This window comes from Sceloporus occidentalis, unplaced genomic scaffold, assembly GCF_023333645.1.
Source record: "Sceloporus occidentalis isolate IW3139 unplaced genomic scaffold, rSceOcc1.0.p SCAF_279, whole genome shotgun sequence".
In the NCBI taxonomy this organism is placed as follows: Eukaryota; Metazoa; Chordata; class Lepidosauria; order Squamata; family Phrynosomatidae; genus Sceloporus; species Sceloporus occidentalis.
In genome coordinates, this window is record NW_028317259.1 from 784,436 (window position 1) to 855,684 (window position 71,249).

Sequence of the window (71,249 nt, forward strand, 5' to 3'; positions counted from 1 at the left end):
TTTTTACCCCGTTCTTCCATATTTATCCGGCTCCTCTGGGTATTTATTCGGGTACAGACACTGTGTTTACCCCGTCCGATGTAAGTCTGGGGACTAACTAAATAAATAAATACCCTCACCCTGATTATTTACCCTCAGCGTGATACTTTTTCTGCCCCATGGCTCAGGGGTAATATGGCCTAGTTCCCAAAGGAAAAAAACACTCAATAAACCACTCAAATATCACTTTTAAGACACTCGGTTAGATTAGGGGCAGTGTTACCCCCCCCCCCCGTGGTAACCATGGCTACTGCCTGTGGATATATGGATATCAATCACCCTGCACAGGGGCACCTGGTACCGGTATGACCCCAAGTTAAACATGTGGCAGAAAATGCATAGATTAATGTATTGTCACCACGAACAAGGGCCTTAGAAGCTCAAGCCCTGATTTTAATCATAGACTCGAAGACTGTACCCGCAAGACTCCAGACAGTTGGCAGATACCGCCATCAGGCTCTGGTTATTTGCTTGGTGGCCTCAATCTTTTGTGCGTGACAACCCCCATTACTCTCAGCCAACATCTACCCAAAAGTTGGACAACCCCCCCCAGCCAGTTGCTCCTCTCTTGGGCTGCAGCTCCAATCTCCATATGCCAGGAGCAGCAATAATGGTTGGAGCACGACTCATATTTCCCTCAGCCAGAGACCAGTTCAACTATCCACCTGCAACCCAATCACCCTCAGCCAAGTGAGCCAGACCTGATCACTACCCCTACTTTCCAGCACGACACTGGTTAACTTGTTCCTGCGCTACGCTGGTGCGACATTCACCTCCCGCCGGCCCTGATTGGATGAATGTTCACCTCCAGTTCCCCTAAGTGGAAACTCTAAACTCCACCCCTCTGTGTGTAACAAGTCCCTTATCGTTCCCTAAGCCGCGCCCACTCCTTCCAGTTTGATGGCAACACGCTCCCAGACGTCACCTGTGCCCTCAGTTATTGGCTGCCGCCTCAGCTACTGTCAGCCAATAGACCGTCGCTGCGGTGACATCAGCTAGCAACCATTCCCCGGCACGCGCTGACGGGGGCGTGTTCAGGCCTAGCAGTGAGTGGGTCCCGGGTGAGAACCCTCCCTCCAGGCCATGACGCAATACCTGAGGAGGGCTCTGATTGGTCCGAGCTGACGGGCTCTTGCTGTTGCTGTGTGGGAAGAGACGGCTGAAGCTGCCGGTATCTGATGAGGAGCCGGGAGAGGGAAAACAGGGGTGAGTCACTTTATACCGGCTCCTAGCGGCTTCCCTGCTGTACCCCGTCATAGCCGAGCGGCCTCTCAAACTCGGTGCCCTGAAGGGTCAGGGCAGTGCCAGCCACGAGATTCCTGCAGCTTTTTCCACCTCCTGCCTGTCGCAAGATTCTTTTTTCTGGACTTGCTGGGAGTTGTAGTTCCCCATTCTGTAGTTCAAGCTTCTTGTCTAGGTGAACATTATCCTCCTGGGACTACAACTCCCGTCAGGCCTTGCAGCTGACTCCGCTCTTGATAAACAAGACACTTTATTTCGCGCTCTGATTGGACGGCACTGGACCAACCCTGTTCTTACTTTTGTTGGCTACTGTACCAGTCAGTTAAAAACTCTCCGCTTTCTCACGCCCCCTTTTCCACATTAGTCGCACATGACTGGTTACTGTAAGTGTTGCTCAAGCCATCTTTCCCCACCTGTCAAATTGCCCCGCCCTTTAGGGTAGCCATGGGGTCTCCTATTGGCTGTCTGCTCTGTCACTGGGCTAGTTGTGGGCTGTGATTGGCTGCTTGCGCCAGCTGTTCCTGCTTCATTCACCATTTTGTCTCCTGGAGTAAGGGGCCAGGGAGCAGTGTGTGGATGTCCGTGAGTAAGGGCCAGGTGAGTGTCACCAGGAGCCATCACCCCTCTAAATACACAAGCAACCTGCATAAATACCACATATATGATATATACTAGGCTTCTATACATCTATATACACTTATATATATTCCATACCTTATGCTTGCTGTAAAAGGCTAAGTGCATATTCTTAACTATCATTATTGCAGATCAGCAGCTCTGTGTGTTTCTCAGACAAGGGCTGAACAACCCCCAGGGGCCTGGTAGCCGTTGGCTCCTACAAATGTAGCGCCGGCACCCAACTTTTTGTGCTCTTTCCGTTTTAATCTCTGTGCCTGGCTCCTTAACCAATCACGTCGGCTTCTAAAGATTTTCCTTCAGGCTGTTACGCTTTACGGGGATCCGTTCCGTCCGGTGTGTGAGGAGCTGCTCCCCTTTTTGGCTACGGGGCAGGGTGTTCGGTGCCCGGCGGTCATATCTTGTCTGCCCATTATGTGCGGGGAGTTTCCACTTGTGCAAGCGCTTGCCGGTGATCTGCACAGGAAAGAAAGGGGGGGGGGAGCAGAGCCGGCGCATACAGCAAGCGACGGCGCTGGTTAACCCTTCCAGTGCCGGATCGGCGCTCCAAAGCCGTGCCTTCGCCGGGGTTTCTGGCACCGAAAGGGTTTCTATGGGACAATTCTCGTATGCTGCGGGGGTGTACCGGCCCCCATGCGGTTTTGCAGCATGAGGTGTGTAGCAGTAAAAAGGATCAGCTTGCGTTTCCTTTATAGATCTGCGAAGAGTTTCGAAAGGAAGCATAACCTTGAATGTATTTATGGAAAACATGATTTTTCACTGGAGTGGGGGGGGGGGGGGGGATCTGCTGTGCGTGTGACTCGGAAGAGGGGGGGATCCCTTAGCAAAAAAGGGGATCCGCTGCCAGGTGTAAGATTAAGTACTAGCCTGGTATGGGGGGATTGATGGGGTCGGGGGGGTTTGATCTCTTAGCCAAAAGGTGATCTACTGCCAGGTGTAAGATTAAGTACTTGCCTGGTATGGGGGGGGGGGGTGACGGGGATCTGTCTGGGTCCTGTTTGTGTTTACCCCAGACTCTCATTATAATGCCCTTTGCCCCCCCAGCTTGGAAATGATTATTATTCTTCCCCGAGGCTATTTGATCCAAAGCCGGCGTTAACGTTGCACAGAAATAATGGTCGAAAGCGACAATCGGTGTAACGCTGCTGGTGTCATCCTGGTGGCGCCCCCCCCCCCCATTACGCTGTTGAACTTGAACCCCGCAGAAGTCTAACCCTCGACCCGCATCGTAACCGCTCAACTTGAACCCCGCAGGGCAGAGACTGGCATTCTGTCCACATCCAGGACTCGAGCGTCTCCGTGTCGTATGGCAAAGAATGCGGGTGTTCCTCTGACATCCAACACCCTCTCCATTGTTATTACCCCTCCGCAAAAGAGCAAATACACACGGCGTAGGGCAAACATCTCGTTTCTGTTATCGCCGTGACGACCTCTGGCGTGTTGTTGCCGCGACGCCGCCGTGATCTGTAGGGTTAATGTCTCCTGTTGAGCCATATGACCGTCCACAACCCGACCACAATGACATCATCATCATCATCTCTCCATATGAAAACTCTCTTCACTGTCGCTCGGTGTTTCCGTAAAGCCGGGGGGGGGGGGGCCCTCATTATTATTTTTATTATACGCGGACAATCCAGACGCCGGGGATTTAATGAATTTATTTATTTTTCCAGAAATATTTACTCTTCCCGAGCAAACTATGAGGCGGTGAGAGTGAAAGGGTGAGGCCGTGGCATGTGTCTGCAGAGGGATGTAGACTACAGAGCTGCTGCTTCTTAAGCCCTGTGATGTCATGTTTAATCATAATGATGTCATGTGCTAAACTAGCTTTTCCTTTAATCGCAGATCAGAAATCTAAAATGAAATAACAGTAGCAAAGCGTGTTTATCCTCACCCTTACTATATGTGTGTATATATATATATATATATACCGGTGTGTGTGTATATGTATGTATATATATATATATATTAGGAAACCTTTTTTTCTGCCCCTTTATATATGTGTATATGTATATATATAAATATTCATGTTTGTATGTTGAACAGGAACACGCGTACATACGATCTAGTATGTTTAAGGTCTGCAGGGGGGGGGTCGTAGAATTCCTTCTCTGGCTCCGTCACTGGGATTATTAGTAAGGGGGGGTGCTAAGAAGTGCGGCTAGAAAAGGCGTAGGTGTCGGGAGACTGGGCGTCTCAGCCCGCGTGTAAACCCCCTTTTAGAGCGGCGTGTTCTGTTATGCGCACACGTGTACGGGGTAACCGCTCTATGTATGTACGCGGGCGCTTGCCTGCACACGTCCCTCCGTGAGTATGTTCTGTATCCGTGTGCCACGCTGGGTATCGGGGCTTTCATGCGCCCGGACGCGTCTCCGTGATTTATCGCTGTACACGGCACTCTGCACGCGTCTGTATTTGCATGTCTATTTGTGTACGTGTGTGTGGGTGCGTGTCTGTGCATATCCCTCTGCGTTTTCTGCATGTAAGGACATGTAAGCTCCGGTCCTTTGTACGCCGGGTCCCTACCGGTGTGTTTGTGTGTGTGTGTGTGTGTGTGTGTGCGCACACGCTTCCCCCTCCGTGTGTATCTGTATGTCTGCATGTCATAATGCCGTCGGGAGGAAGTGTAACGTATGACCGCCAGGTTCTCCCCGCTGCCTGTGGTTATCCTGCGTGTGCCGAGGTTCTGCGCTATGAAGGCATCTGATCTTCTCTATTATGTTCTGATTCGGTATGCACGGAGCGTGTGTGTGTGTGTGTATGTGTGTATACGGTTTTAGCGTGTTTAAGGTCACCGTTAAATATTAACTCCACGCATAGATTGCTCTGTAAATGATTGAAGATATATATAAACCTCGTATCGTCGCCGGTAGCTGGACCTCCGCCGGTGTGAGGTTTTACGATGGGTGTCATGTATGACGCGGAATCACGTCTGGTTATGTTTTATTAGGATGGAGGATAGAATGGAGCCGCCATTTTTTTCCTCTTCTTTATTGTGGATCTGGTTGGTGGAATTAGTCGCGTTGACCCCGATGTTTCTTCTCCGGAATGACGTGTTGGCCTTTTTGTTTTTTTCTTCGACAGATGCCGTCTTCATAAGAGAGGAACCTGAAGATGAAACCGGTAAAGAAAAGTACAGGCTCATCGCACAGCAAGACCCCCAACTCCACTCGAGGAAAGAAACCAAAGAGGAAAGTGGAGGAAGGGAGGCAGGAGGAGGAAGAGGAGCAGGAGGAGGAAGAGGCTACAGAACAAGGGGAAGAGGTGGATGAAGGCTCGGGTCAGCTCCTGGCATCGGTGGCTGCGAGGAGGATGCAGATGAAGGTGGAACTCGCGGCGAGAGGCATGGCGGAGACCCAAGAGGGCGCGCCAACGCAGGCTGGAGACCCGCCGATGCACGAGCGGAAGGTGGAGGACGAGACCCAGGCTGGGAAATCTCAGCTGTGCTCGGAGGTCTCCGGCGATGACCAGTTGAGTAACAAATCAATGTATGACCCCGCTCGATGGGAGATGCCTTTGAGCAGGAAGACTGCCACTTTCAAGTCCAAAGCCCCCAAAAAGAAGTACGTGGAAGGCCACGGGGCACAGGAGGGCCAAGAGGACTCGTCCAGCAGCAGCGAGGGGCCGTCTGCTTTGCAGGAGTGTAGCGCGGATCAGACGGTGACTCCTTCTCTCGTTGCGGAAGACATGTGCCCTTCCGTGCGCTCCTCCTCCACGGACACGGCGAGCGAGCACTCGGCAGACCTAGAAGAGGAAACCGAGAAAGCAAGTGTGGAAGTAGAGGCGCCGCGGAGCTCCTGGGCCGAGTTTGACCTGCGGCGGGTGCAGCCTCAGAGGGTTCTGGTCAGGAAGGGGGACGCCTTCCACGTGTGCCAGGTGAAGCAGGTGTGCAGTAACCGTGAACTGGCTGTGCAGTTCCCCGGGGAGCAGACCATTTCCTTCCTGGATGTAACCCAGGAACCGGTCCTCCTAGACCAGATCCCGCAACCGGGCGACGTGGAGGAAGGAGCAGCAGTATGCGCATGCCTGGCCGCCGGAGACACAACCTTTCGAGAGGGCAGCGTGGTGGAGATAGTCCAGAAGCCGTTGTCTTACAAGGTTTGTTTCCAGCAGAACCCCGGCCGGAGGGACCGCGACTACGGGTGGATCCCTCACGCTCACATCAGGCTCCTGCGTTCTACTTGGTGCAAAGAACCGATGGTCATAGTCCACAGGGTTGCAGAGGAGAAGCAAAATCAGACACTAGGAAGGTTTGCAACATCTCTACCTATGGGCAAGGCTTCCGGGGGATCCATGGAGATACCGGAGTCCCCGCGTAACTCCGAGCAGAAGCATTTGGAAGATGCAGAGGTATCTAAGATAAGTTTCAGCATGCCGGCCAGCGAGGAGAAAGTGGCTTCTGCGCAGCACCATATTCTTTCTCCTCCTAAGTCCCCGGCGTATGGCATGATCCTGGGCCGCTTGCCAGAACAGCAGTCCCCGTTACTCAGCCCGGACGCGGGAAGCCGCAGCAGCTGCAGCAGCGTCTCGCTCGATAAATGTAGCACCCCGGGGTCCCGTTCCCGGACCCCTCTGACAGCTGCCCAGCAGAAATACAAGAAGGGGGACGTGGTGTGCACCCCCAACGGGATTCGTAAGAAATTCAACGGTAAGCAATGGAGGAGGCTGTGCTCCCGAGACAGCTGCATGAAAGAATCCCAGCGCCGCGGCTACTGTTCTCGACACCTGTCCATGCGCACCAAGGAGATGGAGAGCATGTCCGACGGCAGAGGAGGCCGGGAGGGCAGCGCGGAGTTCGAGTGGGATGACACCTCGAGGGACAGCGAGGTGAGCAGCATCCGCACCGACTCCCGGCCTCGCCTCGTCGCCCCCACTGACCTCTCGCGCTTTGACTTCGATGAATGTGAAGCTGCCAATATGTTGGTGTCTCTGGGCAGCTCCCGGTCCGGAACCCCGTCCTTCTCACCCGTTTCTAACCAGTCCCCCTTCTCTCCCACGCCGTCCCCTTCTCCGTCACCGCTCTTTGGCTTCCGACCCGCTAACTTCAGCCCCATCAACGCCTCCCCCGTCATCCAGCGGGCTGCCCGGAGTCGGCACGTGAGCGCCAGCACCCCAAAAGGAGGAGCCGCTCTGACCCCGGAGATGTCGTATCACCCCCACCACCGAGAGAGGCAGCCGGCGGGCATCGTACCCTCGTTCCAGACCAACCTCACCTTCACCGTGCCCATGAGCCCCAGCAAGAGGAAGCCCGATTCCCACCACGGCAGTAACAGCTCTGCCGCGGACTTCCAGAAGAGCGACAGCATGGATTCGGGAGTGGACTCTGTGTCTCATACTCCAACGCCCTCCACGCCGGCCGGCTACCGCTCCCCTGGCCACCTCTTCTCCCGCTCCCAGCAGGCATCCCCATCCTTGCTTTTATCCCCTCCTGCTGGCCTGACTTCTGACCCTAGCCCAACGGTCCGCCGCGTGCCAGCGGTGCAGAGAGACTCTCCTGTTATTGTTCGCAACCCCGATGTGCCCCTTCCCTCCAAGTTTGTGGAGAAACCCCCGGACAGCGGATCCCGTGGCATGGGGGCCGCCGTGGCAGGGGGTGGCAGCCCCCGACGCATGGGTAAAGTTTGCACTAAGGACCATCCTTCCAAAACGCAGCTTCAGATTCCGGTGCCTATCAATGCCACGCAGATACAGAGTGTGGCACGAACTATGCCCTCCGGGCAACCGGCCACGGGGGAGTCTGCCACATGCACCTCATCCAGCCCCGCGGACCACCCTCCGGCCGTGTTCAGCGTCTCCTCTCCATTCCAGCCCGTGGCTTTCCATCCTTCGCCCGCAGCCCTGCTGCCAGTTATCGTCCCCAGCGACTATGCCAGCCACCCGGCGCCCAAGAAGGAGATCATCATGGGCCGGCCTGGCACAGGTAAGGGACGGCTTCGCTTTCCATTGTATATAATGGGGGGGGGGGTGTTAGACGTTGCTTGTGTTACAGTGTGAATCACGTGTACATAAAGCCTAAGATGGCCATTTGCGATTCCTTGTGAGCTTTGCTTTGGCTCGGAGTTGAGGTGCGGCAGCTGCTGGGTGGCGGATCTGGCCCTATGTTCGGCTTGGCTGGTACCTCTGCAGGTTTTTGCCATTTGTTGTAGGAGCTGACATTTCTTTTGATGCATACATTGTTACACGCAGCCAGTGAGACGGGTTACAGAACTCCGACGGCTGGTATCTATGCTTGGGTTCCCTGGCTGGCTGGCTGAGCATCGTGGGTGTTGTAACTCGACAAGACCTTTTAAATCTATTTTTGGATCTAAAGCGGGTCCATCCTCCTGACGCGGTGGGCTACGTTTGTAACTTGGGCATGCGGCGGCCATATTTTTTTTACATTCAGGTCCGTATGGAATATAGATATATAGTACGCGGCGACTTGTACGGCGGCCCTGCTGCCGCCAGCTTACAGTCGGTCAGAAAGCAGGGACTACTACTCCCAGCATCCTTATCTGGCCTTATCTGCTCTCCTTGATCCTCTCTCACTGCCTGCTTCTTCCGAGCCCCCAATACACCAAGCCCCCCATTACTCTATCTCTTCTCTCTACCCCGTATCTGCTTGCTCCTTTCCTCCCTCCCCCGTCCTGCTGACATAGCCCTCCTGGCTTCCTCTGCTCTCCCTCCTCTCGTCCCTCCGCTTCCCTCTTCTTTCTCATCTCTGGACCCCGAGCTGCGAACGCGTCTCTAAGTGTGACTTCAACCTGGCAGCTTGTGCAGTGTTAGAGGAGGTGTCGGCGAGGGTGGCACACGAGGCCGGAGATATTCTTACACCCTTCGCACGTCTAAGTATACCCGTTATATAACCTGACGGGAGAAAGCCCGGCCCCCAAGTGCAGTATTACCCTCTACCACCTCTGCTGGGAAGCTGTTACATTTACCTACCACCCTCTCAATAAGGAAAACTTCCTTGCATTACACCTAGGCCTCGAGCTTTGGAGTAAATGCCCGGCCGGGAGGCAGGTAGCCCCTAACAGTGTTGTAGGGCATATGCCTGCGCGCCTCCTCGGGGTATGCGGGGAGGGTATTAGATGGGGGTAAGTAGGTATTCAGAGCCAGTTGTTTCCATCCTGCCTTTTATTTCCTAGAAATCCAAAATTAGGGTAAACTAAACATTTCTATAGCCGAGCTGGAATTAAAGAGTTAAAGACAAGTAAAAAAGGCTTGTAGAATACAAATATTTTATATAAAATAATGGCGACATGAAATAAACGGCTGTTATTATATGGAATGATTGCATTCGGCGCTCTGACTGCAGGGTAACCGTCCGATATTTTCACTGCTCTTTTGTAGTTATGTCTCGAGGGTATAGCGCTCTATTTCCTTGCCCTGGCATGTTAAGCACCAGGGGCAGAACCGACGTTTGTAGAAAGGGTGGGGAAAGTAAGGGAAGGGCAACGGTCCAGGGGGGCCGGACCGCCAGTTGGTGCTTTTGCTCCCAGTATGTTATGGCTGATCTCCCTGCTTGAACGCAGGTGACTCCATTAAGTGTATCTTTTAAATAATGGTTTCCATGAGGGCCGGTGTTCGGTGACACATTTGATGAGTCGCTACATAGAATCTTCACGACGGGCTATTAATGGGTTAATATTTCACCATAGATTGACCATTTATATGCCAAAAAATAGTAACCGTACCCATGGAATTGCCGCATACCCCGTGCTTTCTTTCATATAGCGGGCCTGCTGTATACGTGCCGGGGCGGTATATATATTGGCACCGGGCCGCGCAGGCACAGCAGGCTGGATCACGCCGGGGTTACCCGCTGGGACTTGTCGTGGGACTTTTCCTGTGTTTGCTGGCACTGTGTCAGTTACAGGCCCTAGCGTGAGAACTGGCTGCCATTACCAACCCCCCGCTCCCCTCCGTCCACCCCCGTCTGTCCCAACCAGCAGAACAGCCCCGAGCCGGCAGGACTTTTAGCATTTAGCCTACCCGGCCTTACCGAGCCCCCGCATACGCGTTACACGGAGCACGTGGCCTCTAACCCACTCACGTGGCGCTGGCACTTGGCTGAACCTATCCCTGTCTCAGACTGCGGGTGCCTGCGAGGGACAAACTTACTCACACTCGCTCGCACTCTTTTCACGTCTGTGCTGTGGGACCCCTGTCTGGTAGATCGTCAAATAATAATAACAGCAAGATAATAACAAAATAATAACGATAATAATAACAATAATAACGATAATAACAAAATAATAACGATAATAACAAAATAATAGCAAAATAATAATAATAACAAAATAATAACGATAATAACAAAATAATTATAATAACAAAATAATTATAATAACAAAATAATAACGATAATAACAATCGCACAGAGATCCTGTCTGCGGAGATCGGTTAAAGTGTAGTGGATAACGGCTCGGAGGGCCGGCACAGGGTGGCTTGGCCTACAGGCATATTCCGGGCGCAGTAATACTCAGTACCTAGCGGGCAAACGGAGGAATGGGTTTTGGGACAGTTCTCCTCGGCTCCCATGGCATTATGAGATATATGTTTATCCCATGCATGTTTGAATTCCCTCACTGTGTTAACCTCTACCACTTCTGCTGGGAGGCTGTTCCACTCATCTACCACCCTCTCAGTAAGGCAGAGTGGGTTCCTTGCAATGGTAGTTAAAGTGTGCCTGGTAAGGACGGGGTTAAGGGAGTCTCGTTCCCGTCATCAGTGACAACGCTGTCTCTCGGCAGCAGGTAACCGGGGCGACCGCTTCCAGGCTTTTTTTCGGAAGAGCGCCACCCGCTTTCTTTCCTCCTTTTTCTACTTGATTGCGCCTGGATATATATATATACGGTATATACGTTAAACCTTCTTTACTGCAACTTTTTGACATTTAACCCCTTGCAGACTGTAAGGGTCAAGCAGTAAAGTGGGGTGAGCGTGTGGCCCTTGATGGGTGAGAGGTTTTATTGCGTCATCATGGGGGTCGGTCGGTGGGCGGCTCCTCATCCTGGTTGGAGGGGAAGAGGGCGGAGAGGAGGGCGTGGAGACCCAGAATTTCAGGGTAAAACCTGGGGAGTTTGCAGGTATTGGTATATTCAAAAGTTAGATGAAATGCGTTGCTATGGTGATAAAACCACTTTGTACCCAAATCCCAAATGATCCATTCCGTCATTTTCTTTGCCGATGTCCGTTCTCTCTATAGGTGTTCAACCTATAGGTACCTAATGAGCTGCACAGGAGCAGTCGTGTTACATGTCGCAGACCCTTCTCCTTCGTACCGTTACCATGGAGATATCATATAGCCTAAGCCCCCCATTTCACAGCCCCCCAAGGGTCCAGGACAATGAAATATCATATATCGGTTAGATAAACAAACACACCAAGGCCTTATCTTCCTGCGATAACCGGCAGTGATCTCCGGGTCAGCGGGGATTCCAACGCGTTGTTGTCTGTAGAGTGCTGGAGTAGGTGGTGAATCCCGGGGTGCTTTGCAGCTATAGATATATAATATAATATAATAACTAAGCATTGTGGGAAATGTAGTCTGTGGCAGCCACATGCTGTTCCTTTACTACTGTAATGGTTCTAAAAATCCAGCCCAGAGCAATCTAATCCACAGCCTGTAAGCGGCACCGAAAGAGCGCTCTCTGAATACTCTCTGCGCTCTCTCTGAATACTCTCTGCGCTCTCTCTGAATACTCTCTGCGCTCTCTCTGAATACTCTCTGCGCTCTCTCTGAATACTCTCTGCGCTCTCTCTGAATACTCTCTGCGCTCTCTCTGAATACTCTCTGCGCTCTCTCTGAATACTCTCTGCGCTCTCTCTGAATACTCTCTGCGCTCTCTCTGAATACTCTCTGCGCTCTCTCTGAATACTCTCTGCGCTCTCTCTGAATACTCTCTGCGCTCTCTCTCTGCGCTCTCTCTGAATACTCTGCCCTCTCTCTCTCTTTGAGCACTTTCCTCTTTTAGGATAATGGAGGCTTTGTCTGGCTTGGATGTCACATTAACCCTTTCAGTTTCAGAATGCGACTTTCTGGACAAACCTTCCAGTCATCTGGAATTCTTCTTTAGAGCACTCAGAGTCCCCGTATAACAGCATGAAGTAAACTCCAGGAGAGAGGGGGAGAGAGACCAGAATCTAAAACTAGAGGTGGAATATGAGGAAGTTTTACTTTCTTTACTGAGAGGGTTGTAGATAGATGGGACTGTCTCCCAGCAGAAGTGGTAGAGACGAGTACAGTGAGGGAATTGAAGCATATGGCTCCTGAATCTAAGAGCAAAGCGATGTATGTTTATGATGTATGTTTATTATATATATATATATATATATATATATGTGTATGTACCGGGGGGGGTCACCTTTAGGTGTTGCGGGGCTGCTATGCAGGTGGGGGCTGTAGCTGCTGCGGGACCTCTTGTTTGTTGCTGGAAATGTAATAAGTGTGGCATTTATTGATGGTCCAAAGCAAGGGCAACACGCAACCGAACACGGAGTGCAGGCCTTAAATACGGAAGATTACTGGCCCCGAGCACCCCCCCATGTACTGCACTGCCCCTTTTAACCCTTTGGACTCTGTAAGGAGTGCATTACATACAGTCTGCTGGCATTCAAGGGTCAGGGATGTGTGCAGGATATATAAGCACCCCACACACACTTACTCACTCTCGCTCATTCTCACACACACACACACACACACACTCACTCATACTCCTGATCACCCTGTCATTCATTCTGTCCTGGCTTAGGGGGGGTGGCAGGAATTATGAGCGTGTTCTAATATTGGAGCATCTCGCTCTCCATGAAATTTGAGTCGTGTATGGGATTGGGTTCCCAGAAAGGCCTATCAGCGATGGTGGTAGATGGGAGCATCTTTTGCTGCTGAGTGACAGATGGAGCCGTTAGTAACGTGTGAAAGAATGACTTTAATGGCCTCCTAACTGTATCGATTTTTGCCATGCAGTCCCGCCGAGCTCTGTCCAGCTTTTTGGTTGTCTGGGACACCGGAGGATGCATACTGCGCGGAGTTGTGCTCTGCCCGGGCCTGGCCCACGGCCCACGTCTACTGGAGACACATCAACCTCTTTGTAAAAGCTGTACAGAAGCAAATCCATAATGCTCAGAGAGCTCCTTTCTCTCGCGGTGCATTATGGGAACTTTATTCCCGCAACAGCTGGAGAAATACACGCCAGTCTGTGGACAACGATAAACTGCGTTTAGATAACGTGTCCCTTTAACGTATGTTTCCACAGCGCTCAATAACGCAAGAGCCGGCTGTCAGCCCCGCAGTGCATTATGGGAAACGATTTCACAACTCTGGAAGCAATTATCTGCGCGCTCCTGATGGATCTCCGAACTTCTCGCCCTCCTCCTCCTCCACTAATCTTCCCATTCGTCCTGTTAGCGATTACCGGCCTATTATAGATCCTCCGAACCCTCGGCTCCCTTTACTTTATATTTATATTTATATTCACTGGAGTGTCTTTAAAGGCACAGTGCTCTCTCTTCCCTCTCTCTTCCCTCTCTCTTCCCTCTCTCTTCCCTCTCTCTTCCCTCTCTCTTCCCTCTCTCTTCCCTCTCTCTTCCCTCTCTCTTCCCTCTCTCTTCCCTCTCTCTTCCCTCTCTCTTCCCTCTCTCTTCCCTCTCTCTTCCCTCTCTCTTCCCTCTCTCTTCCCTCTCTCTTCCCTCTCTCTTCCCTCTCTCTTCCCTCTCTCCATACATGGCTGAGATCTGTGATAGTTGCAGATTCACAAATCCATATCATCCAACTTCTACTGGGGGCGGAGCTTGGGAGCTGTCACTCACACTTGCCGAGCTACATTACCATCTATTTATATAGCGCCAACAGATTCCGTAGCGCTGTTACAAACAGTGGAGTAATTTAAACAAACCGGTACGAGGGGCAAAGAGGGCCCTGCTCCTCGGAGCTTACAATCTAGTCGATGGTTGACGGGAAAGTGAAACTTTAGTGAAACAATTCTGCACATGCGCCGTATGTCCCGGACACCGGAGAATGTAATTAGGACCGCAGGATTGTAGTCCCGAATCCCGCTGAACTATTTTGGGACAGAGGTAGAGCTTACAGAATGAAGTGGCAAAATTGGGACTGTCCCACGTAAAGTGGGACAGTTGGGCGGCATGCAAGCCTTTGGCCTTCTAGCCCCAGTGTTGTTGCGCGGTTGTGGCTGCGATGTGCTGCAGCCGCTGTTATCAGTAGGGGTAGTGGAGCTGTTCTGCGCAGGCTGCTGCCAGACGCTGAGTCATGGTCACACGACCTCTTGAGATGAGGATCCCAGACACTGTTAGTGAAGGGCGGCCGGGGGTAGTTACCCCTGCGTAATGGGGAGGGTATATCGCGATACAAGCTTTTGATACCCACCCCCTTCACTGCCCACAGAAGCCCCGGGCGCCCTGTACCCAGGTGCCGAATGCCATGTCTGCCCCTCCACTTCTTTTCCTCCTTTGCTGAGGATTGGAAGCGACATACTGCCCCCCGGTGGGCAACCCTGGCATTTCTCCTCCTTCATTCTGCGCATTATGTGGGTGCCGTTCCTGCCTTCTGCGCATTATGTGGCTGCAGTTCCTTCATTCTGCGCATTATGTGGCTGCAGTTCCTTCATTCTGCGCATTATGTGGGTGCAGTTCCTTCATTCTGCGCATTATGTGGGTGCAGTTCCTTCATTCTGCGCATTATGTGGGTGCCGTTCCTGCCTTCTGCGCATTGTGGCTGCAGTTCCTTCATTCTGCGCATTATGTGGCTGCAGTTCCTTCATTCTGCGCATTAGGTGGGTGCAGTTCCTTCATTCTGCGCATTAGGTGGGTGCAGTTCCTTCATTCTGCGCATTATGTGGCTGCAGTTCCTTCATTCTGCGCATTATGTGGGTGCCGTTCCTTCATTCTGCACATTATGTGGCAGCAGTTCCACTGTCCCTGTTTCTCAGCACTGTGTACAGTACTTAAGCAGCGTGCGTAACGAATGCGGTTCTGTGGATGTACATTTTGTGGGTTCAGTGCCGAGCTGCGCTGTTATAAGGACAGGCACTGGGAGTGTATGGGGGGGGTACCAGCTGCTGTTTCCGTAGCGTTACGGCAAATGGCTCAGGATGCGGCGTTGGGCAAGTCCCAGAAACAGAGATCAGGCGGTGAGTAACGGGAGTCCGGCACCGATCAGTGAGTGAGGATTCCCAGAATAGAGGCGACGCGCCGTGACCTTAAACTGTATGAGCCCAGGAACAGAAACCGAAGCCGGCTTCCTTTCACGCCGTCTGCAGGCGGCAACTGGAGTCCCAGGAGGCAGCCGAACCCGCCACGTCTAGGAAATGGAAAGATTGGCAAAACTGCCAGCTTTCAATATGGCGGAAGAGGGACACTTTTCATCTGGGGATGTGGTTAGAGGTGTGGCTGGGGGTGGGGCTTTACTCAGACTTTTTATATGAGTGGTCAATAGTATCAAATGTTACTGGGTGGGGTATTTAGCGGAAGAAGAATGGATTTTATTTACATTGTTGTGACTTACAGGGCTGTAGAACCCTGCGATGCCCTCACACCCAGCAAACGCCTAGAAACCTGGATATTTAATCAGTTTGTAATATAACACACATATTGTTTTTGAAAGAAAAGCACATTTTGTCCATTCAAATGACATAAAATGGATCAGGAATCCAGCGCAGAGGGGGTTAATATTGTAAATGACTATTGTAGCTGGAAACGGCTGATTTTTTTAATGGAATCTCTTCATAGGTGTACAGAGGCCCTTTATCACTCCCATCACTCCTGTGTTCCAGTGGCCCTTTATCACTCCCATCACTCCTGTGTTCCAATGGCCCTTTATCACTCCCATCACTCCTGTGTTCCAATGGCCCTTTATCACTCCCATCACTCCTGTGTTCCAATGGCCCTTTATCACTCCCATCACTCCTGTGTCCCAATGGCCCTTTATCACTCCCATCACTCCTGTGTTCCAATGGCCCTTTATCACTCCCATCACTCCTGTGTCCCAATGGCCCTTTATCACTCCCATCACTCCTGTGTTCCAATGGCCCTTTATCACTCTCATCACTCCTGTGTTCCAATGGCACGTTGTGTTCGCTGATCCAAGTTTAAGGTTAAAAGGCTAATTGAGGGTTAGAAAACCCTATTGCGATTATGTTACAGCCAGAAATTTCCTTGATTTTCATGGAATCAGCTCAGTTACCCCAAACCTTTGAACAATAGCGTGTGTATGAATGTGTGTGTGTATGAATGTGTTTGTTTGTACAGTAGGCGTTGAGTCTGTAGGAGGGACCTGTCTGTTTTTCTGTCTGTGTTTGTTGATCGGGTTACCAGCAGGTGAGGCGCAGGTAGAGAAGGAGCTACAGTGTTAGCGTGAAGCGCCTTAGTGCTATAAATAACCAGGTCCCCAACCTGGGGGCCGAGAGGGAGTGAGAGCGGGCCGGCTGCCAGACTAGAGTGTGAGTGGGTGGAGGCCAGCGCCGATCAGCACGGTCCCCACCCGTCCTCGCTCCTAATCTGCTTCTAATTCCAGGCCGTGACTCAGAAGCCGAGGCCGGTCCCGTGTGGGCCCTCCCCTCGCTGTGTACGTGCCGTGTACAGAGCAGCACACGTGATCATAACATGTTTGCGAGATCGCACGGAAAGGCCTGCTTTCTCATGTTTGTGCGGTGCGTGTAAAGGCCATGAGATTAGTCTGTCCTGAAGAGCTTGCCCTCTAGCTCTCTTTAGTCTCCAATTCTAATAGTCCGCAGCCCCGATGATATGGTTTATTGGTCAAACATGTTACTTGTTTTGCAAAGCAGCGCAATCGCCATAGCAACCCATGGAACACACTGCTTTGTAGGTAGAATAACTGATCATCCCCGGGATCTGTAGAAATGTGGGTTTAAGTACGGTGGTCTTTTCGAGAGGGGTGGGAAGTCGTACCTCGTCTCTTAATGTCTCACCGGATGAGACCCCCTCTGTTATCTTCACTGTTTCTCTGAGAATGCATATTGCGCATGCACAGTAGCGCTGCCAGTTTGAGTGACACTCCACCTCCCAAGCTCCGCCCCCTGGCATCCCGATTCACCGCGGGTAGAGGTTGGCTGGTATGATATTATAACAAGTCATTCTGGGTGTTAAATATGGAGCAATCCCCATGGAAACTATTGGAGTGAATCTGGTGATCCCTGTACCACAATCGTCCTTGATCGATATATTGCCCAGTATGATCTAATAGATTGTAAGCTCTTGAGACCGGGGGGCTCTTGCCTCCTTCTGTAATAGCGTGTCTTAACGTTATGGATGGCTTTCTCTCTATTGTAATAGATGGAAGAAGTTGGAGGCTTCATGATGGTTCTCTTGGACCTTTTATTAATGACTCATGTGACTTCCCAGGCTGGACACTTGGCCCTCTCTCTCCCCGGGGTCTGCGGATCCTCAGTCCTCCCCAGTATTGCTGATTTTAGGGCTGTCACTTGATATAATAAAGAACACAGTGTTCTCTGCTGATGTGTTTATCTCACGCTCTCTCCTTCCTCCCCCCAGTGACTCCTCTCCTCCTCCTCTTTCTCTCTGCCTTCTATATGATTTTATTATGAGTTTTGCCTTTTGATCATTGACTCTCCTCCCCACCACTAATGTTCAGTCCCTCCTCCCCCTCCTCTTGTTTACTATCATGAACTCACTTGACTCCTGTAGGCTGTAGTGGGTGGAGCTTCTGGCTTGCCTTCCTTCCTGATTGGCTCCATCTTGTTCTGCACTGGATTGGTTGGGCCTCCTGCCCCATGCCTGTTTCTCCAGTTTAGCAGATTAACTCTTCACACACCCCCCAAGGCTGTCAAAATCCTCAGAAAACTTATATTTTTCATATTTTTTAATTAGATTTTTTTTAAAGAAAACACAGATCGTAGACGTCTCCGTTAGGCTAAAGACACCTTGACCGACCCAGTCTGTGGCCCTTCATGGAGGGGTCCATGCAAAAAAAAAAATGGCACCACCCAAAAAGTGTCCTGGGAGAATAAGATAAAGCTCATATTGTTCCGTCGGGTCATGTTACTCCACAACAAGTCCCGTTATTCAGCGGGAGATACAAAGACCCAGCAGTCCTTTTATTGGACCTATGATTTTGGTTGGCTCAGAAGCTCACAATCTAATAAGCGCAGTTTTACGTGATTTAAAGAAATCTCCCTAGGAAGGGGAGCTATACAGAGCCTCGTCCTCCAGCTTAATGCACATTCAGCAGCAAAACCGCCGCCAGACCGCTTAACTCCTTGAATGCCAGGTGGGCGAGCAGTGTGGTGCACCGCTTCTCACTGTATGCTCATTTGGGGGGGATTAAAGAGTTAACCGGGGTCTCTGGGGGAAGCCTGCAGATTGCATTAGAAGATACTTTAGTCATGGGGCCTGGATTTAAAAGAGAGAGAAATGTATTTATGGCACATTATTGAATAATCCGTCTGGTTATTGGAAGGACGGTCCTGGGAGACTGTTTGTGGGAGGCTAATGGCTTCTGCACTTCTTTTGGGGGTGGAATAAAGATGTTGTTATTGTGCAAAGAATGTTCATCATTCCTTTCCTGCCCAAGGTGGACTTTGTGATATTTTTGTTATTTGTGAGAAACGTTTACATTACAGGGTTCTGCATCCAGTGTTAAGGATGAAGGGAGATCTTATCACCATAGCGACCAATGGAGTTGCTATAGTGATAAGGTTACATTGAAACTTGCCACCAGATTCGCTTTTTCTACAATGCTTTATTGAATCGGAGGGGTTGTGCACGTGACTTTTTTTTTTTTGTGTTCGGTCAGATACAGGAGGGCCGCTGTTGTACAGCGCTGCGGAATATGGCGGTGCTATAATAATTACGGTGATAAATACAGGGGCCTTCTGTGTGATTGTGTGGCCCGGCCGTGGTCCCTTTGCCCGGTGTATGTGATCATATTATTGGAACTATCCCGTTGTACAGCGCCCCGGAATATGATGGCGCTATATCAATCCATAAACAGTTCCCGCCATCTGTAGGCGGCGTGTGCACGCGTTTCACCGTGGCGTGATTGTGTGCGCTGGCGGGTATACATGGCTGTGTTTGTATTTCGTGGCAAGCGTGTGTCATGCTGGTGACTCACCACTATCTATAGCACAAATAAACAATTACACCGATAGTACAACTGCGGTAACTGGGGCCAGCCAATCAGAGCGGGCTATGGTCACCGTGGGAACAGCACGTGTGGGCGGGGCGTTAAAGCAGAAGATCGTGCGTAGACCCATGCAGGGCTCGTGTGTGTAGTGTTGTGTGTGTCTGTGCGTCTGTCTGTGTGTTTGCGCGTGTTCACACTGGAAGGTTGTCAGTTGTTACATTGTAGCGAAGTGTTATTATTGTTATGTGTTGATGTTTTTGTTTGGTGTTTAAATATTAGTAACTCGCCTGCATTATATTAAATATTTTGGAGTCTCATTTAGTTATATATTTGGCTGTAAAATCATTTCCACTCGAGGGCGGTTCGCTAAAAGTATCAGAAATGGCTTAAAAGGCTATTATTTAGCGCGGCGGTTGACCCTTGCACTGCCAGCGAGGTCACTCGAAAGGCGACTGGCTGTTCTTTGAGGTTCGTGCATCTCATGGTTTCTGCAGATCATCTCAATGCTGCGGACCGGACCGGAGGGCAGGGAAAGTCTAACTCGCCACCCAAAGGGTTAATCAGACTTTCATTGGGATTTAAAGGCAGAATGTGGCGGGGCGTACGTCTTCATCCTGCATTATATCGCATCGGGTTGTGTTACCTCCCCTCGTACATCAGACTTCCAGGCACACGGCCCAGAGCAGCCCCTCTCCCCCTCTCCATAGTTTGCTGTGAATTTGCTGTAGAAACCCTAGACTCTAATTGCCCCGGAGTACAGAGGGGGAGAAGAGTTTTTTTACTTCCAGATGTGTAAAGGGGACAATGACTAAGAGCCGCCGGCCAGCATGTGGATCGTATTAAATGCCTGGCAGGAGAAGAGGCGTTGCCAGGGGTTACGGGGTGATAAATAGCGGTTAATGCCTGTGTGTGGAATGGATGCAGAACCCGCCTTCCTTGGAATTCCGCGTAACGCTGTAACCTGTAAGGCACGGGAGAGGGGTCTGCCCCATAACACCCGGCCCCGGAAAGTGCAATCGCTTTATTCATTCATTAATTTATTTCTATAGCTCCATCATATTCCGTGGTGCTGTACAATCTAGAGCAGCGAGAGCCAGCAGGTACACGTGCCGTCGCTGAGAAAGGCCCGGTAACGCATCGTCGTATTGGCGTTCTATTTAATGACTTCAACAGTGATCTTCCTTGCTCATTGTGATGACTTCATCAAATGCTGTCATCACGTAAACGGGAATTCCCGGCATAGATGGACATTACAGGGGAAAGGCGGGGTTATAACATCTATGACAGTACCACGTGATGGTGGGGTATATACTGTGTGATGGGGGTATTGGGGAGTATGGTGTGTTGGCAGGGTACTGGGGTGTATACCGTGTGATGGGGGTATTGGGGTGTATGAGAGTATGGTTTGATTGGGGGTATTGGGGTATATACCGTGTGATTGGGGGTATTGGAGTGTATGAGAGTATGGTTTGATTGGGGGTATTGGGGTGTATACTGTGTGATTGGGGTATTGGGGTATATACCGTGTGATTGGGGGTATTGGGGTGTATGAGAGTATGGTTTGGGGGTATTGGGGTGTATGAGAGTATGGTTTGGGGGTATTGGGGTGTATACCGTGTTATTGGGGTGTATGAGAGTATGGTTTGATTGGGGGTATTGGGGTGTATACCGTGTGGTGGGGTATATACCGTGTGATTGGGGGTATTGGGGTGTATGAGAGGGTGTACGTTGTGCTTTGGGGACTGTATTAAGTCTGTTTGTCACGCTGCGTTGGCATCGCGGTAGAGATGTCCGAGGGCACACAGTAGTGTTTATCTGCGATGCCCGTTGGCCCCCAGGGACAGACACCGCTAGGGATTATCCTTTCTCAATATTTGCTGCGGAGCCGACAGCCGCGTACGCAACAAACTCCCGCCAAGCCTTCTGTTTACTCTCGTTACCTTCTGTACTGGAAGGCGAGGGATTGTCTTACTGTCACTGTGATTAACCCTTCACCAGCTTTAAACGATTAACCCCCTACTCTCTGCGTTAAGGAGTGGCTGCTGGACATTGCATTCCATGCAGCGTAACCCTGCACCAGATTGTGTAGTCCTTACAGTGCCCTGTGTTACAGGAGACAATGCAATCACTTTCTGCTTGGGGGGGGGTGATGACCATTTAACCCCTCCCTGTCCCAAATTCAAATCTAGGCCAAAGGTGATGAGGGGGCAGATAATATGTGGTGACTTTATATATTAACCCCCCCCCCCCCAATGTCCCCCTGTGGCAGGACATTGAGCGCTCCCTGCCCCCTCCCCGACTGACTGCCCCCTCCCCCTGCCCCGTGTGTCACACACAGTACGAGGGGCTCCACTCACTGCAATCCGACCCGCTTCCCCTCTATTCCTATTCCTCTCAGCCCCCGCCCCTCCTATCACTCTCAGCCAATCCTCATCCCACAGCTTCGTTACGTCACCTCATTACCCTGCGCCGAGGGAGGGCTGGCCAATGAGCGCCCAGCCAGGAGGTAGTCCGTCATTTGCATATGACTGACATTCCTGTGCCAGCCAATGAGCGGGCCGAGCGCGTGCGAGTCCTCATTTGCATGTGAATGACACAGCGCGGCCGGCCAATGGGCGATGAGAGCGGTAAATGGGCATGCGTGCGGGAGGGGGCGGCCAGGGCTCCCTCCCCTGCTCCCTCTCTCACTCACCTCAGAGGGGGAGAGTGAATGGTGCCTAATGATAGCATGTTACAGGCCACAGGGAAACGCAGGCTGCGGGGACCCATTCAGGACTGAGACCCCGGCCCCGCGCACTCCCCACACGGCCAGGAAGGAGGAGACAAGCGACCCTGCCCCACACACACAGCACAGAGGCTGCAGCAGAGCGCGGGGATTCCTGGGTATCACCGGCTGTGTGTGTCCTCCTCCGACATTCTACCTGTGGGCAGCCTGCCAGGCAAACAGACGGGGGGCACCTGAGACACCATAAGGGGAGCCCCCTGCCCACCACAGCTGGGAGCAGCGCCTCCTCTGCCCACCCAGAGACTGCTGACCCCACCGGGTCCCACCCTCCGGCTCTTACAAGCATTTGTTATTGTTTTGCTGACATGCCCCTCGTGGCGCTGCAGCGGAGGGCACCTGGGGGGATTTGATGCCGCCTCTGCCAAGATCCCTTGAAGGAGACGCTGATTGACCGATGTGCCGCCGAACCCAAATTAAAGTGGGTCTTGGGGTGTAACCAGGAATCACCAGGCGTGCCGTGACAGCACCTGCGGGTACCTGGCATCACCCGCCTGGAGACCGTCTTCATTAAGGCTCCTGGGACAGACCCTCTCTTGTCTAAGAGGAGACTGCCGGTCTGTTACTGGAGATCTGTTTACCGTCGGCTGATGAGAGTGGGAGTATGAGCGGCCGTGGCTTCAGCGGGCAGTGGCAGCTCCACTGTGCGATGCTCGCCGTGACGAGACAGTGACGGCTCCCGGGGCAGCGTGACGCCGGTGGCGAGGGACCAGCCCGCCCGTCAACATGTTTTCCTCGGAGAGGCCAGCTCCCAACCGCAGTCTCAGCATGTTCGGTCAGTGCATCTCCTGCAGCGCGCGGATCCTTTACCCCCCCCGGAGCTTTTCTGCCCCGCCGTTAGAGTAACTGGGCAGCAGCGGAGACCACGGGCCAGCCGCAGACCCTTACCTTGCATCTAACCCCGTAGGAGTTGTGTGATCCGCGCACCAGTATAGCCGGTTTGCATTGGGTTGCCGGGGGCATGCCAGGGGACACGGTTACTCATGCGTGTGCGTGACAGCCGGTGGCACATATGACGCTGTGGGCGATGGTGGCACATGTGTCTGGGAGATTGTGTGATTGAGGTCATGTAAGCAGGAGCAGCGCGTAGATGTGTGTGAGCAGTCCTGGAGGGAGTGAGTGGGAGGAGTTTGGACTGCACCAGTCGCTCGCCTCCCCCGCACCCCCCTCCCAGACACATTCTGCTCCCCGTTCTGGTCCTGCCCCTGGTTGTAAATGATTTAATCGCGAGTCGTGCGCCCACCAGGGAGCCGCGCCGGCTCCGTTCTGCCGAAGCACCGCCGTGTGCCGCCGGCTCCTCCCTGCCCGTTAAGAAGAGAGCCGATGGCTTTCATAGAAATGCCAAAGCTGGGCTCTGCGTCTGTCATACGGGGGTCTGGGGTACAGCGAGAGGGGTACTATGCGTACCGCGGGGCAGAAGGGCTGTAGGGAGAGCTGTCTCTATGAGCGTCGCTATATAATGGCAAGAGACGTATTTTTGGAGCCAGGGCTTCCTAGCTTTTGGGGTTTGGCTAAATCTGATCAGGGATATTCCAGAGTGAAGGGCAAGAGGCTGCATAAAGGGTTAAAGAAGCAAATCTAGTGCTGAGAATTTGGCAGGCGTGTATTACACCGCACCGGGGCAGTTGTTTTCAGTTCGGTTTGGGGTTGATGTATAAATGCCCCTGGTGTGAAGGGGTATTAGATTTGGCATTGACCCTGGGTTAAAGTGTTTAAAGAGCTTGGTAAGGGCTTTTAGTGAATGAGTGGGGGTCACTGGGTTCTCTGGGTTCTGATTGGGTAACAGTAGATTAAGTGGGAAGGCAGACCACTGAGGGTGCCTGGAGAGGGCAGGTTGGTCCGGCGGATGGCGCGGTGGCTGGACCTCGGGTGGGGGGGTTTATAGAGTCGTCACCTAAGAGCCCACCTGAATAAACACGCTTGGTTCATTCTCACACATACACAAATCAGTGTAAATAGACGTATTTCTGCAAACACTGCTCCCCTCCCTTCCATGCAGCCGTACCCCCTCTGTATGCGCCGGCGAGCCTCCGAGCGCGCAGGTACCGTCCCTGCGGTGTCAAACGCTGTGATCCATCGTATCTTCTGCCCCAATCACCCGCTGGCATCTCTACTGGGAATATATCTTTCTGACTTCTGTACATACAACTCGGGTAAATGCCCTAACCCCTCTGTAGTGATAAAAGGATAGCCTAGCTAAACGGAGCTGTATACGATAGAGAAATAGATCGTGCTGTGCCGGGACCCTCACAGCCTTCTGCCCCGGGGAATGTGCCGTGCCCTCTGAGGCATGGAGTCCTCGCTGTGTATGGTGCGCTTACCACGCCATATATTATTACCCTTTCAGGCGACTTTCAGGGGCCATATTGAAGCACGTGCTGGGTATATTGGGTGGTCTGGCATCAGTTAAGCCCCCTGAAGGCAGTTAGAGGGGCATTCTTGGTGTTTGTACCGTATGTAGTGTCTCCGATCTACCCCATGCATGTTAGCCTCTACCGTGTCTGCTGGGACGCTGTTCCACTTATTTACCACCATCTTGGTGAAGCGAATCGTCCTTCTGTTATATCCAAGCCTCTGACCCGCTGGTTTTAGACCGTGTCCTCTTGTTGAAGGTCGTATATATTATCATATTTATTTAATTTCCATTGAATAATAACCAGGACGGCAGGATCGCTATCTGGAAAAACAAACAGCCGTGGAACTCGTAATACCGTCTCCTGAACACGCTAACCGCGCGGCGACCCATACAGCACCCTTAGTGTTATCGCGTGTCTTTAAGATCAATAAGCAACTCTTACATCTCTGTTCTTTTCCCCAGTCCGCACACGCGTGTGATATACATGCACGGCTGTGTCCGTGTACGTCTCCGGGGCTGTTTGCGAGGTCAGAGCAAGTCTGAGAAAACAGGAACTTGAACAAAGGATCTTTTCCTGATGGGCTCGGGGCCCGTGCGTTCTGCCTTCATACAAACGCGCTGCCTGGGTGCCCGCCAAGCACTTTTGCTTCCAGTTACATAGACTGGACGTGGTGCCGGCAGCGGGGCGACAGTGCCGGTCTCTTCGCCCCAACGCCGGTTACACTCAGCGCCGGGGCTGCCTTATACTGCGGTTCGTAGACATACCCTGCCCTTTACTTGGTTTTACGGCACTGTTGTGGCTCGCCCGGGGGGGGGTTACTACTGCAGACGGGGCAAAAGAAGCCTGCGACATGCATCAGGCCTCTTCCTCGATTGGCTGCCTGCAACATGTGTTTTTAAATACCCAGGACCTGTGTCCGGGGTGCGATGATCCTGTTGGTTCCTCTGTAGGTTTCTTGGCTGAAATAGGAACCAGCGTCTAACGGTTTTAGTTCTGTTATTACACGTCGGATGTGAAAGAGGGGAAATGTATGGATAATGGTTTTGTTGTGAATAACCCGTCCTCTCTCCTTTTTCTTCTCAGTCTGGACTAACGTGGAGCCTCGGTCTGTCGCCGTTTTCCCTTGGCACTCCTTGGTACCTTTTTTAGCTCCCAGCCAACCTGACTCTTCCGTCCAACCCTCCGAGGGACAGCAACCCGTCGGTCACCCTGGGGCATCAAATCAGAGCAAAGGTAAGAAGTGTTTCCCGATCAAACCCGTACCCACCCCCCCATTACCGGACCATTCTCTGTGATCACATGACCTCCCTCCTACTCTCCTCAGAGCCCCCAGAGTCTGCGTCGGTGGCACACGAGCCAATGACCGTGCCTGGGAACGAGGACGAGAGGTCTGGCGCTCCCCACACAGATGCTGCGCCTCCGCCAACCAGCGAGGAGCTCACAAAACAGCCGCAGCACCAAGAAAGCGCATCCCAGGGAGCGGCCGGCGACCAGAGAGCGGATAGCGAGACCGAGAGCGACCACGATGACGCGTGAGTGGGCTTCATTGCCGGGCTGCAGAACTCAATGCCGCAGAGTAGTGCCGGTCGTGTCTCCCTCCTATAGAAATCTATTGGACAGAGTATGGCGCAGACAGTACCGGTGAAATCCTCTTCCGTGTCGCATGTGACACGCGTGCTGTAACCGCAGTGCCGCGCAGGACAATATAGTACAGGTTTAGAGGTGTCACGCTGTGTTGCACTGACAGTGCTATACGCAGTAGGTGTGTTTGTAGTTGTATAAGCACATGGCATCTGCTTTTATAATACACACGTGTAACCGGTCGTTGTAGTCGTGCCACAGGCTTTGCCTAATATGTCCTCCTGCGATCGTGGCATCTTACCGGTTTGTGGTCTTCCCCCTGCAGATTTTTCTCTGGCGCGCCGGCAGAGTTGCAGCTTCCAGTGCATGCCGGGAAGCGGAGGACGCAGTCGCTGAGCGCCCTGCCCAAGGATCGAGACTCTTCTTCGGAGAAAGATGGTCGCAGCCCCAACAAAGTAAGCTACTTGCCTTGGCCGTGATACCGTCCTACCTCTGCTCTACCTTCTTGCCTCGCTCGGCTTCGTAACTTCTTAAAATCTCTCTTTCCTGGCTCCATCAGAGAGAGAAGGATCACATTCGCCGTCCTATGAACGCGTTCATGATCTTCAGTAAGCGCCACCGAGCTCTGGTTCACCAGCGGCACCCAAATCAAGATAATCGAACCGTGAGCAAGATCCTCGGGGAGTGGTGGTATGCGCTGGGACCCAAAGAGAAGCAGAAGTATCACGACTTGGCTTTTCAGGTACCGAGTCAGAACGTGGTTATTAAGGGCTTTTTTTTCAGCTGACTCTTTATGTGCGTTGAAGTAGTTGGGCTTTGGTCGGCTGCTGTGGTGGGTTGGTAGCGTTATGTGACCCCGGGTGGTCTGATATTGTAAGGCTGGTTCTCAGTGACCCCTCTTTGTGTGCCCAAGGTGAAAGAAGCACACTTTAAGGCTCATCCGGACTGGAAATGGTGCAACAAGGACCGCAAGAAATCCAGCTCGGACGTGAAGCCAGTCCTTCCGGGCCACTGGGGGATACACAAGGAAATGAGAGAGAGAAGCATGTCTGAGACCGGGACCACCGCAGCCGCAGGGGGTGAGATGTCACAGCCTGGCCCTGTCTTCTGTATTTCTTAAACTGCTTCTTGTGCCCCTCTGCTCCCCTTTCCTCTCTCCCATCATAATGTTTGTTTCCTATTCTTCTCCCCATCTTGTTTTCTACAGTTTCCTTAGAAGGACCCCCTTCAGGTCACCTTCTGGGGTCTGAAACAAAGCTGGGTGCCCCCTCATCTGGATTGCCCCCAGGGGACCGCCTCCCTCCCTCGTCCAGCTCCACGTCTCAACTACCCAGACCACGGGCTTTCTCCCACAGTGCGGTGCAGAGCATTGAGCACAGGGAGGATAGCCAGGCTCTGCAAGAGCTAAAACAGGTAAAGAATCCACAGGAGAATGGAAACCCCGTGTAGCCCCCTGAAACGAGCACCGTAGTAGTGCCACCCAACCTGTATCTCTCTGGCTTACACACAATAGGCTTTTTAGGCTAAGGCTCCAGCACCTGGACTGGATCCTTTATGATGTTTTTACCCAATCGTATTTGCTGGTTTTCGGACCAATCAAAGTATATTCAGTTTTTTAGCCTTTTTTTGTATTTTAATGAGGGGGCAGCTATGTTACTGCACCCGGCTTCAGTCTATGGACTTTTTTATGGTCCTTCCGCAGCTACTGGAAAGGTCAGCCATGTCCTTTCAGATCCACGGAGGAAAGATTTGGTCAAATAGCACCAAAGATTCATAGCGATGTCTGTCTGTTTCGTAGATGTGCTCCAGCCGCTCTCCATACCCTAATCAGAAAGCTGCGTTTGAGACCCCAGAACCCGCCACATTCCCGGCTCCCCCGCACAGCTCGGCCTCCACGTGCCCCGCGTCCCGAACTTGCCCTTCCCTGCTTGGCTCATACCGTCCTCAGCGCACAGTCAGCGAGGACATGACCAGCGATGAAGAGCGTATGGTTATATGTGAGGAAGAAGGCGACGATGATGTCATCGGTGAGTGTGTCCGAGCAAGCGTTGCCTTTATTAGATGATGAGATGGCGCTGGCTGTTGATGATCGCTCGCTCGATCCATATCTTTTGTCCTGCTTGTCATATGTTTGTTCGCCGTTCTGCTTTCTCTCCAGCGGACGATGGCTTTGGCTGTACAGACATAGACCTGAAATGTAAAGAGCGTGTAACAGACAGCGACAGTGACGGCGTATCTGGGGACGAGGTCGAGGACAAGGTGAGTTTGGAGGAGAGTGTCCGGTAATCTAATTACTAATCTGTGACCAAGGTGCATTCCTATAAGTAATGAAGTCATAAAGCAAGGTTATGTGTATTTACTATTGTTATGCTAATCCTTAGGTTCCTCCCCAGGGCGTCTTTTCGCCCGTTATTCGATCCTCCTCGTTGTCTGGCGCTTATTCGATCTCAGAGGACCTGAAATCAGAAAGAGCACCGAACATTTCGCAATCTCCCAAACCGAGTGATCACCCGCAGGCTTCTTTTCCACGTGGATATCCGCCGTTGCCACCTGCAAAGCCCCCTCCAAGGTCCCCAGCACCGCATCCCTCCAAAAGACCCCCAGAAGTGCGCTTCACCATGGTGGACCCCAGTGCTGGCTACAAGAGAAAGCGGAGTGTAGAGTGCGGTGGGCAGAAGGTCTCGGTGGAAGGTGCCTTGCCTGGTCAGTACGCAGTTTGCACCACTCAGTCCGTCATTTCCTCGGGTCCACCTCAAGCCCTGGTTTTGCCCAGTTTGCCGAGCACCCACCCTTCCAGCATTGCTTACTCCTCAGCGCCTAGACTCTACGAAGGAACCCGAGGGCCGGCTGACAGCCGCACGCAGGTACCCGCCCTTGGCACCGTGCTTGTGTCAGGCCCCCAAGGAATGGGTGTTGTGTCCGCTGGACTGAAAGCAGCCTCCACCGCGGTCACCAATGTGGTGAAACCGGTTAGCAGCACGCCTGTGCCTATTGCAAGCAAGCCCCTGCCGGTCCACCGGAGCGGCAGCAGCAGTGATCTGTGCGAGGGCAGGTTACCCGGCTCACCTGTGGGCATTGGGGTGGTGTATGCCCATGAAAGGAAGCCAATTCAACATCTGGCATCCCCAGCTCCTTCTCCCCATTCACAAAACAAGCCAACCGGTGGGCTGGTCACCAACCTGGTGGTTGGAGCCCCAAGTTATGGACAGCCGGCACCCAGCTCTGGGACTGGGGCTGCCCCGGCTCCAGTAACCGCACTGCAGTTCATTACGCAGAATCCCACCGGGAGTCCCAACGGAGCCGTTCCTCTGGGAATCCTGCAACCGCAGCAGCTCGTCCCCGCCGCCCCGGGCAAAAGGGGCAGCATCACCCAGGTGCAGTACATCCTACCCACCATTCCGCAGCAGCTGTCGGGGGGCACAGCGGCAAGCATACACTTCACCCTCCCGCCTGCCAACGCCAAGGTCATCGCGGCCCCTCAGGCCCTTCCGATTGTCCAACCCGGTCCAGCCGCCAGCCCTTCGTTGGGAATAGTTTCCGCTTCTGGTAAAGGTAGGTATTTCTTCATTTATTTATATTTGGTTGTCTTCTTTCGCCCCCACGTATATTTACCTCTTTATCTTATTATATCTTGCAGCTCAGTCTGTGTCTCCTGCCCCCTCTCCGGGCAGTTCTACCCAGCTGCTGCCTGGCACCGGAATCCTTTCTCCCAGCACTCCGGTTCAGGGCAAGATGCTAGTGCCGATGACTGCGCCTCATGTCACCGTACGGACTGGCCCCGCCACGCAGTTGCCACTAGTCGCCCCACCTTTCCCAGTCCAAAATGGAGGCCAAGCCGCCAACAAGGTAGTGTGTAAGGCGAGTGCTTGCGGCATGCCGCTCTCCTCGTGTAGTGCGCTCGTTTATTATACTCTAGCCCTGAGTTTTCAGGCAGCCATCTTTTTCGTGTCTGGTTTAGTCTATCGCCAGCTTGTCCACTCATCGTTTTTGCTCTCGCCACAGATAATCCAGATCACTCCGATGCCTGTGGTGCAGTCGCCCGCTCCATCCCAGAGTGCCTTAGTAAACCCGGGCAGTTCCACACTCCAGAGTGCTATCCCTGTCACCATGGCCACCGCCACCATGATGGCGGCATCCTCCCAGCCGCAGAAAGTGATCTTGCCATCCTCTACCAGGTAACTAGAGGCACCTCCTGCTAGTTATTCAGGTGAATCCAGACCGCGAGGTCAGGGCAGGAGAGTTTAGAGGTTTATGTCACACGAGGTCAGTGTGGGCAGAAGCGGTGGTCCATGTGTGACCCATGGGCCATGTGTGATGCTGTTCATACCTGTAGGATTTCAAGGTGTTGGCCGATTTAACCCGATTCTTTCTCTGTCAGGATCACGTACGTGCCCTCCGCGGGGGCTTCCACGCTCCCTCTGGTGACCAGTAGCTCCCACTGCCAGACAGCGGCCCCAGGTTCTGCAACTTGCGTTCAAGCCCAACTTGGTGCTGGATCCATGGCCCTTGGGTTTACGACCATAGGACCGAGTGGCCAGGCAATCGTCCAGCCGTTATTAGCAGGTATGATAGATTGCCGTGATGCTGATGACTGCGCTGAAGTTGCCCCCGCATGCCTGAGAAGTGTATAAATGGTGGTTTATCTCAATGTCGGGTATATTAAAGGCATCTTGAGTCTGAGTTTTATGAAAGTGGGGTAAAAATGCAGGTTTCAGAATGACCGCCCAGCTGGGTGTTTTTTATGTCCCCGCGGTGCTCTCCGTGTGTTTTTCATTTTTCTTTGGTATCTTATTAGTATTTCCGCTTGTCCCAGGTCAAAGTCAGCTTCTTACCCCGGGGCACGTGGCGGTCTCTCCAGCCTCCACACCTCCAGTGTCGTCGTCCTGCGGTAGCCAAGTCCTAACGGCCATCTACCCCACTGTGGGCTCCAACACCCTGACCGTTCCAGCGCCTCCCGCTGCTCAGAGCCTGGTGTACACCGTGGCAAGCACGGGCACTATGGCCACCGCGCCGGCCACCATCCTGCCCAAAGCCATCACGTCCCCCCAGACAATCGGCGCTCCGCTGGTGCCCTGTACTGGAGGAAGTGCCACGCAGGCTACCACCGTCACTGGTAGGTGATGCATGGTTTCCTAGTGTGGGACTCTTTTTTTTTTTTTTTTTTTTTTTTGATTCCGCATACATCGTTTTACTACCTGTTTATTATACAGACTTATTGGAGCTTATATCCTCACGGTAACGTGCTTATAGTTATTGGTCTGTGATTTTTTTTTCAGCTGCCTCGGTTACCTTCAGTCTGGTGACGCCAAAGTCTCAGCGGAACCTCCCAAAGCCGCCTCAGAAAGTGAAAGCTGCCATTGCCAACATTCCAGTGGGGTCATACGAGACCACGCCATCGTCCTCGTGTGTGCGTGTCGCTCCACGCCACTCTCCTTTGCCCCCGCGGGAGGAGAACGTCGAGTCTAGGTAACGTAGTAATGATACCTCACCCCAGAAACCTACAGGAGAGGTAATAGTAATGGCGTTCCAGCCTCAAATTTCCTCTACAGTTTCTATGGCAACTCCCAAAACAGTGTATTTAATGAAATAAAGCAGATTAACGTAGCTTTTCTTTGGTGGCAGTGGTATGGGATCTATGAGAGTTGAGAGCTGTGCTTTATACACGAAAAAAAACCCCTTGATTCTACGTTAGGTACCCAGGAGAGCCTCGTGGGATGTCAATGATTCGAGAAACCCCAAAAGATCCCCCCGCAGCCTCGGCGAGCTCCTTCCCTCCTGCGTCTTCTCAAGACCCGGCACAAGCAAAGCAAAGGGTGTCAGACGATCGCTCTCCCCGGGATGGGTGGGCGAAAAGTACGGGAGAAGAGAGAGCCACGGCCTCCCCTCAACAAACTGGAGCCTCCGTGCTTCCAGATGACAAGCGAGAGTCCCCGCAATCGCCCACCATCAAGAAAGAGGCCGGGGTAAGTTCTGGATGCCGTCAAATTCCAGTGCTGTCCCCAATAACGTCCAACGTCCCATACGAGGCGTCTCTTCTAAGCTTTCGTGTTACACGGACTCGGTATATAATCTGAACCCCCCCCCCTTACCGTGCACTGGAGCGGGACATGGGAAACGCCCAAATTTTATATTTTCTCTCTTTCCGACCAGTTTTCATTAGACTGGAAAGCGAATGCGCCGGAGAGCCGCGCAGAAACAGCAAGTGCCTCGCCTGCCCCTCCACCGCCCTCCTCTCCTACAGCCGTTCCTGCCGCCCCGAGCGTAAGCGGTGCGTCGGGGGACGCTGGACGGGCTTCGGGATCCCTGCCCGAGGCTTCCGAAAGAAAGGACGTCCCTGCCAAGAAAGTGAAAGTGCGTCCGCCGCCCCTGAAGAAGACCTTCGACTCCGTCGACAAGTGAGTCCCGCAACAAGTTGTTTCATTGGGTTAAAGCGTCCAGGTGCGCCACCGCTGTGCGCTTCTAGCCGCAGTTCATGGAAACGGTTTACTCTCACTCCCAGCAGGGTCTTGTCGGAAGTGGATTTTGAGGAGCGATTTGCAGAACTTCCCGAATTTAAGCCCGAAGAGGTGCTGCCCTCCCCTACGCTGCAGTCTCTCGCTACCTCGCCTCGCGCCATCCTGGGATCCTACCGCAAGAAGCGCAAGAACTCTACAGGTGCGTGCGAGACTTGGGGAGCCTGGCTAATGCCTGAAACCCTTCCCTGTTAACGCGGGGTGTTGTGTATTTTGTTAATTGTCATGCTTCGTCGTCGTGTGTCACGCTGGCTCTCTTCTCATAGACTTGGACTCCTCCACGGAAGACCCCATATCCCCCAAGAGGAAAATGCGCAGGCGCTCGAGCTGTAGCTCTGAGCCCAACACGCCAAAGAGCGCCAAGTGCGAGGGGGACATCTTCACTTTTGAACGAACAGGTAAAGATTTTTGGCCGTTTTACCTTTTTCTTTTTCCGCCCCATGTGCCTCTATCGCGTGTTCAAATCGCCCGTCTCTCTCCCTCGTGTAGGAAGTGAGGCCGAGGACATGCTGGCAGAGCTGGAATATGAAAAGGTCCCTTACTCTTCGTTGCGCCGCACGCTGGATCAAAGACGAGCCCTGGTCATGCAGCTTTTCCAAGAACATGGCTTCTTTCCTTCTTGTAAGTTTTCGCAGGCGAGAGGTGTTTGGCCCTTGTATTTTTTTTTCCTTGGGGGCTCCACGAGGATAGGGCCACAGGTGATATAGCGAGTGTAGGGGGAGATGAGGGGAAGGTGGGAATAGGAGCCATGCTGAGAGGCATGTGTAATGACATATGACGAGCGGAAAGGACCATGGAGAGCTATTCTGTTCTGGGTGATAGGAGAGGATTATCAAATATGATGAATGAACCGTGCTAGTGTGGGAATGAGGAAAAGCGAGCTGCAGCCGAGCCATCAGATTCTGTCTGTATAGTCCCGCACTAGGGGGTCTATCTTCCCAGAGAATCCCGCAGTGTTCCTCTTGTTGACCGTTGGAGATTTGGAGGGAAGTTCCAGTAGCTTTTCCTGCCAAATCCATCCCGGGGCGCGGGTGACATCAGTGAGTGTTTTGCTTGGCAGAGCCGCACAGGAATTGGGTGAAACTACTCGCCGAGTTGTGCTGCGTATCTTTGTACATTGCATGTACATTTTTAATACTATACTATTTCCCCCCATTAATGGTTAAAATGGTCATATACCCAGATTGTGTGCGAGCATCTCCTGTTAGTGAGGCGCACGGCGTGTGATGTTTTCTGTCCCCGTTTGTATATTTCTTGTGGCCCTTTGTGGTTTTATTAGCTGACTCTCGGCTCTCTGCTCCTCCAGCTCAGGCCACGGCTGCCTTCCAGTCTCGCTTCTCAGACATCTTCCCCACCAAGGTGTGTCTGCAGTTAAAGATCCGCGAGGTGCGTCAGAAGATCATGCAGGCGGCGACCCCCACGGAACCTCCTCCGTTCTCCGAGCATCCTTCCCCCAGCACATCAGAGGCCGGACCCTCCGACATGCAGCCCCCTCAGGATTCCGGTCAGAGGCCAAGCGAGCCCCCCGAAACCACATGGGAAGGCGGCCAGGAACCTCTTGAACCTTCAAGCAGCAGATGAGTGGCCAAGGATTTCCCGCGATGTGTAGGCCACCAAAGTGACCTCCGAGACTGGTGGGCAACCTCCTTTTGAAGGATACCCTAGTCCGAAATGAGGTAAACTACTAGTCCATCTGCGTTAAACTTTGCTCTTCATGCATAGACAATCCACCCGCTCCAGAGTAGACTGTGCTGGCAATGGTATTCCCTTGAAGGCTACCTAGAGGGCATCCAACCTGCAACGAGGCTCCTGTGTGACCGGCGAGAGACACAAGGCAGTGCCGTCATGTCCTTAGAGACATATGCACATTGACTCGCGTCATACCTGGCACTGCCACGTCTCTCTCCCACCACTTGGAGTGCGGAACACGTCACGTCAACCAATTGTGTAAAACTTTGAAGAGGTCAGGGCCGCCCCGGGCTTCCGTGGAGGCATCTCCCACGTGGCTGATGATGCAATCAAACCAGACGGCGGTGGCTCGGGACACGGACTGCGCTAGAAGCCCGCAGCTGCGTTGGAATAGCAGAGCGTGCCGCGGAGCGATATTGAAATGTAGCGATGACCGAGTGTATGGGAAGTGTGCACTTAAAGCATAAGGGGCCATGAGCACGGTGGCCGACAATTCGGGACACGGCACGGGTGCGATGACGACTATATTCGTTGCACATGTGATTGCACCGGTCTGTGTCCCGTCGCCGTGGACAGAAGTGCCGCGATTGGGCGATAGGGAGGGCTTTTTTGTGGAAATCCTATTTTCTTAAGACACTTTAGTTGGATAAGCAGCAGCTGCACTGTCAAGAGCTGTATAAATATATAAATATATATATAAAAAATATATAGACATTTTTATGCAAGACGAGTGATTAAGTTCAGTCTGATCGGATCATGCCAGCGTACTCGTGTATGCACTATGTGTATTCCAGTTATATACACGTATGTGGATATATCCGTATGAATGGAGCTTAGGGGTTGGGGCGCACGTGGCCTAGGTATTCCTCTCCATCCCCCAATGGTAACGGACATATTTGCCCACAGACTGCCCCTCCATTATACTCGTCCACAACCCCCCTCCATCTTTTTTGCCAGCAGACTGTATACGGTCTAAATAGTAGAAATGTAAGCTCAGAGGGCCGAGTACAGTCGCTATGGTAATGTATACTATTGTATACTAAATTTATTGTTGTCCAACTTGTGGCCCTCTTAGTATAATTGGAATTATGTTTTATAAGTCATTTACGTTTATCACCCACCCTCCCACTGGGGGCCGAGTTGGACAGCACTGATTTAGGGCTGTGTACAGTCTTAGTGATTATATACAATTGTACGCTAATAAAGAACGTGTAGTCATATACATTTACATACAATTGTATACAGCGATGCGTATATAATGGTAAGGAAGGAGGGCTGCGCAGTCGGGATGGAGACGCATACATTCATGCACCGAGGACAGCGTCGGCCGCACCGGGCTGTACCGTCCTCTGGGTAGGAAGTGTGTGCCGTCAGTATACACAAGGGGGCAGCTTTACATAAAGGCCTGTATGGAGCCTGTATTCAGTTATTGCAATCCAGTTGAGCGTCTTGATTACCTGTAGACTGTGCAGGTATCTATAGACACAGGTGGGGGTCTTTTTAGAAAGTACGTAGCTTTGCCGTCTGTCCAACCTGTAAGGTCTCCCGGTGCTTGTAACCGGTCAAGACGGCGTTTGCGGATTGCTAGCTCCTTTGCAAAATTCCCGGGATGATGCGGTATGTTCTGTATGTATCCAGAACTATCGCTGTTACCATTGGTGTTCAGATATATGTATCGCCATATATACATACGCACCGCCTGCGCTCATGTGGCCATCCCTCCCGTTACAGGGTATCTTTTCGCCCCGGGGAGGGGAACTATTTGCGGATCACGTTGCTTTTTGATTTCTAACTGTGTTTTCATTGGCTGATCCACCTGCCACTCGAACAAGATGCTGCATAACATTCTCTCTACTAAATGTCTCCTTGTATTGGCAGCAGCTTACATACCCTTTCAGGGCCTGCCTAATTGGTGTGATAGGGGTTGCGATAATAATGTTGCGGCGGGTTCCTGGCCAACATTTGGTGGCAGAGGGAGTGATTTCCTTTAAACGCCAGAAGAATCCAGTCCAAAAGGAAGCGGAGTGATGCTCATACTATTGTAGCGCCACAAATCAGGCCTGAATTTTAACCCCACGTGAACTAGAGCAAGCGAGGGAAGAACGCCCCCCCCCCCCTTAATGCCCCACTCCCCTGCCACTGCTCCATGGGGTCAGAACATGGCTGCATTTTGTGCTTATGTTTTGTTTTGTTAAGAAGACTGAGAATGAACAGACATGTTGAACATGTGCAATATTTCTTACTGTAATAAAAAAAATAAATGAAAAAAAGACTAATCTCTTCTGCGTCGTGCTGTCTGCTTCCAGAAAGCGTTCACATCCTTCATGTGTCTGAGCGCCACGGAGATAAAAAGCTAACAGTGTAACGGCTCTCAGAATTTGCAGAACACGTTCCTAAAAACAACACCCCCCCCCCCCAATAAATAAATGATTCAGATTAATTCTTGGTCCATTCTTTTTCGGAGAACAAATTTAGTTTCCTGCTCTCTCGGTTCAGACGAAATTTGGATTTTCGCTCCCCTCACTTGTGCTTGCTCTCTCATTCACTCTCTCAAATAACCCCCATCTCATTCCTGCACCTTAGCTTCTTCTCTTGCCTTTTTGTTGCTCCTCACGGCAGAGCGTGCAGAAGTTCTCCGGGAGGCCTGCTTACCGGTGCAGATAGCGGGACGAAGAAAGAAGGCAGGGGAACGAGCGAAGAAACTGAGCTGGGGGGAACGAGTGTGAATCAGTGAGTGGAAATGAAAGTTCAGAGTGCTCCTTTGTTTCTTTGGGGTCCCTCCTTGTTTTTGGACGTTTGTACAAAGTGTTGAAATATGCAAGTTTTGTTACAATTGATATGAATCAGAATAAAACAGATTAGTGAATAAACCTGACTTCTACGTGTCCCGAAGCAGCATTGTAAGAGTCTCACGGCCCAGCTTTTGCAGGCAGCAGCGTCCGTGTTATACTTTCAAAATATATATATATATAATATTCTATAATAATCAGACACAAGTCCGCCCGTCCTTTGCTAAAACTCCGGTTTGATTTTGTTTGAGGGTCCCGCTCCTTGATGCTTTCCGTACGGAGAAGAGAAAGAACGCCGATAATTAGACTCTGGCTCTTAAGGTAATAAAAGAATTAGCAAATATATAGTACTTTTGCACATGCGCAGAACTGCCTTCGCTGTTTATTTTTCTACTGACGCCCTGTAATCAGGAAATCATTTAATTCCATCCGTTTTTATTATTTAGATCTCCCCAGATGTGTAGAATAATTAAACGTCGCTGTATACAATGCATCTAATTTATTTAAATAATATAAATGCCGTCGGGGTAAAAGGTATACGTGTATTACGGGTCTTACACGGCTCTACGGGGAAGCCGCTGCGAAGGTGAGGAGGACCTAGAAGGAGAAGCACAAGAAAAACTACACTTTTTTTTAACTGAATTATACAAAACCAAAAATATCAAAGGAAAAAAAAAAAAACACGTGCTGTACAAAGGACATAAAAACAAGATGATTAGCGTTTGGTCGCATGGTCAAAACGGGGTACAGGGCTATGGATGCCCCAAATCACGATGGTCTCGATCCACGGACCAAAGTTGATAAAGCCTCGGCTGGGTGGCGGTTCCCGCTCCGGAAGACGTCCCCCTTGTGTGTGTGCGGGGGGTGTTCTTGCTCTCGGGAAGTCCTCCCGGCTTACTGCTGGGTGGCTCGGCCTCTGCCCTCCATGAGCTGCAGCAGCGCGCGGTGAAGGGTCTGGCACACGCGTGTGTACCCCTGCCGGCTCAGGTGCAGGTAGTCGTACATGTCGTTGTGACTGATGGTCCCGTCGGAGTGCACGAAGCCCGGATCCGCGTCCAGGAGGATCGCGTTGGGTGTCGCAGCCAACGACTCGGCCAGCAGCTCGTTCACGCGCTTGTTCCTCTCCCGCAACGGGTTTGGATTCTTGCCTCGTGGGAGCAAACCCTACGGGAGACACAAAGTCGCTGAAACCATCGGTCTTACCCCACGAGACCTCAGCAAACAGGGGCATGTCTGCTAAGTAATTGTTAAACTAGCTGTAAGCGAAGGGCTATGCAATCACACGAAGGGGGGCTTCTCACCAGAACGATGACTTTGGCTTGAGGTTGACTCTTTTCCATACACTGGATGATCGCCTGGATTCCGCCGGCGATCTGCTCAGCGCTGTGCCCCTGGTTATACGTGCCTACCCACAGCACAATGATCTGAGGAAAGGAACACAAGACAATCGCGTCGGGGAACCCAGCACATCTCACAAGTACTTGTGTCACGACCCCCCTTAATCCAGAATACCCCTGCTTGGGGCATCAGATAACCCACCTTAGGTTTGACGTGCTTCAGCTCGCCGTTCTCCAGTCTCCACAACACGTGTTGAGTTCCATCTCCAACCCCGCCGAAATTCAGCGCGTGGAGCGGCGAGAAGAGCTCCCTCCACACCTGATGAGAAGAGGCGCAGAGCTTAAAAGGGAGCTGGCTCTACGGACGTGCTTACTGCTAAAAGCACGATTAGGTTCCCGGAACTGTTGAATAGGCCAAACCTTTCACCGGGAAAAAAACCTCTTTCATCATACAAAATGATGCCTCGATGGTCAGAATTTTTCAGGGAATGCTAAAATGTCATGTGACACAAAAGCTTTCAGCCCCTGCGAGCCGGGACGCTTACCTCGAACTGGTGCAGCAGTTGGACGTTGGAATCCCCGATGAACACGACCTCTGGCTCTTTGTCCTTGCTGGTGGACATAAAGTGGTTGTGCTGAAAAGCAGGAAACCCAACTATTATCTTCCCACAAAGGGTTAATGGACATGCGGCGTCGGTTTAATAAACACCGGGAGACACCCAAAAGCCTGCGAAGGCGGCAAATGCGGACAAATAGGGGGTTATGTCTAAAATGAGATGTTATCACCATAGCAACCAATTGACTGGTCCATTTACTTGGAACCATCTAATGGTTGCTATGGAGATAAGGTCACTTTTCGACCATTCCACTGGGCGTAGTAAAGAACAATACACGAAACTGGAGGAGAAGCAGTTGAGTCTCACGAGTTCTGTCGGTGTCTGGTGGGGAACAAGAGGACCCCCCAAAAAAGAGGTGAAAAATGTAATTATATATATACTACGGGGTGATCATGCGTAATAAGAAAGGGGGATTCAGTAGCCGTCCATCTCCCCCCCTGTACCCCGACCAGCAGCCGAGTAATAAACGTCGAGCATGGAAACACTCTGCAGCTGATTAGGAGGCTGGGGATGTTTTTTTTTTTAAAATAAATAAAATAACTTTATTAGCAGTAATTAGAAACTGAACGGTTGATTGGCTTGTAAGGAGAATTTGCACTCACCAGAGACAGCCAGCGCCCGTCACCTTGGGTGTCTGGCATTGGGGTGGGGACGGCAGCCGGGTTCGCTTCCCTGTCACTCATCGTCTTCTAATCAGAGGAAATGGACATATTTTAACGACCCGGGCGACATATTACAGCAGCCATTCATATGACTGTACTTTTAACATACAATATATATATATATATATATATATATATATATATATATACACACACACACACACACCACACTACGGAACATGATGGCGCTTTATAGATCAATAATAATAAATAATAAAGCCCAGACTCTTAAATGTATTTATTAGATATATATTATACATACACATTATATATATATATATACACACACATATATATATATACACATACATACACACACACACATATACACATACACATACATACATATATACACACACATATATATATATATATATTCATATGGGTCTGACTATATTATAAACACACCCACATAATGTCACCCAGTGTTTATTAGAAAATATATCACACCCCTAACTCTAATGTTATAATATTGTATATATTATATAGAACACAGCACATTTAGCTCTTCCTGGCCCGCTCCCTATAGAACCCAGCGGTATATAGTATACATTGTATCACATGCAGACGCTGCCTCTCACTCACCTCCTCCACTGGCTCCAACTTTGGAATCCTCCCTCCCTGAGCGCACCATTAACCATCCACGTGGGGGAATCCTTGCTGTCAGTTCTCCCTCTCCCATGCAAAGCGTCATGAGCTCCCCCCCTCACATCAGGCACGTGATGGAGCAGTCCGGGAAATGTCACTGTACACCCGGAAATCATAGTCTCTTTCTCCTCCTGCGGGATTTGGGAATCGGGGGGCGGACTCAACCAACCGCGCCCGACAGGGGAGATCACCTTTGTAGTTTAAACACAATGAGCTAGTCCAGCCCCTAGCTTAGCAGAGGATCATACCAAGTGCAGTCAGAGGGGTGATCTGGGGGTAGTGGTCCTGAATGGATGCTAATGTACGTGACGTACACCGAATCTGTCGGGGAGCAGGTGTCAGTGTCACGTGATTCCCGCCAATGTGGGGCAGGAGACCGTTAGAGGCTCATCCATTACACCAGTGAAAACCGGTAGAAGGGTGTATTTGTGTATAAATACCCCAGCGTTTAATTTTAAGCAGGTCCTATTAGGTAATGTATAAAATATATGTGCCTTATATAGTGTGAGAATTTAGGGGGGGAATTAGGAGCCACCTTGTTTATCAGCCAGGGATTGATGGAACCATAAAGATCAATAGGAAGCTCCCTATAGTGACCATGGGGGCCATTTTCCCCCCAGGACCAGCGCTCCGGAATTCGATGGCGCTATATAAAACAATAAATAATAATAATATATTTCACATGTGGCTGATGCGGAACATGTAAAGTACTGCCCCCTGCTGTATGTGTGATGTATAACCCAGTAACTGATTCCTGTCTGTGAGTTTATACATACTGCAGGGGGCAGCACGGCCAAATCTACACGTGTCCTGGAAACATGGCCGATGCGGTTGCTATAGTCACCCACGTGAGTGTAACATGAGATATTTTGCCCCAAGAGGGAGAGAAGCTTATGTGCGATCTGAACCAGATCAAGGTTATGTGCTACCTCGATCACCATCAGAGGGGGGGTGGGATCTGCAGGGGTCCCTGCTCCCCTTAAGGTGGGCAACTCGGCTACAAAATCAGGCCGACGTGATCAGATTGTAGAACTTGGCACAAGGCACCAAAACCACTTGCACCCAACTGTAAAGTCGCACAAAACCCCCTTTACCGCGCCCTAGCCAGCTGCCCATTTGCCCCTTATTGAATTGGGACAATGGCCGAGGTTTGACAGGATGATGATTATGGTTCCATTTCCCGCTTCGTAATGCGAATTATGAGCTCGGATAACATTTTGCTCTCTGAAGTAACAATGAGGTGTCCTCGTCACAGGGGGACGGCGTTGGTGACCCAGGGAATGGTCGGTGGTCATCTCTTTCCCAATGAATACAGACAGCGGCTTCTTCCCTCGGGGTCCGACATCCAGCTCCGCCGGATTGGAGACGAAGACTTGTCCCGTCTCGGAAGATCTGAGAAACGTCCATCAGAGCGGCTCCAACACAATTCTCAGAGTGAAACGGAGGAAGACAAAGAGGGAGAGAAATAATGCCAAGTTTCATAAATCAGAGGCAGAAAAGTTTCCCAAAATGGTGTCTCGATATTTTCTACAAAAGCAGAATTCTGCTTTTCACTCTTTTTGCCTCGGAACGGTCCAGCCGGCCGCCATAAAAGGTGCGTGCAGCAACTCCAACCCTGTGATCATAACCCAGAACCGGCTCAGCCAGCACCTGGGCATGTTCAACCGAGAGGTCAAGTCTGTCGACATTGGGAGACTGTTGAGTCAGGACCAGAAAGATAAGGTTGATGGAGACATTAATGAAAGCACAGCAGATGTGGAGAAGAACATCGACCCGAGGAGCATGGCTGTGGACCCCGACAACACACCAAGAATAGAATCCCAGGAAAACCTCGGGAATACGTCTCCAAAACTCATGGGGTCGGAAACAAAGACCCAGGTCATGGAACCTTCTTCAGACCTTCCGCAGACTAAAGACCAGGAAGACTGTATATTGTGCGGAGAGGACAGTAGTGTCCATTGCCCCACCACTCCAGCCAGCAGCGGAGCCACGACTCGCACGGCGGACAAGCAGGACATCCCTGTCCAGGAGGTAGCGGAGATGATCATCAAGACCCTCAACCCCCAGGTACTATTCCCGGGCCGGGACCTACTGAACGAAACACGGAAGTCCATAATGGAAAAGGTGACGCAGTACAGGACCTCCACTACATCAGCGAGGAGGAGGCTGGATTATAGCAGCACAGGTAAGGACCTCCGTGAGGGGGATCATTTTATAGAAGGGGAAATTAAATACATGTATAACACCCAGCGCTGTATACAGTAATATAACCCCCCAGCGCTGTATACAGTAATATAACCCCCAGCGCTGTATACAGTAATATAACCCCCAGCACTGTATACAGTAATATCCCCCAGCGCTGTATACAGTAATATAACCCCCCCAGTGCTGTATACAGTAATATAACCCCCAGCGCTGTATACAGTAATATAACCCCCCAGCGCTGTATACAGTAATATAACCCCCCCAGAGCTGTATACAGTAATATAACTCCCCAGCGCTGTATACAGTAATATAACCCCCAGCGCTGTATACAGTAATATCCCCCAGCACTGTATACAGTAATATAACCCCCCAGCGCTGTATACAGTAATATAACCCCCCCAGAGCTGTATACAGTAATATAACTCCCCAGCGCTGTATACAGTTATATAACCCCCAGCGCTGTATACAGTAATATAACCCCCAGCGCTGTATACAGTAATATAACCCCCAGCGCTGTATACAGTAATCTAGGTCTTGGTAGGAAGCTGTAACTTGTTCCTTGCCGTACCCATTGTGAGCCGTATTGATTTCCCGTGGAAAGCCGTGTCCAGCTCGGTTGGATCAATGTCCTTCTCACACGCAGAGGTAATGTTATCAGCCCTCGCGAAGCTCACGGTGCATCCTCCGGGATCAGCGAGGACCTGTTTGATGCGTGCTGTGTGTTCATTCTCTTGTAGTTAATGTCGATATCTGTGACGGTTCAGACTGGGGACCGATCTTCGAAGAAGGAACGGAAGACAGGAGTAGCGGAGCTGATCCACAGATCACAAAACCCGCGGAGCCAAAAACCTCCACCCCGTTCTTATCACCCTCTGGAGACAACGCCTCTCATACAATCACAAAGCGGGTGAGTCCATCGGGTTGAGAAAACAGATTTTGTAGAACCTTCTGGTTATCGTAAAGATTCCAAAACACCTGGTTCCTCCATTTGGCAGCTAAGATAATGCCGATATATCCATGTGCAGGGGTTCCCAAACACAACCAAAATGTGGTATTTTGGTAAAATAGCGATAAACCGGTATTTATGAGGAAGAGGGGCCGGGCACTGCTTTAATGAAGTGTTATGATGGTGGTGGGAGTAGGACAATGAGTTACCTTCTGATCTCTGTCCCATTCGCAGGCCTCTGATGCTCATTCTCTTAAGAAACCCACAGAGCTCTTCCACCAGCCGATAACCTTTGCTCCTGATTTTGACCGCCAGGGCTTGTATCGGTGCCGGCTTATGTATGATGCCGAAAGCCCGCGCATGTCCACATGGCCGAGGGCCGAGCTTGAGCTGGCGTTTGACAACAGGAGCAGATTGCAAAGGGACACAGAGAGCTTCCTGAAATCAATAAGGCAAAGAAAGATCCTTGATTCTCCCGGAACCGCCGGAAGACCCCAAGAGAAGTGGAAACGCACGCAGGACGATTTCCAAATATCGGCGCCCCACGCGACGTGTAGTCATCGGCACGGCAGCAGAAACCACTCGAGCCCAAACCTTTGGGAGTTCCCTGTTGGAGTACCCTTACAGGAGATCTTCCCTATTCCCGAGGCACAAGCAGGGCTAAAAATCAGACATGGGTCTGGTGGAGAAAACCAGACTGCGTATGATGTTCTGAGCAGTATCTGGAGTCACGATATCGACAGAAGTCCTCTTTCACAGATACCGGCCAATTTCCCCGATGTTTCCCCCAAACAGACGAGGCTTTGTTACGGTGATCGGAGTCGGCAGAGGGTGCTCTCTGGTGGCGAGTTCCACGCTTTCCGTGGACTTCCTCCGGGAGATTTTGAACCCCAGCCTTCTATTGGCCTTAGTGACTTCATGTTCGAGGATGGGGAAGGGCAACAACAGAGCGATGTCCAGAAACATGGTGCCCAGGGCCTGGAAACAGACATAAGGTTGCGGGAGGACCCACCGCCACCCACAACGCCGTCTCAGTGGGGAGGTATCTTTGAGGCCAGCCGTGATGAGCCATGGGGTCCCTCATCTGCTGTGAACATGGACAGTGTTGATAATGTCTGGAGCAGAGACTGGCGCCGCAGAGAGCAGTGGTCAGACCAGCTGCCTATAACGCTCTTCCCTCCGTCCGAGTCCTTGGAGCAGGAAAACCCATCCGTCAGTCTTCCATTTGAAAGGTCTTTCAGACAGACGCAGTTGAGCAGACTGAGCCCTGACAATTGGGTTTTCCCGAGAATGAAACTTTATTAGTTACGTTACCTCTGTGTAGATGTATCCAGCCCAGGCCACTGTGTGTTCCCATAAGCACTATATAGACTGGTTGTTCTCCCATAGCTCCACCTAAGCGTCCAATGAAGATCGGGTGCTGCCCCATACCTCCACCTGGGCCGTGTACCCAGTAGCCATTTCTTTTGGTCCAGCGATATAAGATCTGCCCCCTTGGGGTGGCACGACGGTATTAATGGTATCTTTTTTGTTGGGTTCTGGTGACATTAATGGTATCCGTCTGGGTGGCCTGCAGCGATATTATTAGATATGGCGTGGTAGTGATGTTAGGAGCGAAGCGTTATTAAAAATATCTTAAATACAGCTGAATCTCTGATTATTTTTATGCTCCTTCGGTAAATCTATTTTTTGCTCGGTGGCACTTCTTCTTTTCTCTGGATCGTTAGTGCTGGGGGGGGGAATCTAGATTTCCGCTAATAAATTCTCTATCACACATCTTTTTATTTACTGGTACCTTTTTTACATAGGAAAATCAGGCTATGGATAAAGGAAGCTCTCGGATGCGTAGCAGCCACGCACCGCGTCTACTTTCATTTCTTTTATGGAAAATGCTTATTCTCGGTTTTCTGGCCTCGACTCGACCACGACGCGTGATGTTTCAAAGAGCACTTTTCTGCATTCAAAAATGGGCTTTACAAACTGTTTTATTATAATTATTTGGGACGCTCCTTGCCTGTATCTCATTCGGGGCTAATTTTGCATTTTCTTTTTTGCATTAAGCGATTTGGATACTTTAGAAAAAAAAAATTGCACTATGTCACCCGACAGTAACGGCTCCTAAAGGTAACAGCTTGAAGACAAAATGAATCTGAAGACAAAAGAATGCTTGGCTGTTACTTCCAGGTCCGAAAAGTTCAATAGGATTTTTTTTCTCCTTATAGCCTTTGATGTCCGCTGGCAGTAAGTGGCAAAACTACTACTACAGATGCTGTGCAATCTCAGCCGTGACCGGGACCTCCGAGTATCACTCTGCACCCCCTGTTCCCTGTTGTTTTTTATTTGGACCTTTAGCTGTTTTTATAGGGTCTCAGGAAGCGCTTGCTTATGATGTCATAACCCAGTTCTACCAGTGTAGACAGATCTGTGTTTGCTCTCCAGTAGACCACCAGCAGAAGATCAAGCCGGGACCTAAAACCATGGCCACATAATGATGCTGTATGGTGGTCAACCTTTTGCCAACTCACAACATATTTATAATCCCTGTTTAACTATGTTTTGCATTTCTTCATCCTTCCCTATCTGCATTTTGCCCCCATTCGCTAGAACAGAACGCCAAACAGAGAAAAGAAACTGTTGCTACAACCTCAAAGAGAGAGAAACTCATTTGACAGGGAGACTAAAGGTCATGTTTGAAAATAATAAAAATAAAAGAGAATCACAAAGTTAAAATTATACCCGTGCCCGGTTATAACGCATTTATAACATATTCCAGAAACAGCAGAGCCGCGCAGGAAACTTCATAAAGAGCTGACAGATTTGAATATTGATAAAAGGAAAGGAATAGTGAATGAATGAATGAATGCATGAATGAATGAAAGTTGTGCATCGTTCCAGATGAAAAAACTCAAGGCACTACAAATATTAAACAAAATATCTGGCGATACATTCTTGCCACGTGCGGCTACCAGAAGTAATTTAAGTTTTTCTGTAGAACAAGGCCATGTTTGGCTACCGTACCAGATCAGGTGGCCCAGGCACAAGGCCGCGCATACACAGGGCAGTGATCTCCAATCTTTACCCGGCCAGTTGCCCTTAACTCATAAACAACTGGCCTGACCATTTAAATGCCCGCTTTTATAATTTCTAAACTTTAGAAATGATGATTTCCTTTAATTACGTTGAATGTAATATAATTTTTTATAGGAAACGTGCCACCTGGGCTCCTGCTGAGGAAGTGTGACTGCGGCCACGTGCCCTGACTTCCCTTTCCTTGGATAACCACGGACTATCAGCGATATATGCAGGTGGATTATATAATATACCCCCACGCTTTCTGTCGGACTGAAGAAAAGCACCAATTTACAGTAATTCCATTATTAGAACAATATCCCAACCACCAAAGGACACTTAATCCATGAGGCTCGTGCGACCCCCTTTAACCGAGGTACCGATAGTGAAACCCCCACACACACCATTGAAATGATGTGGCATTAACCGCACAGAACCTAACGTGCGGACCCCCAGAATTCCTAAATGTCCTTTAATGGAGCAGCTTGAATGTTGAGAGGTTCTGCGCAGGTAGACGGCTGGCCGTCGGGTGGCCGATGGACGTGTCCTTATCCACCCTGGAGAGGGGAACGTGGGTATCAGCTCCATCACAATTAAAAAGGGAAATTAACTGTAATTAACCCCCACTTTCTCTATCCTTACTAACGAGATGGTGGGCTACCATGCATCCCCCCAGACCCCCTAACACTACTCTGGCTCATGGCATCCATTGTGTGGCTTCTACAAAACTCCTAAGTTTTCCTTTAGGAATAAAAATTGGAGTTTGGGTTGATCTTTACTTTTTTTTATAAAACGTATATTTCTTATTTCCTTTCCTTAATGCCACGATTTTTGCGTTCCTTAAATATTTAGAAGTAAAAAGAAATACCGGAGGGTTATTGATTAACAAAAAGATGCCAAGCTTATCACCATAGCAACCAATAGAATGTTTCAATCATCGTTTTTTTTTTATTACGATAGAGTTGGTTGCTATGGCGATAAGAGCACTTTCAACCATTGCATCATTACTTTTTATACATCCGCCCCCCCCCGGGGGGTTTATAGTTTGATTAGTGGATAAATGTGGCCGTACATTTTATTTCCCCCCCTTGTTTGTGATAAAAAGGTAGGCTTAGAAGCGCGAATATTTAAATCGTTTTGGAATTTTTGGGCTGTTTTATTAGAAAATGCCATTTTTATTTCAGAATTAAAGAGTTAAATCGACAATCGACAATCGTTTGCGGATTCTATGAAAATCCAGCAGGGATTCGACAATCAAAGCCTAAATCCCGAAGATAAATCACCGCCTGCTTTATTACTCCAACCTGCCGGGGATTCCGGAACAATCCATGCGGACGGAACAAAAGGCATTAACGCGTATAAACACAGAGATGAAAAAAAGCTTTTAACTGATCCTTGGCTCAAAACGCATGAAAACAAACGATGCCAACGGCCAGAGGAACCCCCCCCGGCAACCGAGACCAAAAAAATGCCCCAAATAAATGATATTAGATACCCAGATCCTACAGAGATTAGAGAGGCGGTTTATTGTCCCTGCACCCGCACTTGGGGGTCTCGACAGGAGTTTTCCGAGGCAGCTTTCACCACCGAAAGGGACCTCTCAATTCTGTAGGTATTGGGGCCGCCCAGGGGCCATGAATGTTGGTACTAACGAGGAGGGAAAAAAATGCATCCTGGGGAAGGCTTTGGTCTAGGAGTGGTGATAGCTGTGCCTGCCCTGTACCTTCTGACCCTACTGAAGACCATGGAAGGAACCCAAGGTCCACGAGGTGTCTCGTTCCCAAGCCCAATGACTACAATCCTCACACGGCCTATAAAGGGCTTTGTGTTTTTGAAATCTCTTGATAATTTAGAACATTTCCGGATTAAATTGATTAGCACACATCGATAAACATGCACTTTTAATGTGGATCCCTTGAAGGAGTACCAGGGCATCCAAAAATCTGAGAAGACCTTCAAACAAACGTCCAAATGCTATGAATGATCAATAATGTTTTTATTAAATCAAATCGGATATCACTGATTAAGAACACAATCTAGCAACAAAACACAATTTTCAAGTCTTTTTAATTATAGAAACACGTCAAACGTTATATGTTAGTAGATTACGTTTCCCCTGGTCATGTTCAGCCCCAGGTAGTCCTACAACACAGCTCCTTGGCTCATGAAGACCTCACCTAAAGATGATGGGGTAAGATACCTGATTTTTTTGGATATTGTGTAAAAACTTAATAGAATTCATATTTCTGACTGTGGATACCGCGCTGTTTAAGGGTTTACACACTTAATATTTGGGCTTTAAAGGTCTGGCCACCTGACTCCACACGCTTAGGACATTTTAAAGCTGGAGAGACAGGCGGCAGACGTGTGCTTGGTGTGGTCATATTTTCACATATGTGTTTCCAGGTTCTACAGCATCTGAGAACTTTCCCATTTGTCGTTTAAAAGCAGAGTAAACCGTTCTAAACAAAGAGATCAGGCACTTTTTTCATCCATAAAGATCCCGTCATGCACAGTGACCTCTGGAGAGTCAATGCCTTTCAAAGCTTTTATAAGCTTCGCCCAGAAGAGCTTTTCTGCTTCCGGTTCAGACGGCCAACTAATGTAGGTCTTCTTCAACATCACCTTCCTCATCCTGTGATAGGTGGAGAGCTCCCTATCTGGGATATTGTCCAAGAATATGAGGACCAGGACATCCCTCATCTCATCAAACAGCTTGTAGCTGGCCAACTGCATCTCCAGAGAGCACCATTCGCTGCGGAGGTAGTTCCGACTGACCACACAGATGGTCTTCCGGCTGTTGTGGATGCTGTCCACGATGTTGTCGATGATGTCCCTTCCCAACTGAAAGTCTCGATGGTGAAGGCAAAGTCGGAAAGCAGAGGAAGGATCGCAGTTCTCTAACGTTGGCAACATCTTATTGAAGACCCAGTGTTCATCGTTGGTGTTATAAGAAACGAACGCGTCGTATTTGTATATTTCCTTGTCTGATTTCCATCTCTCGTGCAACCAGGCGATGAAGAGAAAGTAATTGTATTTGATGCGCCAGTAGGATTTGCTGTAGACGATGGGGATTATTATGAAGAGCAACAAGCTGGGAAAGGAACAAGAGAAAAGTTGCACTTTGATCTTCATGTCACAGACTTGGGCATCGAACTCATGAAAGTAAGAGGTGGGTTTGCCGGGACACGTCAGGTTATAGGGATACACGACCTGCACTTGAGGTTGGTACAACCACCTTTGGAGCTCTTGGTTGTTGCAGGTGCAGGTGAGGGGGCATTTGCGAAGGTCTACGTATTTCAAGCTGGTCATGGTTTTTAAGACTTTGACGTTGATATGCTTCAAAGCATTTTTGGTCAACTGAAGTTTTCGCAGTTTGGTGAGATTGGAGAAGACGTCGAGGGTCAACGTCTGGAGACCAATATTTTCCAAGTTCAATACCCTCAGGTTCGTGAGATTCTTGAAAATACCGTCGGGGAGATTTCGGATGCCGTTGCAGTCGTCGGCCAAAGTCAAGAACGTCAGTTGACTGAGTTCATCAAACACATCAGCGTTGAGAATCGAAATCTTGTTTTGTGCCAGATAAAGAGATTTTAAGGAAGTCAGACCTTTAAAGAACCCTTGTGGGAGGACTGTGAGACCATACGGCTGCTGATTCTGGAGTTTCAAGTCATATAGTTTCTGAAGCCTATAGAAAGGCGAGGCGTGTTCCTTCGACGACTCAAAACTAAGCTGGTTACACACGAGGTCCAAGACCCTCAGTGTGGTCTCCACATCACGGAAAGTGTAGCTGCTGATCGTCTTAATATTATTCTTATCCAGATACAGTTTGGTGAGGTTTTGCAGACCCCGAAAAGAATTATTTTTCAGCCCGGTTATCTTGTTGCCTCCGAGATCCAAGATTTGAAGATTGCCCAAACTCTGGAAGACGTTCTGGAAGATGACGGACAATCTGTTGTTCCTGAGATTAAGAACCCGGAGTTCCGTTAAACCCAGAAACGTGCTTTTATACAGGTCCGTGATCAGGTTATTGTCCAGACGCAATGTCTTCAGGCGTCTGAGGCCATTAAAAGCGTTATTCTCCAGAAAGATGAGATTGTTGATGTTGAGTTGCAGCTCTTCCACGTTGGGTGCGTAGCTAAAAGCATGCGCGTTGACGGACCAGATCCTATTGTAACGGAAAGATATGTAAGCCAGTTTTGGGAAGGTTTTTTTGTTTTTACAGTTTTTCAACTGTTTCAGAAGGTTGTGTTCCACAGTCAAGCGTACAAGTTCCGTCTGATTCATAAACTCCAAGCATTGTAAGTTCTTCAGCCTGTTTCTGGACAAATCCAGCACGCCCGTCACGTTACAGCTCATAGGAGTCTTGGGGTCTACAACCTTGATTGTATTTGCGGCGAGGGTAAGCGTGTTCAGCGAGACCCCCCTCAGATAACGGCACAATCGAGATAATTTGGAACAATCGTTTAGGTGCAGTCCGGAATAATCGATCCTGTTTAGCGGCACGGCAGTATTCTTTATAAACTGAAAGATGTTGAAATACTTATTAAAAGCCACGGTCAAGTACCCTATTTTCCCGAAGCTCAGCGGCAGCAAGGAAGACGTGGTCAGGTTGTTGTAAGAGAGGTCGAGGTGAGAGACGTTGACGAAAAAGTCCCGGTGGCAGTTTAATTCCTGTAGCTGGTTCGCACAAAGAAAAAGTTGAGACAGCGAGGGGGGGAGACCGCGGCTGTGATTGAGGGTCCGGAAATGGTTTTCGCACACGAAGAGAGAACGAAGCCTCGGCAAAGGCTGAAGGGACCCCAGAAACTCATCGAAGCTCTTCAGACGATTGCAGGACAAGTTGAGGAGCTCTAGACGTACGAGAGGCTCAAACACTTCCACGTGGATGGAGACGAGGGCGTTTCTGTCCAGACGGAGCTGCGTCAGGTTGTGAAGTCCTCGGAACGTCCCTCGGAAGAGTCTAGAAAGGTTGTTGGACGACAGGTTCAGCGTGTTTAAAGAGTTCAATTGATCAAACGCGCCGGGAACGATGTTGCTCAGGTTGTTGCTGTCCAAGCGTAACATCTCCAGCTCGGTCATGTGGGTGAAGCTCCTGGGCGGCAGCGACCGGACTCGGTTGTTTGATACGTTGAGACTCTTGGTGTTGTTCGGAAGGTCAGACACGGCGCTGCGTATGTCCAGCAGGACGCGGTGCACACAGGTATAGCTTTCGGGGTCGTCGATGTCTTGTATGCAGTTCCTAAACCCATAACCGGCTACAAACGCAACAAAGAGGATTCCAAACGGCCAGACGACCCGGAAGGACTTCATCGCTGGGTCATAAACCGCCAGGCCTTCATCTGCTGGGGATGTTTCGGTCAGAAGAACGCGATCGTCACGAGGAGCTGGCTGACTTCCGCGATACTCTGGACAATGTCCTGTTGGAGACAAAGACAGGGACATCACCTGGAGTCCGATGTGCGCTTCAGATACAACGTATTTAAACAGAAAGCAGATACATTTTCAATGATTTGGATTAAAGAATTTTCACATTGACTGTGACATGTATTATATTATAACGTGTCACAGAAATCACAGAAAGAGAAGGAATATATACCGTATTTTTCGCTCCATAAGACGCAGTTTTTTTCCTCCCAAAGTAGGATGAAAAATCAGCCGCGTCTTATGGAGCGAAGATGCAGGCAGGGAGGGGGGGGGGGGCAACGATATACCGTGTTTATCGGCGTATAACACGCACTTTTTTAACTAAAATCCGGAGCTTAAACCCTACCTGCGTGTTATACGCCGATAAATCCGGGGGTCGCAACTGAGGCAGGCGGCGGCGGCGGCGGCGGCGGCCGCCAGCAGAGGAGTCCTGGATTTCTGCCAGTCAGGGGGGCCCAAGGGGTGCCGAGCGGTTGCTGAAGACAACCGCTCGGCAACTCTCGGGCCCCCCTGCCTGACAGATATACAGGAATCCTTTGCTGGCGGCGGCCGCCGCCACTGCCGCCTGCCTCAGCGCTTCAACTCCTGTGTTGGAAGCGTTTGTCTCGGGTGCCGGCGCTTTACGCTGGGCGCCGGCATATGACGTCAGACGCCGGCGCTCAGCAGTGAAGCGCCGGCACCCGAGACAAACGCCTCACGCTTCCAACACAGGAGTTTAAGGTAAGTGACCGGGGCGGGGGGGGGAGATCCTGAGAAGGGGGGGTTAGGGAGTTAGAGGGGAGATACTGAGAAGGGGGGTTAGGGAGGGAGGTCTTACTGTGTGTGTCTTACTGTGTGTGTGTGTGTGCGTCTCACTGTGTCTGTGTGTGTCTTACTGCGTGTGTCTTACTGTGTTCATAGCTTATTCAGTTATTGTAATAAATATTTTAGCCCATTTTTTAGCTCAAAATATTTTTTCCTTTTTTTTCTCCTCTAAAATCTAGGTGCGTCTTATCAGCAGGTGCGTCTTATAGAGCGAAAAATACGGTACATCAGCCAACACTGTATACAGTGCTGGGGGTAATATTACTGTATACAGCGCTGGGGGTTATATTACTGTACACAGCGCTGGGGGTTATATTACTGTATACAGGGCTGGGGGGTTATATTACCGTATACAGCGCTGGGGGGTTATATTACTGTATACAGCGCTGGGGGTTATATTACTGTATACAGCGCTGGGGGTTATATTACTGTATACAGTGCTGGGGGTAATATTACTGTATACAGCGCTGGGGGTTATATTACTGTATACAGCGCTGGGGGTTATATTACTGTATACAGTGCTGGGGGGTTATTACTGTATACAGCGCTGGGGGTTATATTACTGTATACAGTGCTGGGGGTAATATTACTGTATACAGCGCTGGGGGTTATATTACTGTATACAGTGCTGGGGGTTATATTACTGTATACAGTGCTGGGGGGTTATTACTGTATACAGTGCTGGGGGTTATATTACTGTATACAGTGCTGGGGGTTATATTACTGTATACAGCGCTGGGGGTTATATTACTGTATACAGTGCTGGGGGTTATATTACTGTATACAGCGCTGGGGGTTATATTACTGTATACAGTGCTGGGGGGTTATATTACTGTATACAGCGCTGGGGGTTATATTACTGTATACAGCGCCGGGGGTTATTACTGTATACAGCACTGGGGGTTATATTAATGTATACAGCGCTGGGGGGTTATATTACTGAATACAGTGCTGGGGGTTATATTACTGTATACAGCGCTGGGGGTTATATTACTGAATACAGTGCTGGGGGTTATATTACTGTATAAAGCGCTGGGGGTTATATTAATGTATACAGCACTGGGGGTTATATTATTTTATACAGCACTGGGGGTTATATTACTGTATACAGCGCTGGGGGGTTATATTACTGTATACAGTGCTGGGGGTTATATTACTGTATACAGCGCTGGGGGTTATATTACTGTATACAGCGCTGGGGGGGTTATATTACTGTATACAGCGCTGGGGGGTTATTACTGTATACAGCGCTGGGGGGTTATATTACTGTATACAGCCCTGGGGGTTATATTACTGTATACAGCGCTGGGGGTTATATTACTGTATACAGTGCTGGGGGTTATATTACTGTATACAGCGCTGGGGGTTATATTACTGTATACAGCACTGGGGGTTATATTAATGTATACAGCGCTGGGGGTTATATTACTGAATACAGTGCTGGGGGTTATATTACTGTATACAGCGCTGGGGGTTATATTACTGAATACAGTGCTGGGGGTTATATTACTGTATACAGCGCTGGGGGTTATATTAATGTATACAGCACTGGGGGTTATATTATTTTATACAGCACTGGGGGTTATATTACTGTATACAGCGCTGGGGGGTTATATTACTGTATACAGTGCTGGGGGTTATATTACTGTATACAGCGCTGGGGGTTATATTACTGTATACAGCGCTGGGGGGGTTATATTACTGTATACAGCGCTGGGGGGTTATTACTGTATACAGCGCTGGGGGGTTATATTACTGTATACAGCCCTGGGGGTTATATTACTGTATACAGCGCTGGGGGGTTATATTGCTGTATACAGCGCTGGGGGTTATATTATTGTATACAGCACTGCATTATTACCTCCTGGATAGCCGCATTTCTTTCACATTTATATATTTTGTATTTATTTTATCATTTTTGTCAATAGTTTTCCACTAATGCCTGAGTTGGCAGGAGGGCTGCAGTTTCATCTCTCTGACTTCACTTTAAATTACAAAGAACCAACTCCAGTGAGCTTCTGTGCCGAGAATAGCTCTGTGACTGAACTACACATTATGCAGGGCTGGCTCAGCTGACAATTTATCCAGGACGAGGATTTCTAAAGCATTGTGAATTCAGACAGTTGAAACTTAGAATCGGCCCCCGTCGGCCCCCCGCCTAGTCGCCCGTTTCTCCTGCTGTAAAGACTTAAACCTTAGATTCAGGAGCCGTATGTCTATCCCGTTTAATACCCCTCACTGTATTACCCTCTACCACCTCTGCTGGAAGGCCATTACACATCCACCTTCTCCGTAAAGTCAAACCTAACATTACATCTAAACCCCAAGTTTCCTGCAAACTCCTGCTTCATTCACTAAGCTCTTAAAATGACAGAAAAGCCGTACCGTGTCCTGCGTGACATCGCCCGCCGTCCTGCTTCCCGGTCGCGTGAGTAAAAGACTGCTGTGCTCTTTATAGCAAAAATGGGGAAGTCGCAGTCTGAACGCTTCTGCCCAACTCCCACCGAGCGACAGAAAGTCAAGCGTCTGCGCTCAGCAGCTGCCCCAGGCTTCTTGTCAATGCCCCAGTTGGGGGCAGACGGATCGCACTCTATTAGAAGCTACCGCCCTGGGGCACCTGCCAGGGGCCACATCTGGAACTTTCTGTAAAATTCCGTCGGTAGAACTTTGATATTTACCGATACTTTCAGTGTTTGTTCCCTCGCAGGCATCCAGAAAATCCCTCACATACGCATAGCTGCCAACAGTCCCGAGTTCCATCTCACACCCAGATAAACTTATATTTTGCTGTTTTTTTGTTTTTCTAGATTTTGCCCCATAATATGATGTTTCCAGGCACCTGCATATCAGCCATTTCTCGCTCTGTTATCATACTGCCTGTGGGGAACAACAGAATGGCTCAGTCTTAATCACCCAGCTGGACTCTCTGACTAACGAAAGTCTATGGAGGAACGGACTTCATTAGCATCGCCGTAAAGCATCAGCTGAGTGCTGTGCCAGAGCCTTTAAGAATGTCTTGTGTTAAAATATCACGTTATGCTTTCATTTACCAAAATAATATAAATGACACATTTTACGAGGATTTACAACCTCAATATTTTTTCCGTTTCTCTAAGAAATGAAACTTCCCCTTTTTAAACGCGGCCGTGCCGTTTTCGGTCACCTGATGCAGAGATCTTACTACGTTTTAGGTTTTGCAGACGTCATTAACCTGGTCTTACATTTCGTTGGGTTTGCATCTTTTTAGCCAAGCTGAGATTACACTTGGGCCCCCGGCGTACTTAACCCTTTCAGTTACTTTAAAGGCTGGTTCTAGGCGTCAAGGGGCCCCTTAAAACAGCCCAAATGGGGTGAGACGGCTCATTCTGCGCCTCCTAACGGCACCTCAACTCTAGGACACCCTTAAATAACTTTTGAAACAGCCAATGAGGGGCACACGTTTTGGGGGTGTGGTCAGAGGCGTGGTTAGAGCGGGTCTTTAAATTTTTGAAGTTATTTATGGAATTGATTAATGTGCTCAGACAACATCAACATATATAATATTTATATATAAGACAATAATATATTTTTCATTAATAAACAATTTTTCTGCAGTTTTGAACGTAAAATGTAAACATAAACAGTATTTAAAAAAATATATATTTTTCAAATGTTTTTGTTCTTTTTTTTTTTCATTGGTCCCCTCCGTCCATGTGCAGTGCTCCTCGTAGGCGAGGTCTGGATGCACTTCTTATTAGAAAATAAGGAATTAGACCCCCAGCCTGGTGGCTACGTCTGGAATGGCCCCCGATGTAAGTGTGAGGCCCATGGAATCTTCAGACCCTGTATCCAGTCTGCGTTACATCTCTATACACATTCTTAGTCCTCCCCGATCCTCTATAGGTGCAGGAAACGTTCCTAGCCGTGGGTGAAGACATTGCCCTGTACTGTTATGTGATGTATTATTGCTTGGTATGTTCTGTTGGCTTGATGTACAACGCTACTGAATGTGACAGCGCTATATCAATCAATATTAATGAAAACAACAGGAAGAACTCAGCCTGGAAATTTTCTGTTTATAAAGTTTTTTATATATATTTTTTGCCAAGTTTCTTCCCCAGTACCCAGACCCCCTACCCCATCCTGTACCCAGACCCCCTGCCCCCATCCTGTACCCAGACCCCCTGCCCCATCCAGTACCCAGACCCCCTACCCCATCCAGTACCCAGACCCCCTACCCCATCCAGTACCCAGACCCCCTACCCCATCCAGTACCCAGACCCCCTGCCCCATCCTGTACCCAGACCCCCTGCCCCATCCTGTACCCAGACCCCCTACCCCATCCAGTACCCAGACCCCCTGCCCCATCCTGTACCCAGACCCCCTACCCCATCCAGTACCCAGACCCCCTGCCCCATCCTGTACCCAGACCCCCTGCCCCATCCAGTACCCAGACCCCCTGCCCCATCCAGTACCCAGACCCCCTGTACCCAGACCCCCTGCCCCCATCCTGTACCCAGACCCCCTACCCCAACCTGTACCCAGACCCCCTGCCCCATCCAGTACCCAGACCCCCTGCCCCATCCTGTACCCAGACCCCCTGCCCCCATCCTGTACCCAGACCCCCTACCCCATCCTGTACCCAGACCCCCTGCCCCATCCAGTACCCAGACCCCCTACCCCATCCAGTACCCAGACCCCCTGCCCCATCCTGTACCCAGACCCCCTGCCCCCATCCTGTACCCAGACCCCCTACCCCATCCAGTACCCAGACCCCCTGCCCCATCCAGTACCCAGACCCCCTACCCCATCCAGTACCCAGACCCCCTACCCCATCCAGTACCCAGACCCCCTACCCCATCCAGTACCCAGACCCCCTGCCCCATCCTGTACCCAGACCCCCTTCCCCCATCCTGTACCCAGACCCCCTGCCCCATCCTGTACCCAGACCCCCTGCCCCATCCAGTACCCAGACCCCCTGCCCCATCCAGTACCCAGACCCCCTGCCCCATCCTGTACCCAGACCCCCTGCCCCATCCAGTACCCAGACCCCCTACCCCCATCCTGTACCCAGACCCCCTACCCCATCCAGTACCCAGACCCCCTGCCCCATCCAGTACCCAGACCCCCTGCCCCATCCTGTACCCAGGCCCCCTACCCCCATCCTGTACCCAGACCCCCTTCCCCCATCCTGTACCCAGACCCCCTGCCCCATCCTGTACCCAGACCCCCTGCCCCATCCAGTACCCAGACCCCCTGCCCCATCCTGTACCCAGACCCCCTGCCCCCATCCTGTACCCAGACCCCCTACCCCATCCAGTACCCAGACCCCCTGCCCCATCCAGTACCCAGACCCCCTACCCCATCCAGTACCCAGACCCCCTACCCCATCCAGTACCCAGACCCCCTACCCCATCCAGTACCCAGACCCCCTGCCCCATCCAGTACCCAGACCCCCTACCCCATCCAGTACCCAGACCCCCTACCCCATCCAGTACCCAGACCCCCTACCCCATCCAGTACCCAGACCCCCTGCCCCATCCTGTACCCAGACCCCCTTCCCCCATCCTGTACCCAGACCCCCTGCCCCATCCTGTACCCAGACCCCCTGCCCCATCCAGTACCCAGACCCCCTGCCCCATCCAGTACCCAGACCCCCTGCCCCATCCTGTACCCAGACCCCCTGCCCCATCCTGTACCCAGGCCCCCTACCCCCATCCTGTACCCAGACCCCCTTCCCCCATCCTGTACCCAGACCCCCTGCCCCATCCTGTACCCAGACCCCCTGCCCCATCCAGTACCCAGACCCCCTGCCCCATCCTGTACCCAGACCCCCTGCCCCATCCAGTACCCAGACCCCCTACCCCCATCCTGTACCCAGACCCCCTACCCCATCCAGTACCCAGACCCCCTGCCCCATCCAGTACCCAGACCCCCTGCCCCCATCCTGTACCCAGGCCCCCTACCCCCATCCTGTACCCAGACCCCCTGCCCCATCCTGTACCCAGACCCCCTACCCCCATCCTGTACCCAGACCCCCTGCCCCATCCAGTACCCAGACCCCCTACCCCATCCAGTACCCAGACCCCCTGCCCCATCCTGTACCCAGACCCCCTGCCCCATCCAGTACCCAGACCCCCTGCCCCCCCCCCCTGTACCAGAGCCCTCTTTCCCCGTCAGTACATTTGCCCCTCTCCCTTCGTCCCCCCAGCCCCCGTGTCTCCGCAGTGCTCGCCCCCGTGTCCCGTGCCCGCGCTCTGCTCGGTTCTCCCGGTGCCGCCTCCTCTCCCAGTCCCCGGAGCTGCTGCTTGTGCCTCTGCTGCCCGCGGTGAGATCTGCCCCTAGCCGGGTATCTGCTCATCACCCTGCGGGTCACCCCACCCAGATCTGCCGCATTCACCCCTCGGCATCCCCTCTCTGCCTGCGGTCTCCTTTTACCGGCCCCGGTTGTACGCTGCCCACGCAGCCCCTCCTCGGGTCCCCTCTCCCAGGGTCCGGAGATGGGGCCCCCAGCGGGCCCCGGGCTGCTCCTGCTCTTCCTCGGCTGCCTGCGGATCGGCTCTTCCAAGTATGTGCGGGGCAACCTGAGCACCAAGGAGGTAAGTGAGTGAGTGAGTGTATGAGTGTGTGAATGTGTATGAGTGTGAATATGTGTGTGAATGTGTGTGTGAATGTGTATGAGTGTGAATATGTGTGTGTGTATGTGAGTGTGAATGTGTGTGTGAATGTGTATGAGTGTGAATGTGTGTGTGTGAATGTGTATGAGTGTATGAGTATAAATATGTGTGTGGAGGGGGGGTGAAGGGTAGATGGGGTGCTTGTGCAGTGCTGAGAGCTGAATGTACTGTATACAGGGGGGCAGATAACTGTATATATATATATAGAGAGAGAGGGGGGTGGTACATTGTATATACTCTGTTGATATAATATATATTAATCATATTCCTGGCCCCCGTGGCCCCCGTGCAGGATGAGCCCCACTGCATATTTGTGAGTCTGTCTGCATCTGCATCTGCATTAACCCCGCGTTTACTGGCCGTATTGCGCTTTCTGTGTATAATAAAGGGGCAGATGACGGCCGCTGGCACCGGGCTGTCGCTGTGTGATGGGGTAAGGCTGACAGCGGCCCAACGGCCAACACTTACCTGGCCCCACCATGTCTTAGATTCAGGAGCCGTATGTCTGTCCTATGTGTGTCTAATACCCTCACTGTATTACCCTCTACCACCTCTGCAGGGAGGCTGCTCCACTTATCTACCACGTCAGGTGATCCAGGCTAGTGATTTCCAATCAGCCACAAAGCTTGATTATGCGCTCCCAGTCCGTGGCCATAACTACAACTCCCCGGCTACCTGGATGTTTTTTTATGGGGCCCCAAACACCCCCTATTTTGCTGCTGGGTACAAACTGCTTCCTGCACATTGATTGGTTGTGCTGATGAGTTATGGGCCCCTTTTTGCCACATGATGAGTTTCAATCACGGCCGATACGGGGCCCTTTCCTGCCATGGCCTCCATACTGTATCGATCGGCTACCCCCGGCCCTTTCATCACCTGATGGTTAAATGACTCTGTGAGATAGTCGTCCACACGTGGTTAAGCAGCGCATGTTTGTGTCATATTATGCCTGGCCCCCCTTGGGAACAGAGGTCTCCCGCTGGTGACACGAAGTCTGTCTGTTCCACACGTTTACAGCACGGAAGACACAACCTGCCGGCAGATCGGCCCCCGTCTAGTCGCCCGCTTCTCCTGCTGTAAAGAGTAAAGACTCAAGCCTTAATCAGTCGTTGGTCTCGTCTTAGATTCAGGAGCCGTATGTCTATCCCATGCATGTTTAATACCCTCACTGTATTACCCTCTACCACTTCTGCTGGGAGGCTGTTCCACTTATCTTCCACTCTCTCCAAAAATCAACCAAAATACCCTTTTTGCTTGAAGAACGTGATTCAGAACGGACTTAACTAATGCATATGATACCTTTATATACAGAGAATGGAATCGGCATGTCAGAAGCTTCTTCCGTTCCTACGGCAACCACCTATCGCGCCTTCTTTTTTGTGTCACATGACAATTAAGTGTTCCCAGTATAAACATGATTAAGGCAAACTTTTCTGTGATTAAAGAATTATTTCTGGGACCAGGAAGGATGTTTCTTTATCACTATAACGAGGAACTAGACTCCGTTAACCCATTGTTTACCAGAATGCCTGTGTCGGGCTTATGCGATTAACCCTTCAGAGGAAAGAAGAAAACGTCTTCAATGATAAGGATCTAGAGTCTGTTCTATCAGCGATGGGAAGGAAGGGGTTAAAGAGCCTCTTTCTGGCATGTAACCGAGACATTGCCAGTTGATCCTCGGTCTGAATTATTTACTATTAACGGCTGCAGAGTCCCCGGCCCCCCGGTTCAAGATTTCCGGCGGTCAGATAAAAAAAAAAAGGGATGACACTGATATAGTGATATTGAGTACTTGCCCTCTATGGTGTGATTCTGACATCACCCCCGGGGTATTAAAACTGAGCCCATGGGCGTTGAGCTGGGGCAGATACCATTCAAATGTTCAAGGGCATCACAGATCTTTTGCATAGCTACCAACAGTCCAGGTGTTTCTGAGACAGTCCCAATTAGAACATTTGTCAGGTAGAGATATGACATCACCTGTGTCGAGACAGGGATTTCCGCTGTGAGGCAGCTGGCCTACTTTTTGCTTTTTCCATCCATTTCTTTACCCTCCACCTGGGAACTGGTGGCACCAGAGAAAGCGTGATGGAAACCTAGGCAGCAGCTGTACTGGGCAAGGTGGCCCTAGGGGCCATCAGCGGCCCCTATTGCTTAGGGACTGTTGCCGTTTAATACAGGCTGCGGAAAAGGAGAAAAGCATTCCTTACCCTATCCAAAATACCATTGGTGGTGACATCATGCATCAAAGTCTGACCATAGTCTATAGCAGCCGTATGATGTCATTCTCAGACCCTAGTGGCCCCTTCCACTCCCGATGGACGGATTTATCATGAAACGTAGTTTGCTTCAATAAAGGGAAAGTTCTCCATTAGGCATCCCCCGGCCCCCTCATCGCCAGCCCGGGCCGGAGCAGAGATATACCGGTATGTCCTAATTCTACGCAGAAGTCTCCAATAAGTGGTTTGGAGGAACCTCACCAACGAAATCCGATCTACAGGCCAAACTTTTTGGTGGAAAACAACTTTTTTAGAATCTTTTTTTCCACCGGTTAGCGCTTTGACTTGCGTCTTTGTGATCCTTCTCGTCTGCCGTGTCCCTCTTCCGGGTTGATTCCGTCTTTGTGTCTTTCACCTTGGTTGACCTTGTGAAACTAGAAACTGTATCACGAGTCAGAGTCCGTCCCACTTGATCTAGTTGAGCTTCTCTTTGTTTCCCCATAAAAGACGTTGGAAGAACAGTCTAGAATAAAGAAGGCGAAATCCTTTTATGACTTTTATGGAACGTCTCCATCCGACCCTGACCCTAGATGGAGGTCTACGCAGGCCTGGGCTCTAGCTGTGGAGTTTGGGGAAGCTCCTCAGGTTGATGAGGTTCCCTACATGACATGCCAAGAATATGACGAGTTGTATCAGCCGTGTTCTGTCTTGGTCAAGCCGACGGGTGGCCTAGGGTTCTAGAACTTTGGGAGCTATTTTATTTCTAAAGTTCCAAGATATTTCGTGATGATGTCATCATAGCTCTCTTTGGTTGACAAAATAATAGCGCCATCATCTCCTAAAACGTAACCGACCCAATGAGATGTATTCTACCACCCTAGACGTAAGATAGAAATGCAGACTCGTTGGTCCGTGTCTGGCAGATGGAACATTCCGTGTGGAGTATAGTTAATTATTTATTGGATGGTAGACTTGTTGATGATCACCATTTAATTAGGGCCAAACCATCTGCTCGGGGCGGAGTCTGTAATAGGATATAGCAATAACCCTAGGAATCTATACGTTGCGGTGCGATCGCTCTAAGTTATCTTCTGATGTCTTCATGAGGGCGTCCCTTTAATCCTCGAGGTTTTCTGAACGGGCTGGAAGAACATACTTACCGAAGGTCTCGTGAAATACAGATAACCCCCGGAGAAATGTCCTAAGGGTCAAGAATCGAGGCGAGGAGATTAGATTTTATATATAGGTGTAACAGATTCTTAGGTAGAAGAGGAATACTTTGTGTCAAGGTTGGAAGGAACGTTCTCCAGCATTCTTCTGGAATCTCTCCATGAAGGTCCATACATTTGTCTTGAATTTCCTTTTCTCCAGACCCACGGAGGGGTTTATTAAGCTAGTAGGATTTGTTGCTGCCGGCCGTGGCGGTCTAGATCCTTCGAGGGGTAATTGTCAGGGAGCCAGTGTCTCCATCACTCAACTCGCACCGCGGTCATCCCTGAGAACATTCCAAGACTACCCCCCCTGCAGCGCGCCCTCTTCGGCTCCTTATAGGTGCCAGGAAGGGGGTGGGGCTATCCACACATTTATGGGTGGGGCTTGCCAAGCCCACCATCCCTCAAGACTTTAAAGGGCCCCTTTTCGTTTAGTTTGACGTAACTGCCCCGACAATGGTCTATGAGTTACTTTAAATACCCTTCTCACCCCAGTATTTTTTTTCTGCCCCCCCCAGGGTAATACTTTCTGCCCTTTTGCCCCAATAGTGTGCATTGCGTTGTTTACCCCCTCTGGCATGCAGTGGGTTAACTAACACTCCTCACGTGCATTTTTCTTTCACTCTTCTTTTTGGGTTTCTTCCCAGTCTTGTTACCATGGCAATCACTGAGCTGGGACTTGTTTCCTAGCAACTGTGATTTAGTAAGGGGCTTCCAAACACAGACCCCCCTCCCCTTCCCATTCTCCCCATACACACTGATTCTCACATCTCGGGGGGGGGGGAGTAAAAGTGTGCCAAGGGGTGGGATGGCATTTTTGAGAGAGGCTGGCAGAGTCGGGGGGGGGGCAGAGTCAGGGTATAGAACGTACTGGAACGTGTCCTCCTGGGGGGGGGGGCAAGCATAAACCAAACCCCATTTCTGTATTTAATCCATAAAATAAAACATACATTTTTTTTTTCCCGCTACGCAGCCTCACAGGGACTTTCTTTACAACAGCAGCCCGGCTCTGGGGTCCAGGAGACCCACCCTGCCACCGGCAGCTGTCGTACTGAGCATGATAGGAGCCTGCACCTCCATAATGTCACAGATACTCCAGATACGGGCCCCAATGCATCTGATTAGGGCCCGTCCCCGGGCTAGCGATTTATTATGCATGAGCGCGGCCAAGGTGGGCAATTTCTACCCGCTTGTGATCTGTAGCCATAGTAAAAAGATAAAATGACAAATAAATATATAACAGGGAAGGGTTTCTGTTTTGTGGATGTGTGCGGCCACGTCGCGATCCGTGTACACGCTAACACCACAGAGCATTGGATGCCAATATATCCTCTGTGATCACAATTAAAAAGGGGCACTCAGATTGAGCCAGACCACAATATCACGTGATTCACTCCGCTTTTTTGCTGTCTCATTGCCAGAAAGCGTATAAGAATGGGGGAAGCTGGTACCTATGACGCGCTCCGTCTCCTTTAGGTTCTATGAATATGTAATGAGATGTAAATTAAATGCCTTACGCTCTAATCAGCCTAATTATTAAATGATTATACATTTTACTTTGACTTCATAAATTAACCCTTTCTCTCCCTCTCCCCGTCTTCTTCGCAGGACTGGGTTTTTCTCACAAGGTTCTGTTTCTTATCAGACTTCGGACGTCTTGAATTCAGATTTAAATACCCCGAGGTGAGAGGTCCTCGAAACGTTCATTCACCTGCTTGGGTTAGAAAAAATATATAAATATTAGATTTTTTTTTTATATTTTCGGATGAAGTGGGTTATGTCTTAATCAGTCGTTGGTCTCGTCTTAGATTCAGGAGCCGTATGTCTATCCCATGCATATTTAAATCCCCTTCACTGTATTACCCTCTACCACTTGTGCTGGGAGGCTGTTCCACTTATCTACCACCCTTACAGTAGAGAGAAGCTTAAAGTATGTAGATTACGTATTTTTTGCCCTATCTGGGGTGTTTTACAGGCAAAGTGCTGCCAGAACATCCTGCTTTATTTCGACGACCCATCTCAATGGCCGGCCGTGTACAAGAAGGGAAACAAGGTTAGTCTGACTTTTGGTTACATCATAGATGATGCGATAGCATTGACTCCACCCAGGGGCGTACCTACAGAATGTAACACCCACACTCTCACTTACGCTCTCTCACACTCTCTCTCTCAATGTCTCCATACCTTCTCTGCCGACCGGGTTGGGGTCCTCTCGGAACGCTTTCTCAAAAGGGTGGGGCCTCCGCTCATATCCTCTCCCCTGATTGGAGGAATCGGGAGAGGCGGTCCGTGTGGTGTGGGTCCGCCCTTTTGCGGAAGTGCGGTGGGAGGCCTGGATAATGGAGCTGATGCTGAAGAAAAGCGGACGAAAAAAGGAGAAAGAAGAGGCAAGAGAGGAAGAGGAACTGCGGGAAAGGAGATAGGAACACGGAAGTGGTCGGCGGAGAAGGTAGAGAGACAATGAGAGAGAGGGAATTTCCGTGAGACTTTGCACTCCCCTGATGAGTGACACTCAGGGCAGAAATACCCCACTGACTCCACCTGGAATTAGAGGAATACCAACCATTGATGACTTCGAAGAGTCAACCAATAAAGGCTCTCGCCCAACAAACATGGCTGGTGGTTTTCATATGATGGCGACCATTGATTTGGCTTCTTTCACCCCACAAGGACTGCTTGATGAAGGAATCTGTGATCCGTCCTGAGAACAACCAGGTCATTAATCTGACCACCCAGTACGTTTGGTCTGGCTGTCAGGTGAGACCACGTTTGCCAATCCATTGACCAGCTTTTGTCTCAATTTCCATCGTTTGGGGGTTCATGTTCTAGATTTTTATGACCCTTTTTTTTCCAGGTGATAAAGGAATCAGGGATGAGCTACCTGAGCTGCAACAGCGGCAGAAGCTTCAGATCTGTTCGAGAACGATGGTGGTACATAGCCCTGAGCAAGTGCGGGGTGAGGATTGGGGGGACGGAGAGGGCAGACGAGCCGAGGAATGTCTATATCTGTGATCTGTGTCGTTCTAACCCGTCATTTCATCTGTCGACCATACTGGTCATGTTGGAGGCCAATACTTGGCTCAGCCTTTCTCTCATAGATGTTCTTTAGAAGCAAACCCATTATAGGACTCTACAAAACCAAACCATGATTAGTACCCCGCCGTATAGGTGTTCCTGACCTAACGTTCATGCCGTTCTCCCTCGGCAGGGGGATGGGCTCCAGTTAGAATACGAGATGACCCTGACGAACGGCAAATCCTTCTGGACGCGCCACTTCTCCGCGGATGAGTTTGGTTAGTAGGTGAACGTCATGGAGTTTTGTTGTGGCTTTGGCCGTATATAAGTAACAATGGGTTGCGTATATGGCTAGCTCTTTGGTGTTCTGGGCTCGTTACGCCATTTTTAGGCTGTATCGTAAGGCTCTCCATTGGCTGGAGTTATCGTTAGAGCGTATCTGGGTGCCTTTGTTGCTTTTGATGTAAGATTTTTTGGTATTGTGCAGTTGATGGGACTAAACTGAAGAAGCCTTATATAGACAGGGATAGTCTGTCTCCCGCCTGCTAGTCGGCATGTATGGTCTTTCTCTGCAGAGCTTACACTCGTTTTCATCCTCACAGGGATCCTGGAGACAGATATCACCTTCCTCCTGATCTTCGTCCTGATCTTGCTGCTATCCTGTTACTTTGGCTGTGAGTTCCCAAACATCTGTTCCAATTATGACTTGGTCCTTGGGCTTGTCTTATGTCCACCCCATGTCCAATACCCAACAGGTCTCACTCTTGCCGGTCTAGGGGTGAGGGAGACTTAATGCTGCTTTATCAATTTGTGCTTAGGGTTAAGGCATCAGGGGAGGAAAAAGCGGCACGGGTGTTTGGGGATATGGGCATGACATAGTATATGAGTTACTGGTGTAGAGTGTAATATGTATGTGTTGGGGTAATTCCGTATGATGTGCGGGTAACGTAGTAACATCCTTACAGACATCCTCAGGGGGCGGCAGCTTCTTCACACCACGTACAAGATGTTTATGGCAGCGGCTGGAGTTGAGGGTGAGTGTAAAGCCCCGACGCATTTCACAGAGGGCAGACCCTCCTGCCTGATATACCCCCAGGGCATCTCCTTTATTCTGGCCATTAATGTAATAAAGATTCTGCCCCGCTGAGGTGCCCCACTGCCCCCCTTTGCGGAGAGACTGGAGATGATTGGCTGATTAGGGAGCAGAATATCTACCTACTAATATAGGGCTACTCACCTTATTGCCATTAGCCCAGTGCTGGGTTCCACGTCCCTCCTCACTGTCTCTTCCTGCATTTAATGGTCTGCGGTTCTTTCAGTTCTCAGCCTGCTGTTCTTCTGTGTATACTGGGGGCAGTACGCGCAGGACGGAGTGGGCAACCCCAGCATCAAAGTTTTAGGTTAGTATACATGGGAGCGGCACCGTGTATGTTATAATATTACATACGTGTCACTGTGACTACACAGATTAATAAATGTATTCTCAGCCCTCTGTGTGTCTGGTGTCTGGCTGCATACTCAGCACTGTGTCTGGCTGTATACACAGCCCTGTATGCGTTGGCTGTTTACTCAGCACTGCTCTCTCTTGCAGCTAAGCTCCTGTTCTCTGCAAGTTTCCTGATCTTTCTGCTAATGCTGATCCTGCTGGGGAAAGGATTTACTGTTACCAGGTGAAAAAGAAGACACAATGCCATCACACTGCCGAACACGCATCACACTGCCAAACACTCATTACACTGCCGAACACCCATCACACTGCCAAACATTCATCACACTGCCGAACACCCATCACACTGCCGAACACCCATCACACTGCCGAACACCCATCACACTACTTAACACTCATCACACTGCCGAACACCCATCACACTACCTAACACTCATCACGCTGCCAAACACTCATCACACTACTTAACACTCATCACGCTGCCAAACACTCATCACGCTGCCGAACACTCATCACGCTGCCAAACACTCATCACGCTGCCAAACACTCATCACGCTGCCGAACACTCATCACGCTGCCAAACACTCATCACGCTGCCGAACATTAGACCATCACCCAAATCTTGCATCCTAACTCTGTGAAATGTCGCACCACATCATCCCAAGTACATGATAACATACAGCATCATACAGTGCCACCTGAGTTGACCATAAGCTCCATGTGCTCCATGTCACATTTTATTCTTTCAGAGGTCGGATCAGCCACCTGGGCTCCATTAAGCTGTCGGTGTACATGACGCTGTACACGGTGACACATACGGTGCTGTTTATAAATGAGGCACAGGTGAGAACCTGTTCACTTTCACCTGATACACCCAAAACCCTACTATCCCTTTGCATGTGGCATCATGTGACATGCATGGGCTCCCTGGTCATGTGACTTACACCCTGCACTGTCATTGTCATGCCCCTCTCTCTCCATACAGTTCTTTGATCCCGCTCAGGTCCTGTACACGTATGAGTCGCCCGCAGGTTATGGTAACATCGCCCTGCAGTTCCTGGCATATATCTGGTTCTGTTACGCCGTGTTGGTGACCCTCAAGCACTTCCCGGAGAAACAGGCGTTCTACGTGCCCTTCTTTGCTGCGTACACTCTCTGGTGAGACTCACTTATGTGGGCTGACATCTTGGTCTTATAGACTAATTTACCAAGTAAAAGAAAGTGGGATCTATTTTAAATCGGGACTGTCCCACCGAATCTAGGAGACCTTCACGCGGTTTAGCGTTGGTGGCTGAAACGTTGTATGTTGACAGGTTCTTTGCCGTCCCCGTCATGGCATTGATTGCTAATTTTGGAATCCCTAAATGGGCCCGTGAGAAGATTGTGAACGGAATCCAGCTGGGAATCCATCTGTACGCACACGCGGTCTTCCTGGTGAGTAACAAGGTGTGGGACCACCGGGGTGAGAGTGCTCGGGGGGCAGGAATATACCACCTTCTACCCTCGTTCTGTTACAGATCATCACCAGACCTTCGGCAGCCAATAAGAACTTCCCTTACCATGTGCGCACCTCTCAGATCGGAATCATGGAGCAGAGTACCGAGAAATTCCCCCACCACGTTTATGGAAACGTCACGTTTATCAGCGATTCTGTCCCCAACGTCACCGAGCTTTTCTCGATCCCGAGCTGCAACGGGAGCAATGGAGCGGTGAGTGACCCCGGCTACACGAATCCAAACATCACTACTCAGAGTTGGGGATAGATCCAAAATATACATTATTCGTTTGCCCTGATTGCCTCACTTTCTTAATTTTTTTCCTTTTTCTCGTCTGTAGATAAATAAGCCCGCTCAGTACCCTGTTACTCTTGGTCAATGTTACTCCCAGCTGACCTCAGACCCTCATCATGTGATGAGCCCCTCATCTCTGAATGGTGTACCTGGAAATCAAAAGTTACCGGTTGGGGAGACGCAGATTGGGGGTCTTCAACAGCTACACGCCCCTCAAATACATAATCAGAATGGCTTCCCTGAATACTTCAGCATCCGCTCGGCAGGCCCCCAACCCATGTAGAAACCCCACCGCCGCGGGAAGGTCCACATCGCAGTCCTCCTTAAACCAAGATAGACCCACTGAAGCCACATATGAACTGACGTTCTGAGCCAGAAACCATTGTCTGGACGGCTGTGTGTATGTGTGGGAGTGCGTGAGCAGACAGACATGTTTACAAATCTACATGTACATGTGTACACCTTTTCATATATCTGCTATGTTTGCACGTAGGTGTACAGTGGTTCCATTTCCTGCATTTCTTTGTTGTATGTTTATTCTGCCTGTCTTCTCGATAGTCTTTTTGCCATGACCAAGGTTTCTAGAATCCTGCATAGTTTCATGTCCTCCGTGCCTGTAGCTTCCTGTTTCTCAATAGCGAAACAGTCGTTTCTTTTCCCACATTTTTGCCGACTGCAGGTTCCTGTTTTTGTGACGATTCGTGCGGTTTATAGTTTCTGATCTTAAAATTTCCTGCAGTCCCATCCCTGCCGATTGTAGGTTCCTGTCTCCCTCTGCCATCCCTGCCGATTGTAGGTTCCTGTCTCCCTCTGCCATCCCTGCCGATTGTAGGTTCCTGTCTCCCTCTGCCATCCCTGCCGATTGTAGGTTCCTGTCTCCCTCTGCCATCCCTGCCGATTGTAGGTTCCTGTCTCCCTCTGCCATCCCTGCCGATTGTAGATTCCTGTCTCCCTCAGCCATCCATGCTGATTGTACCCTCCTGCCTCTATAAACTATGCTTTCTCATTGTAGTTCCCTGTCTTTCACAATCATCCCTGCTTATTATAGATTCCTGTCTTCCTCAACCGACCCCGATTATTGTTGTTTCCTGTCCTTTTCAACCACACCAGCTGATTGTAGTTTCACGTCTCTCTTATCTGTCCCTGCTGACTGTAGTTTCATGTCTCTCTCATCTGTCCCTGCTGACTGTAGTTTCATGTCTCTCTCATCTCTCCCTGCTGACTGTAGTTTCATGTCTCTCTCTCATCTATCCCTGCTGACTTTAGTCCCATGTCTCTTCATCTAGCCTTGCTGACTGTAGTTTCATGTCTCTCTCGTCTATCCCTGCTGACTGTAGTCCCATGTCTCTTCATCTATCCTTGCCGACTAGTTTCATGTCTCTCTCGTCTATCCTTGCTGACTTTAGTTTCATGTCTCTCTCATCTATACCTGCTGACTGTAGTTCCATGTCTCTTCATCTATCCCTTCTGACTGTAGTTCCATGTCTCTTCATCTATCCTTGCCGACTGTAGTTTCATGTCTCTCTCTCGTCTATCCCTGCTGACTGTAGTTTCCGGTTAGCTCTAGTTTCCTGCCCCCTGCTCTCTCTTCTGGTGTTGCCTGTAGTTTCTAGTGCTTTGAGCTACTTGTGGCCCTTTGTAGTTCCCAGTCACAATTCCAGCTACCTGTAGTTTCCTGTACTTCTCCCCTAGCTGCCTGTAGAGCCCCCTCTTCTTCCACACCGCCTGTCATTTAGTTTAACATTCTATATAGAATCATTATGTCTCTCTTATTGTAATATATACGTGTACAGGTATGATTGGCACAGATGTCGCGGTGTACCTGTGTGTGTGCGCTGTACGTTTGGTGGTACCTGCAGAAATGTGAATTTGCGGTATATAGAGCACAGTGCTGGCATCGCCGTAGGATGATATTAGATATTACAAACGTTTATGCTCCAGAGCATGATTTATAATATTTTATTTTTTGCCATTTGTACCGTCTGATGGAGTCGCGCTTAATTTTATAGTGAAGATGAAGCTCCTAGATACAGTTTAGCATCGCGCCAAACCATTAACCCCCTTTGTCCCCTTTTGTACAAACAGCCAGGGCCGGATTCCCCCATATGCAGATAAGACATGTGACCAGAATTATAGCATAATGGTGGGAGGGGCAGAGGGCAGAATTTGATGCTTATGCCTCTGCAGGGGCATCAGGGGCCTTTCTATCTGGCGTACTTGGGGGCTAAATCCACCCATGAAAATGTCAGGTGTAGATATAGCTACAATATTCTAGAGAGATTTCATGTTGCCCCCCAGGGGGTAATTTGCACCATCTTTAATGTGACTTTTCTAGCAAGGTCAGTGGTGGGACACCTGGACTGTTACCCGGCAGCCCTTGGGGCAATAATCCGGCCCGTGAGTGTGCAGAAGACATAACACGCGCAACGCTTGGTGTGTGACGTAGCAGTTGGGTGCGAAATGTGGTA

The 71,249-nt window shown here is 50.3% G+C and overlaps 3 protein-coding genes across 3 annotated transcripts; 1 reads left to right on the forward strand and 2 right to left on the reverse strand.

Annotated features, from left to right (window-relative positions):
• Window positions 1–5,262: 5,262 nt before the first annotated feature.
• LOC149275590 (protein capicua homolog) lies at window positions 5,263–33,831 on the forward strand. Its single transcript, XM_089504576.1, has 21 exons — window positions 5,263–7,837; window positions 25,241–25,390; window positions 25,482–25,689; window positions 26,064–26,193; window positions 26,298–26,480; window positions 26,652–26,817; window positions 26,958–27,151; window positions 27,537–27,765; window positions 27,897–27,997; window positions 28,120–29,290; window positions 29,376–29,584; window positions 29,741–29,913; window positions 30,117–30,301; window positions 30,552–30,851; window positions 31,015–31,204; window positions 31,431–31,701; window positions 31,889–32,133; window positions 32,241–32,392; window positions 32,517–32,648; window positions 32,740–32,871; window positions 33,557–33,831. Exons 1-21 carry the CDS (start codon window positions 5,263–5,265, stop codon window positions 33,829–33,831), a joined length of 7,371 nt encoding a protein of 2,456 aa, XP_089360702.1.
• A 349-nt stretch (window positions 33,832–34,180) lies between these two features.
• Window positions 34,181–39,365, reverse strand: LOC149275591 (platelet-activating factor acetylhydrolase IB subunit alpha1-like). The gene is made up of 7 exons (XM_089504578.1): window positions 39,285–39,365; window positions 38,611–38,700; window positions 38,268–38,384; window positions 38,030–38,152; window positions 37,649–37,892; window positions 36,592–36,717; window positions 34,181–34,461 (listed from the first exon to the last, which is right to left on the reverse strand). Exons 1-7 carry the CDS (start codon window positions 39,363–39,365, stop codon window positions 34,181–34,183), a joined length of 1,062 nt encoding a protein of 353 aa, XP_089360704.1.
• Window positions 39,366–48,687: 9,322 nt separating this feature from the next.
• Window positions 48,688–51,657, reverse strand: LOC149275592 (uncharacterized). Its single transcript, XM_089504579.1, has one exon. It carries the CDS (start codon window positions 51,655–51,657, stop codon window positions 48,688–48,690), a length of 2,970 nt encoding a protein of 989 aa, XP_089360705.1.
• Between the last annotated feature and the right edge of the window lie 19,592 nt (window positions 51,658–71,249).

Coding starts and splice junctions, on each gene's coding strand:
- LOC149275590 (XM_089504576.1), top strand. CDS start 5,263: ATGGCGGAGACCCAAGAGGGCGCGCCAACGCAGGCTGGAGACCCGCCG. Junction 31,702..31,888: donor CCATCAAGAAAGAGGCCGGG/GTAAGTTCTGGA, acceptor CTTTCCGACCAG/TTTTCATTAGACTGGAAAGC. Junction 32,393..32,516: donor GAAGCGCAAGAACTCTACAG/GTGCGTGCGAGA, acceptor CTCTTCTCATAG/ACTTGGACTCCTCCACGGAA.
- LOC149275591 (XM_089504578.1), bottom strand. CDS start 39,365: ATGAGTGACAGGGAAGCGAACCCGGCTGCCGTCCCCACCCCAATGCCA. Junction 38,701..39,284: donor ACGGGCGCTGGCTGTCTCTG/GTGAGTGCAAAT, acceptor CCTGCTTTTCAG/CACAACCACTTTATGTCCAC. Junction 37,893..38,029: donor AAGCCAAAGTCATCGTTCTG/GTGAGAAGCCCC, acceptor TGTCTCCCGTAG/GGTTTGCTCCCACGAGGCAA.
- LOC149275592 (XM_089504579.1), bottom strand. CDS start 51,657: ATGTCCCTGTCTTTGTCTCCAACAGGACATTGTCCAGAGTATCGCGGA.